Below are 60,886 nucleotides of genomic sequence, written 5' to 3'. Positions count from 1 at the left end.
CCCCCCCCCCCCCCCCCACCTCCTACCTCCAAATATGATCTTTGATCCTTAGCTCCTGCTTTATGAGCCTGGGACTTAGATTTCCAAAATTAATACTTGGCCTTGACTCCAAGATTCTACCTTCTGAGCACTGATCTTAAAATCTTACATTCAAAGAGAAAACGTAAGCTCCATTATAGCAGGGTTCACGTGTGAAATATTTATTGAACACTAGCAGGTTCCAGGGCCTATTTTAGGTGCTGTGATAAAGCAGTGAAGAAAACGGACAAAAGCTTAAACCCTTGTGGAGTTTGCGTTCCAAGGGTGGGTATATCGATAGGACAGATGGACTGACAGGAAGACAGGAAGGAAGCGGGGAGGGAAAAAAGGAGAAAGAAGGAAAGAAAGGGTCAGAGAAGGAAAGAAAGACACAAAGTGAGAATGAGCGAAAGAGAGAGGAAAGGAAGAAAGACAGAAAAATGAAAACAATATAAAAGAAAGGCAGGGAAACGGTATGTCTGAAGGTAGTAAGGTCTTTGGGAAAAAATAAAGCAGGAAAATGAGACCAGTGAATTATTTGGGGGGGGGGGAGCACTCCATGTAGAAGGGACAATGGTTGTAAAGGCCCCTGTGACGGATTGTACTGGGTTTTTTGTTCATTGTGTTCACTCTTCTGTCCTCAGTGACCGAACAGTGCTTGACCCATAATACGCACTCAGGAAATAGTGATCTTTTTGAAGAACCAGCTTAGGTTTCATTAATTTTCTTTATTGGATTTTTGCTTTCTATTTCATTGATCTCTGTTCTTTCATTCTTACCCTTCTTTTGCTTACTTTGGGTTTAATTTGTTCTTTTTCTTTTTTTTTGTTTCTTAAGGTGCCAGCTGAGCTTATCCATTTGAGACCTTTCTTTTCTAATATAGGTGTTTCATGCTATAAATTTCCCATAGTACTGCTTTAGCAGTCTCACAAATTCTGATATACTGTGTTTTCATTTTCATTTAATTCAATATACTTTCTAATTTCTCTTTTGATTTCTTCTTTGGCCAGTGGATTATTTAGAAGTATGTTATTTAGTTTCAAGGTATTTGGAAGGTCTTCCAAATGTCCCTTTTTAAATTGATTTTTATTTTTTTTTTATTTTATTTATTTTTTTTTTTTAATTTTTTTTTTCAACGTTTATTTATTTTTGGGACAGAGAGAGACAGAGCATGAACGGGGGAGGGGCAGAGAGAGAGGGAGACACAGAATCGGAAACAGGCTCCAGGCTCCGAGCCATCAGCCCAGAGCCCGACGCGGGGCTCGAACTCACGGACCGCGAGATCGTGACCTGGCTGAAGTCGGACGCTTAACCGACTGCGCCACCCAGGCGCCCCTAAATTGATTTTTAAAAAAGTTTTATTTATTTAAGCCCCTACACCCCATGCGGGGCTTGAACTCATGACCCCAGGATCAGGAGTCACATGATCTTCTGACTGAGCCAGCCAGGTGCCCTTTTGTTTTTAAAATTGCTTTTCAATTTAATTCCATTGTAGACTGAGAACATACTTTATGTGACTTGAATCCTCTTAAACTTATTGAGAATTGTTTTATGGTGGAGAACATTATGTGTGCACTTGAATGGATATTCTGTTGTTGGGTACAGTGTTCTCTATTTTTTTAAAAAAACTTTTTAATGTTTATTTATTTTTGAGAGAGAGACAGAGACAGAGAGAGTGCCAGCAGGGGAGAAGCAGAGAGAGAGGAAGATACAGAATCCAAAGCAGGCTCCAGGCTCCCAGCTGTCAGCACAGTGCCCGACGCGGGGCTCGAACTCAAGAGCCATGAGATCATGACCCGAGCTGAAGTCGGATGCTTAACCGACTAAAATTTTTAAGTAATCTCTACTCCCAACGTGCGGCTCAAACTGACAACCTAGAACTCACAACCATGCTTTACTGACTGAGCCAGCCAGGCCCTCTGGCTTTACTAACTTTCTCTTTGTTCTGTTATTTAAATGGTTGGCCAACTGTGGCCTCCAGGCAAAATCTGGCCAGCCATCTGCTTTCGTAAGGCTGTGAGCTAAGAATGGTTTTTACATTTTCAATGGTTGAAAAAAATCAGAAGAGAAGAAGAATATTTTGCCGCAAGCGAAAGTTACGTGAAATTCACATTTCAGACTGCACAAAGAAAGTTATGTTGGAATACAGCCATGCGGGGTCATTTATATATTGCCAGTGGCTGCTTTTGTATCACAAGTGCAGAGCTGAGTAGGTAAAAAGAGACACGGTAGGATCCACAAAGCCTAAAATCTTTAACTGGCCTTTATAGAAAAAGTTTGCTGACTTCTGCTTTTTTGGGCTTATATGTCATTTCACATAGGGTAAAAGATGAAAGAACTTTAGAAGAGAATATATTTCCATCTGTCCCCTCCTGGCCTCAACGTTAGTGTTGCCATACATTCCACTTACACGTGTGTCCTAAGCTCCCCCATACTTTGTTAGTATTTTTGTTTAAACAGTCAGCTATTTTTCCAAATTACCTTCTGAAGAGCCTTACAGTAACAAGAGAAAAAAAGATCTTCCATATTTACCCACATAGTTACTATTTTCAGTTTTCGTTATTCTTCTCTTTAATGTTGCTTTGGCGATTCGGGTCTGCTGCTGATGCGTTTTCTCGGCGTCATTAGTTTGTCTTCATGTTTGAAAGACGTTTTCGCTGGGTTAAAGAATTCTGGGTTGACTGTCTTTGAATACTTGAAAGTGGTGCTCCATTGTGTTCCCTTGCCTTATTTTTATTTTTCTGTACTTAAAGTAGTTTTGCCTCTGGCTCGTGTGAAATTTTTGTTTTCATCATTGGTTTTGAACAGGACTTTTATGTTGGGCCTTTGCATAGTTTTTTTTTGTTTGTTTGTTTTTTTGTCTTTTTGTTTTTTTTCAGTATTTCTTGTTCTTGGGAGTCAGTGAGCTTCTTGGATCTGTGGATTTGGAAAATTAAATTAAGTGTCTGACTTCGGCTCAGGTCACGATCTCGCAGTTTCTGAGTTCAAGCCCCGCAACCAGCTCAGTGCCAACAGCTCAGAGCCTGGAGCCGGCTTTGGATTCTGTGTCTCCGTCTCTCTCCGCCCCTACCTGCTCGCAGTCTGTCTCTTTCTCTCTCTTTCAAAAATAAATAAACGTTAAAAAAAAAAATGTTCTCTTGTGTTTCATTAAGAATAGCTCTTATGGTGAAGTCTTCAAGTTTGCTAATCTTTTTTTCCTGTGGTGTTTAATCTGCTACTAATCCCACCCAGTGTATTTTTCATTTCAGATGCTATAGTTTTTATCCCTAGGAGTTTGGTTTGAGTCTTTTTTTTTTTTTTTATCATCCATGTCTCTACTTAACTTTTTGAATGTTTGAGATTCACTTATAATGAACTCTTTTAATGTTTTTGTTCGTTAATTCCAACATCTGGGTCATTTCTGGGTCAATTTCAACTGATTGATCCTTCTCATTATGGATCATGTTTTCCTGCTTATTTGCCTACCTGGTAATCTTTGATTAGATGCCAAATATTGTGAATTTTACCTTGTTAGGCCAGCAAGTTGTGGATTCCTATAAATACTGTTGAGTGTTGTTTTGGGATGCAGTTAAACTACTTGTAAGCAGTTCGGGCTATCTGGGTGGCTTGGTTGGTTGAGTGTCTGACTTCTGCTCAGGTCACGATCTCACGGTTAGTGAGTTTGAGCCCCACATCGGGCTCGGTACTGATGGCTTAGAACCTGGAGCCTGCTTGGGATCCTGTGTCTCCCTCTCTCTCTCTGCCCCCCTTCCTCACTTGCCTTCTGTCTGTCTGTCTCTTTCTCTCTCTTTCTCTCTCAAAAGTAGATAAACATTAAAAAAAAAAACAAACCCAACTACTTGTAAGCGGATTGATCCTTTGGGGTTTTGCTTTCATGATTTGTTGGGTGGGTCCTGAGCAGCCCTCATCTAGGGCTTATTATTCCCCACAACTGAGGTAAGAACCTTCCAGAGTATTCTACCCAAGGTCCTTGGGTTTTTCCTAGTCTGATTGGTGGGAACAGGCATTATTCCTGGTCTCTGTGAGGGATGGGCATGTTTCCCTAATCTTTTTGGATGGTTTCTTCACACCCCTGCATTAATCAGCACTCTCCCAAATACTCCAGAGGCCCCTCTGTAGACCCCCCAGGGTCTCTCCCTGTTCAGCCCTCTCCTTTTGGGTTCTCTGTCCTCTGACTCTAGCTGCCTGCCTTCCCCAGCCTCCCCTCCTTCTTGCCTCGTATGCAATCTGCGAGGCCCCTCTCTGTGCGGTGTCTACTCTCAAGACGGTAAACTTGGCAATCAGTTGAAGGGCTCACCTCATTTTGTTTCCTCTTTAGGGATCATGGTCATTCATTGCATGAGGACTAGTATCTGGAAAACTGTTGCTTCCTATACCATAGTTTGTCAGATTTTTTTGGTTGATTCAGATGGGAGGGAAATCTGGTCCCTGTTTTTTCGTCTTGGGAGGCAGTAGAAGTCCTACTTAATACACACCGATTAGGGGCGCCTGGGTGGCTCAGTTGGTTAAGCATCCGACTTCAGCTGAGGTCATGATCTCGCGGTTCGTGAGTTCGAGCCCCGCATCGGGCTCCACGCCTACAGTGCGGAAGCTTGCTTGGGATTCTCTCTCTCTCTCCCTCTCTCTGCCCTTCCCCCACTCTCACTTTCTCTCTCTCTCTCTCTCAAAGTAAATAAATAAACTTAAAAAAAATTTTTAAAAACCAAAGCACCGATTAAACCAATATGCTGACTTAACTGACCTGACCCTCCTAGATTCCTGACAGTTGGTTCCAGACTTCTATGCTCTGCTCCCTGTTTTTGTCTTCAGGGCATTGCACCTGGCAGTGATTCATCAGCATGAGCCCTTCCTGGATTTCCTCCTAGGCTTCGCGGCTGGCACCGAGTACCTGGACTTGCAGAATGACCTGGGCCAGGTGAGCCCCTCGGGGACAGTTTAGGGCTTGGGACTGGGTTCTCCGTGCACCCCCTGATCCCTGCCCTCTGCTCCCGCAGACAGCCCTTCACCTGGCAGCCATCCTGGGGGAGGCCTCCACAGTGGAGAAGTTGTACGCGGCGGGTGCCGGGTTGCGTGTGGCGGAGCGCGGGGGCCACACGGCACTGCACCTGGCCTGTCGCATGAGGGCACACGCCTGCGCCCGTGTGCTACTCCAGCCCCGTCCCCGGTGCGCCAGGGGAGCCCCCAACACCTACCTCGCTCAGGGCCCCGACCGCACCTCTGACGCCGACCGCCTGCCTGTCGCCTCGTACCCCGACCCCGACTTGGAGAAGGAAGATGACGAGAGCGAGGAGGATTGGAAGCTGCAGCTGGAGGCTGAAAACTATGAGGGTGAGGGGTTCTCACTACTCGGGACCCAGGAATTTGGGGTCCAGGCCCTTTGTGAAGTAAAGACCAGAGACTCGGTCTCCTGGTCCCAAGATCCAGGCCTCCTGTCCAAAGCCCCCAGGCTCTTCATCCATAAGCCCCAGACATGCCACAAGCCGGGCATTGGCACCCCCAGTAAGTTCCAGACCACCGAGACGTAGGCATTTGGGCTGCAGAAGCCTGTTTGACATACCCAGGAAATCAGGAGCTGTACCCCAAACTCAGTCTCCTCAGGCCACAAAGCCATCCCCTGGGACCTTGGCATTTGAGGCCCAGGCCCCTCACCCCCATCGTCCGACACCTGTCGCCCTATCCACAGGCCATACCCCGCTTCACGTGGCCGTCATCCACAAAGACGCAGAGATGGTCCGGCTGCTCCGGGAGGCTGGAGCTGACCTCAACAAACCGGTGAGCTGCCCTGGGGAGAGGATGTGGCAGGGAGGCTTGGCCCCCAGAGTGGGGCAGGGCCTCCCTGACCCCTCTGTTGTGCCTCGCAGGAGCCCACGTGCGGCCGGAGCCCCCTGCACTTGGCAGTGGAGGCCCAAGCAGCCGACGTGCTGGAGCTTCTCCTGAGGGCAGGGGCCGACCCTGCCGCCCGCATGTACGGTGGCCGCACCCCACTGGGTAGTGCCACGCTCCGGCCCAACCCCATCCTCGCCCGCCTTCTCCGTGCACATGGAGCCGCTGAGCCCGAGGACGAGGACGACAGACCCGGCCCCTGCAGCAGCAGTAGCGACAGTGACAGCGGGGACGAGGGCGTGAGTGGGGGGGACAGGACCGGGCGGCCCAGCCGGGGGGTCAGGGTAAACGGGCAGACGGGAAGGGGGAGAAGAGACATTAGGCAGCACGTTGAGACTGACCTCGGGCTGCTGTGATTCGAGAACTCGGGCAGCTGTGCGGGGAGACCTGGGCAGGGGTGGTGGGGAGCACGCGGGTAGTGGTGGTGGGGAACCGAAGGCAAGGGCAGAGGTGGAACTCGGGCAGAGTTAGAGAAAAGACCTCGATTGTGGTGACTGATAATGGTAATGGTACTGGTTGGCAATGGTGGCTGACAGCGTAGGGAGTGATCTCACAGGGCAGGAGTCGGAGAACTCAGGCTCCGGGAAGCACTGATTCCAACCCTGGCGGCAGTGGGGAGAGACCTCCGGTGAGGAGGTTGCATTGGAGAACCCAGGTGGCAGAGACCCCACTCTGGGCAGGGACGATGTTGGGGGGGCAGCGAGGAATCTGGGTAGAGGCAGAGGGAGGGGGCGGAGGAGGGAGACCCCAGTGGCTGTGGCTGCCTAAGTACTGGCAAAGCAGTGGGGCCGGAGCCCAGGCAGTGGTGGTGGGAGAACACAGGTGACCTTGAACGTGGTGTGTGGAAAACTAAGAGCAGGGAAGTTGAAGGATGACTGGGCGAGCTGGGGCTTCGAGACAAGACCCAGCTGTCGGGGTGGGTGGAAGCAGCTGGACAGCAGGCAGGGTGACAGCCGCCTGAGCCCCTGTGCCTGCCCCCTTTGTCCCCAGGATGAATACGACGACATCGTGGTCCACAGTGGCCGCGGCCAAAACCGGCTACCTCCCACCCCAGCCTCGAAACCTCTCCCTGATGACCCCGTCTGACCTCATTGTTAATAGGATTTCCAATTTAATAAAATCCCAGTTCTGACAACCAGAGACCGTTCCCGGGTCCCCATCTGTCTAACATCAAGTGCCACACGAGCCTTAGCGGTTTTCTTTGTGCTTTATTCACTCGGCAGGGTTGGAGTGGGTTACATGGGTGGCCGGGTGTTTCCCGAGTCGGTTGGAGCCCAGCCCCTCTACCCAGCTCAGACTTGGCCCCTCGGGCCTGGTCGCGTGGCACACCTGTCCCCCCATTCCTTCAGGCTGGGGAACGGAGTGGGGTGTTAGGCAAGCTTTGGGGGTCAACAGTCATAAGCCATAGGGTGTGTCAGGAAGGAGGACGCGAGGTCGGGGGTCATCCCTCCCTCCTGATCTCCTCCCCGAGAAGCTCCGTTGCCTTCTTTAGCTCATCTCGCACGTGCTCCAGCCGCCCCGTGTCATGCTCCTGGGGGGATCAGAAACGGGTTGATCAGCCCACCCATCTTCAAGGGCAGGCCCCCTCAGGAGTCACCCATGAATGTGGGCCATGTCAGTTTGCATGCCAGCAGCCGGCAGCGGTCCTCTAGTCCCCACGGACCGCGGTGGTGACTGCAGTGGAAGAGTTAGACTGGCCGACGTGGCCAACGGTGCAGTCTGCGTGGACCGCCACGGCCAACGACAGCAGGTGGGGCTAGTAAAGGGGCCCTGACCCATTTGTGAGGTGCTGGCCGGTTAGGCTGCTGCCGCCAGTCATGGGGACGTCTTTCTTTCCACGGCCCAGCAGTGGTGTCCACCTGTGGTCCAGCGAACCGAGCACGGCAGCCACTTTTCACGTGGCCAGACGGCGCGTTACTGACTACGGTGGCGGCTAACTCGGACGCTTCCGCGCGATTCTGGTGGCCATCTTGGTTACTGTACTCTTGGTGTGGAAGCCATCTTGGCCAAGCAGGGGCCTTGCTCGGATGTCGCTGCCTAGTCCTGGTGTCCGTTCCGGTCACCATGGTCCATTTGTGGTGGACAGTGGCCGTTTACGACCCAACTGGTACCCATTTGGTAGTCGACTCCACTGGCCGTTTGGCCTACCCCGCTTGCCCGTGGCCTCCACTCACCTCCCTCTCGGAAGCCTCTTCCTTCTCCTCCTGCTTGGGCCCAGCTTCTGGCTGGCGGAGGCGGTGGTGATGCGGCGAGTCCTCGTGCCTTTCTCCTCCACCCGCCTCGGCCTCCTGCCACAGGCCGTGGCCCGTGCCCAGCACCTGCACACCCTTCTCCTCGGCCTCAAACTGGGCTGTCTCCTCGTCACTGGCCTGCTCTGCCACTCGCTTGTGGGGCCCCCCTCCACCCTCTGGGCGCCGCTTCCACGGGCCTTCGAAGGGTTCCACGGGCCCCCTCTTCTTCCTCTCCTCCTCCTCCTCCTCCCGCTCCTGCTCCTCCTCCTCCTCCTCCTGGTGGAGCTGGCTATGGAGCTGCTCGCGGATGGTCTGTTCCCGCACCTCAGACTTGTGGGCCCTCTCGGCTGCCTCTTCCTCATCCCTCGCTTCCTGGCTGGACCTCATCTTCCCAGCCTCTTGCTTCTTGAAATCCCCAACCAGTAGGCCTTTCTCTTTGGTGGACACACAGCCGTAGGGCTCTGTCTCACACATCTCTGGTGGAAAGAGAGAGGATGCTCTCTGTGCAGCAGAATCGGGAACCGGACCTGGAGGAGTTCTGGGGCCTGCCCGAGGCCCCACAGGGGGGCTGCCCAAAACCGGGAGAGGAGGGTCAGGTCTGGGGGATGTTCTCTGCGCCCATCCCGTACCTCTGCAGGGACCCCCCCAGGGTGGGGCTGGAGGCCGGACGGGACACCGGGCGTGCCGTGCCAGCCCAGGCAAGGGGGCCCTGGGATGAGACCACCTTTCCTCCAGGCAGCCCCGGCCGGAACCCCGGGTGGGGTGGGGGCCCCCGAGAGGCTCTGGGGCCTGGGCCCTCCTTACCTTTGTGGAGGAGAGCTGTGCAGGGGCTTCTCTGGGCCTGGCCCAGCGTCAGCACTTCTGTGACCACTTCTGCCAGACAGCGGGTCAGCTGGGCGTGAAGGGTCAGAGGGGAGGTTGAGGGTAGGGCAGACGGGAGGAATGAGAGCAGTGGGAAGTTTGGGAGGGAGATGATCATGGAGGCCGGTCAGGGAGGGCCAGGGTCTGGGGAAGATGAGGCAGGGCAAGGGGTCTGCACTCCTCACCTCTTCCTTGGAAGGTCTTGGCGCCAAGGGAGCAGCGGTGGCTGTGGAAGAAGGAGGTGGGTGCTGGTACCTTCGGTACCCCGCGGGCACTGTCCTTGGTGCTGATCCACGGTCCTCTCCCCAGCCTACCTGCCAGGTGCACTGTCCCTACCTGGAAGCTCAGCCCCTGAAGTCTCTAGTCCAACCCCAAGGGGTGCACCGTTCCCGCCCCCCGCACCCCCAGTCCCTGGTCCCTGAGCTGGCCGCAGAGGTGTCCTCTCCAGTTCCTGGCACTCACCGGCCCCCGGCAGCAGCGCCAGAAGCAGGGGCAGCGGCAGCAACAGCAGCACGGAGGCGGGCCCGCGGCTCTGCATGGTGGGGCGTCGGGACCAGGGTGCTCGGCGCCGGCGCCGCGCCGGACGGCGCGGCAGCTCCTTATAACCCGCGCCAGTGGCCCCGCGGGGGAGGAAGTGACGTCATCACCGCCCCTTCCCCGCCCGCGCCGGGGTGACAGCTGCCGGGCGGCCACCCGCCGGAGACCCTCAATTATTCATGGAGACCCACGTCCCGCACCCGCTCCTCTTCCAGCTAATGGTCCCGGAGCGTCAGCATGGAGGGAGGGTGCTTCCCCCAGAGAGACACGAGAGACAAGGTCTGTTGAGCTTAAGGCTGCACGGGGAGGGCGACCTGAGTTCGAATCCAGCGGCAGCCATTCACAGATAGACCTCAGGCAACTCCTTCCCTTCTTTGGCCTTTTCCTCATCCGGAGATTTGGGGGTCCTAAACCTACTTCCGCAGAGGTGGTGACTGGGTTCCGCCTGAATCCCAGCTCCACCACGGCCAGCTGTGCAGCCTGGGAAAACTGCCAGACCTCTCTAGGATTGGTTTTATGCTTTGTGAGACAGCGCGGGTGGCCACCTGCCCCACAGGTGAGGGGTAAATACATAACGGGTGCGTAAGGTCATTTAGACAGTGTCTGGCCCTGGGAACTACACCCGCCCCAGCACCCTCAGTCCAGTAGCTTTTGTTGAGCACCTACTATATGCCCCGCCCTCTCAGAAAGCCCGGGTGATGGCGGTGAACAAGCAGGCAAACTTCCCCGTCCTCTCGGGGCCGACGTTTGAGAAGGGGAAGACACAACGCTCAACTCCGCGCCTATAAGGAAGGAGGAAATGACCACAGACGCCTGCATCACACGGTGCGAGCGGCTCTTCCTTTGGCCGGCCAGGGAAGTCCTCTCTGAGGAGGTGATATGTGGGCTAAGGCCTGAGTCATAAAAATGGAGGCAATCACACAAGATTGAGGGGAAGAGTAGCCACAGAAGGGACTAGCCAGCGCAAAGGTCGGAGTCAAGAATGAGTCTGCAGACTGGGGTGCCTGGGCGGCTCAGTCAGTTAAGTGTCTGACTTCAGCTCAGGTCACGATCTCGTGGTTTGTGAGTTTGAGCCTCACGTCGGGCTCTGTGCTGACAGCTCAGAGCCTGGAGCCTGCTTCAGATTCTGTGTCTCCCTCTCTCTCCCTGTTCCCCCACGCTCACATTGTCTCTCTCTCTCTCTCTCAAAAATAAATAAAGATTAATTAAAAAAAAAATGAGTCTGCAGAGTTAGGACAGCAAGATCAGAGCACGAGAGAGAGGAGGTGGGTTGAAACGGAAGGCAGGGGGCAGACCATGCGGGGCTCTGGATCACGGGGACAGCTCTGTCCTTTCCCCTGAGATGGAGCTACACGAGGGCTCCAAGCGGGGGAGGGATGTGACCAGACAAAGGTGTCCGCAGGGTCGCTCTGGCTGCGTGGGGGCGGGGGAGCGAGGAGATGGTGAAGGGGCTGTCGTGACTCTCCAGATGGGGAGAAAACAGTGGACAGGACCGGGGAGGGACCAGGGAGAGACTGGGGAGGAAGACAGTAAGGGTGGATTCTGGTAATGGTTTGGAGAAGGAGCCGCCAGGGTCTGACCTACGTGGGCACGAAGGGAGCAGAGAGGGACCGAAGGGCTGTGGCCTGAAGAACCGGGAAGGCAGTTCCATGTACCAAGACAGGCACAGCGAGGGGAAGAACGAGTTCTGCTTCGTGGAGTTTGTGCTGCCTACTGGACCCCACCCCCCCCAACCCCCTGCAGTGGAGATGGGGGAGCGAGGTTGAAACTGGGGTCAGTGCAAGGTGCCCCTCGTCCTAGAGCAAGGGAGAGGCCTCGCACCCTCTCAGTTCCTGAGGTGGCCCCCAAGTTGCCCTCTGTGTGCTCTGGGGGCTGCTGGACACTCTTGGCCATGGTCCCTGTGGCCACAGACCCTATGATGGTTTAGTACCTCTGACCAACTGCCCAGCACCCCCGCAGGTCAGCCAGGGTCATCTCCCTTGCTCACAGATCCACAAAGGCCTTGGTTCTGACCATTTATTGGGGACTTTTCTGCTAAGTACTGGGGGAGGGAAGAAGGAAGGACGCTTGGAGGCCTCTTCCTCTCCTTCTCCCATCCCTACAACCTTTAAATCCCCAGGCGTCCTGCTTTCCAGTGCAGGCTGGGACCACCAGTGACAACAGGGTCACCGGCTGATTCTGAGGAAGTACGGAAGTAGGAAAGGGGCCCGGGCACGGAGCCGGTGTGAGGAATGCAGATGTCAGGACGGGCTTAGGAAAACGGGTCCCAGGTCTCCAGGGTCCCCTGAGCTCCAGGAAGCGGCAACAGCCCTGCTGACCGATGGCGGCGAGCTCTCAGCTCGAAGCGGGCCGGCCCGGGAGCCTGGGCTTCTGGGGCTGGTTGGGGCCGATGTACTGGAGAGGCACGTGGGTGGGGGCCGTGATCCGATCGGTGCCAAGGTAGGGCTGGAGGGCAGGGGGCACGAGGACCGAGCCGTCCTGGGGACAGAGCAGGCCTCAGGATGCTGCCACTGACCCGGGCCTCCACCCTCGGCCTCCCTGGGTGGGATCCTTCCACCGCTCACCTCCTGCTGGTTGCTCTCCAGGAGGGCGATGAGCAGGCGAGGGACGGCACAGGCTGTGGCGTTCACCTGGGGGAGAGGCGTGCTCGCGTCCGCGACGACCTCTCCTGCCCCGGAGAGGCCGACGGGGTGTGGGCCTCAGGGAGCGGAGGCTCTCGGGAGGCTAGGCGAGGGGGGGGCGGGCGCTTACTGTGTGGGCAAACTGCAGCTCCCCGGCCTCCTTCTGGAACATGATGTGCAGCCGGCGGCTCTGGAAGTCCGTGCAGTTGGAAGCACTGGTGACCTGGGTGCGGGGAGGGGTGGGCTGAGAGGATCACCTGTGGGGGGTCCGGTCCTGGTCCCCCACTGCGTCCCCACCGCGGCGGGGGCTCACCTCGCCAAAGCGGCCGCGGCCCGGCATCCAGGCCTCGATATCGAACTTGCGGTAGGCGGGGAGGCCCAGTTCCTGGGTGGGCATGTCCAGGACGCTGCGGCGGAAGAGAAAGTCGTGGCGGAGGTCAGTGAGAGGCAAGAGGAGGTGGCGGCAGTGGTGGAGGAGGAGGGGAAGGAGGGAGAAGGCGGTGGGGGGGGTGATGGAAGAGAAGATAGCCAAAAAAGAGGAAAATGGAAGCGAAAAAGGAGGAGGAGCTGGTGGCGAAGAGGGCACAGAGGCGAGGCACGGGGGAGTGGAGAAGGCGGAAGGGGAGCGGATTGTGGGGGGAGGACGGGGAGGAGAGTGGGCATGGGGCCACTCTCGGCACCCTGGGTCTGTAACGGGTCACCGAGAGGAAAAGCCCACATCGCCCGGCCTCTCTGGAAGCCAGGTGTGACGGATAGGATGGGAGGGCGTGGGGCCACCCACCAGGTCCTGCCTGAAAGGGAAGGGGGCGCCCCCGCCCTCCCCGCCGAGCCCAGGCAGTGAGGAGCCCCTTGGGGTGAAGTGCCGATGAGGCAACACCGAGGGATGGGAGCCACGAGAGGGAAGGGGCCCGGGTCCCCATCCCCGGGGCGCCCTGCGCCACTCAGGCTGCTGTCACCGTCCTATGGTCCCACACGGGAGGTTACAGACTGACAGATACGTATCCCGCGTGTATTCCTGACACGGGGCAAGGGGGCGGAGGGAGAGGAGGTGATGAGGGCGTGTAAGGTGGGGAGCACCTAGCCAGCCCATCCCTCCTCCCTCACCCCCACCCTTCTCCGCACCGGAAGTGCAGGCCCAGCTCCGTCAAGATCTCCATCTGCAGGGACAGGAACTCCTCCAGCAGCTGTGAGCTCTGCTCCAGCCCAGGGCCTGTCACCCCGAACATCTCCACCTGGGGCAGTGCAGCGGGCACAGGAGTCAGAAGGCCCCCGGCCACTGGAGTGAGCCCTCCCCCCCAGGTCGCGGCTACACCAACCTTGGTGAAATGGTGCACTCGATACAGTCCCCATGGCTCCTTCCCTGTGTCTGTCTCAGCCCGGTAGCAGGTACTGGAACAAACCATCCTGGGCCGGGGTGGGGGGGGCAGGGGAGGTAGAGTCAGGGAGGGGAGAGGGAATGTCACAGTGGGGGACAAGATCTAAAGGAACCGGACATCGGGGCGCCCGGGTGGCTCAGTCGATTGAGCGGCCGACTTCGGCTCAGGTCATGATCTCGCGGTCCGTGAGTTCGAGCCCCGTGTCGGGCTCTGGGCTGACCGCTCAGAGCCTGGAGCCTGTCTCGGATTCTGTGTCTCCCTCTCTCTCTCTGACCCTCCCCCGTTCATGCTCTGTTTCTCTCTGTCTCAAAAATAAATAAACGTTAAAAAAAAATTAAAATAAATAAAGGAACTGGACATCACCTGATTGGCAGGTCCCTGAAGGCCACGGAGTGGTCCATGAAGTAGCCTGGGAGGAGAGAGAAACAGAATGTGTCAGCCAGGATGGGTCACCACCATCCACAGGAAATCTCTGTGACAATTAGAAAAGGTGTCCTCTCTGGTAGACACGACCTCTCGTCAGGGCATGGGGCTGGATCCTCACTGTACTGTTGTGCAGTAAACAACCTACACAACTGTACAGGCTGGCCCTGGGGGTCACTGAGACATCCTAGGCAGGCAGCTGTCACCCCCAGGATGCTCCTGGTTATCCCCCTACAATCCCTCCTGCTCTGAGGACACTGGAGGTATCCTCATCCCTGCTGCTGCCCCCAGGCAGGTGCTTACCAGCGAGCCCCACCTCTGCTGTCCCAGCCAGGCTGAGGTCTTCGAAGCGGGATGGGTCGATATTGTAAATTTGGGATGGGTTGGCATTTGGTGTCATCCCACAGCCTTCCTGGGGAGGAGGCCAAGCCACACAGGTCAGGGGACAGATAACCTCAGCCTCCTTTTGCAGGAACAAGCCCCGCTCCTCCCCAGGAAGCACCTGGGGTTGCCCACCCTCAACCCAGTCCCAGGGCCGTCTCTGCAGGGGAGACAGGCTGTTCTTCACGCCTGGGGTCCCCGGAACAGGGCCTGGCACGCAGCTGGGTGCGGGGGGCACTCACAAACACAGCTCCCCGGAGAAGGTCTGGCACTGTCATGGGAGTGAAGCCCTGTGAAGGGGAAGGGGGCGGGGTGAGGGCACGGCCAGGACCCCCACCAGACCAGGGACACTGCAGAGTGGGCCAGTGACTCCCGCTTGTCCTTCAAAACCCATTCCGCCTCAGAGGAGATTGAGGGAGGCTTCAACTGGCTTGGAGCCAGTAGGCTTGGAGCTGGCTTCGGGACCCTGGTGTCCCTGCCGCCGGGGCCCTCTCTGTCGGTGCTTTGCGGTTTCCTCTCACTGCATCCCACACAGGGTAGCGGGAGGTGTAGTTAGAGCTTTCTGTGGCTCCCCAGTGCCCTCAGGAAATGGCCTGAGGCCACGGTCAACAGCCCATGCCTTGAGCCCCCCCCAACCCCTCCCATTCGAGCAACACCTCCTTTACACTACGGCAGGTGGTGAGGTCCCAGGCACAGGCCCTAGGGCCGGGTCCAAGCAGCGGCCGTGAGATCTTGGGCTAGTGACGCCCTCTCCGGCCTTAATTTCTCCATCCCTGAAGTGGGAATAAGAGCATCTACCTCATAACGTTGCTATAAGAATTAAATGTGTCGGTAATACACGTAAAGCTCTGAAATAATGGCTGGAGCACAGGGAACGCCCTCCTCCCCGTCTTGAGCCCTCTGAGTCACTGTCGATGTCACCCCCTCCAGGCAGCCCTCCCATCCCGACCCATACCCGCTGGATGAGCTTGTTGAGGGTGAAGTTGACCAGGCCATGCTGCAGGAGGGCCCCAGCCCCACGGAGATAATAGGAGCGGTGGCCGGACACGTGGGACAGGCGCCTGGGAGACAGACGGGCGGACAGGCGGGTGTGTGTGGGCCGGGGCTGGTGGGGGAAGAGGGGGACCCGAGCACCCTGAGGCAGAGGCCAGGTGCCAGGCGGGGGACCGGGCATCAAACATTCATGCGGGGTGAGGCCCGGGCGGCTCCACACCTGGTGCTGAGCCAGCTGCTAGGGCGGGGAGGGCGGAGGGGGCGCGAGCGGGCGGAGCTCACTTCTGCCGGATGATGTCAAGTTTCTCCGCGATTTCCAGGTGGCCCCGGGGTTGGAAGGAGAATGCTGGATCCGGATGAGAAGCGGTGGAATAAGGAGTCGGGAGAGAGACACAGAACGGGGACACAGACAGGATGAGAGAGCCAGCAGGAGGGAGAGGCAGTAAGAGGGAGCGAGGGAGACAGAGGGAAAGGGAGAGGGGAGAGAGGGGAGAGAGAGAGAGAGAGAGAGAGAGAGAGAGAGAGAGGGAGGAGAGGGCGGCAGAGGCGGGACTGGCAAAGGGAGAGATGGCGAGAGACGAGGAGCCGAGGTGGAAAAGGAGAGAGAAGGGAAAGGGAAGAGAACGTTAGGAGGAGGTGAGAAAGAGGTGGGTGGGTACAGAGAGTCAGAGCCAAAGAGAGAGAGAGAGAGAGAGAGACCGGAGTCAGGGAGGAAAACCCAAGGGAAACAGCCAAAGCGAGCCAGGGACAGAATGCCATATACACACAGGGCAGAAGGCAGGAGGAGGGGGGCACCGGCCACGTCCCACACCCCAGGGACACCACCCAGCCTCGGCTCCGGGCCTGGGGGCTGGCCCACCTGGCTTGTCTCCGACCACGTGGAGCACCCGGGCCTGGCTCTCGTCCCCGACGGGCTGCAGGGACACAACGGGAGTCACGGGGCGGGTGGTCCCTGGCGGGCCCCTGGGCTCCCCCGCCACCCGGCACCGCGCTCACCACATCCGGGTGGGTCTGGTTGGGCAGCCTCAGCGCCCGCAGGTAGAACTCCTCTTCAAGCTGAGTCTCCTTGGGGTACAGGACCATGAGCTGCTTGCGGATCTCTCGGCCGTGGGCCCGCAGACTCTGATACTGGGGGTCCTGGGCAGGGGGACAAGCCGGGTCAGTCCAGGAGAGGGCGGGGGGGGGTCCCTCAACCAGTCTGACCTTGGACCTTGCCGGCACAACCCCTGTGGTCGGCACCCACTCTCTCTTCGGCCCAACATCCTGAATTTCTGTTTGGGAAATTCCCTCACCTCACCTCACCACCACATGGCAAGTCCAGGGGGCCGTGACTCAGGCCTGGCCTACCAGAACATTCTATTGCCTGGGCCACAGCGATTGGCTCGAAGACAGGCACGTGATCCGAGCCCCAGGACCAGGGGTGCAGCGATCAGGGAAGCGGTCCCCTTCGGGCCCCACCCCGCCTCCCCTTTCTCTAAGGGCAGAAAGCCGGTCTGGGAACAAGGGGGAACTAGAACCAGATATAAGCCAGCCTCTTAGGTTTCAGGAACCAACAGATTCACTTGGATCACTAATCCTGTTTGTTGTCTTTGGTCACAAGGTAGGAATCACGACCCCCGTGGCACCTGCCCACTCCCCCCAGGGGCAGGACACTGGCCCTTGGGAGTACCTGCTGCACTTGAGTGTTGTCCCGGTTGACCTGGTAGAAGAGAGACGGAGGGGGTGATCAAGTTCGTAAAGCTGGGGCCGGGGAGGAGGGAAGAAAGGAGAGGTGAAAGGTCAAACAGGGCCGGGTGGGGTGGGGTGAATTCCTTGCTCTGTGGGTGCCTGGCTGGACAGACCTTCCTCCCCTCAGTGCCTCAGTTTCTCAGTAAAGCTGGGAGGAGGCAAGATAATGGAAGAGTAGCCACACCCGCAGCTCTGTCCATTGAGCCCGTCCCTGCTCTCACACGGCTCTCACGCGGTCCTATTTCTTCACAACCTGCTCCGTGAAGTTGGCATCGGCATGCTTCCCATTGCGTAGATAAGAAAATCGAGGCTAGGAGCGGTAAAGCTGGTGAACCTGAACCTTCCTCGAGGCAGAGCGACAGGCAGTATCAGGCAGACCCGGGTCTGAATGTCGGGTGCCTACCCGCTCCGTGTCCCTTGGGCAAATCTCTCGTCTGCTCCGAGCCTCGGTATTCCCACCTGTGAAAGGGGATAACAGGACCTCCCCAGCAGGGCTGTTGAATGGCTTCCCCGAGCAGATGAGTTGGCACTCATGGAACGTGAACTGTGACCAATTTTGTTGTGGTCACTGGCTGCCTGCCCGTGATGCACGTAGTCTGGGGCCTGGCACTTACGTAGGAGGGTCACTGGGAGGTGTAACTAGTTTTGCAGTCGGCCTTCGAGCGGACTGGCGAAAAGCAGCCCGGGTGCCTGGGTGCGAATCCTGCCTCGCCCACTTTCCGGCTGCGACGCTCAGGCACATGCTAACCTCTTGGGAGCCTGGTTGTAAATTGGGTTTGTATTGTTCCTGTCTCACAGAGTTGGGAGGGTTCAGAGGAGGAAAGCATCTAGAACAGTGCCTGGCACACAGTGATTGCTATATAAACAGCTGCTATTATTTTTATGATTACTCTTTTCAGCGCCCTGAGGCAGATGCTCTTGGCTGTCTAGCCCAAGACTACTCAAGCCACAGAAGTCCTGTTTTCTGCCTCTGGCAGTCATGTGAAGAGACACGGTACTACGTGGCCATCTTGGGCTGTGAGCGGGGAAACTGAGGTCAAATCAACATAGTGAAGCCTCACCCACCTAGGACCCCCTCCCTTCCCCTGCCGCTCACCATCAGGGCCCGTACTGCCTCAGCCACGGCCCCCTTCTCTTCCTCCAGACTCCGGATCTGCTCCCGCAGCTGCCTCAGCTCCTGCCATGCTGAGATCTGGGGGAGGACACAGGAGGGAAGGGGTGAAGGCGCCACTGTCTCCTGCCCCTTCTCGCTGGAGCCTCCCCCTGCTGGCCACCTGGAGCCCAGCAGCCAGGCTCTCCTCGTTCCCTTCTGTACTAGGCTTCCTGATGTAAAGCACACGGCTGCCCAGACGTAAGACACATTTCCCAGCCTCCTTTGCAGCTGCTTGTGCTCACGTGTCCAAGATCAACCAATGGACGTGAGTGGAAGGGGAAAGTGTGACTCTTGGGTCACCTCCTTGAAGACAAGTCCCCATGCTGAGCTTTCTCTCACTCCCCTTGGACTGGATGACAGGCTCTGAAGCACAGCCAAACCGGACAGCATCCTAAGGGACGCGGAGCAGGAGGGTGAAAGGACCCAGGCACTGAGGGGCACAGAGCTGAGGCCCCGCCAGCACTCACCTCTGAGTCTCAGAGAAGAGAGAGGCAGCCTCTGTCCTATGGGGCTGCCGCGCTCAACCCGTCCCCTCCAACGAAGCAGGCTCAGCTCTGGTTCGCGGGCACACCTACTGCCTTGAGGTGCCTCTGTGAGCCCGCAGCCCTGGGCAAACCCCTCTGTCCTCTCTGGCTGCGGTTTTCCCTCTGACAAAATGGTGCAAACAGCACTGTCCTGCCTCCCCGGGGCTGGCAACTGGGAGGGGGAGCAGGCCATAAGGTGGTTTGCTGCCCACTGGGTGGCTCCCCCGGATGTCCCCTGGACACTCACCATGCGCAAGAGTAACTCTAGGAAAAACATCCCCCTCCCGAATCTGCTCCTCCTCCAGGGACAGCCCCACAGACTCCCATCCCGGCCGCAGGACCCTGAGCCTCCTGCCGGATGCCACCCCAGCCCTGTGGCCAGGTTCCGTGGCCCGACGTTTCTGCCTCCTGAACGTCCATCGCGTCTGTCCTCCTCCCATCCCCTGACTCCTGCCCCTCTCTGCTCCAGATCCTGTCATCGGCCACGAGGACCGCTGTGCTATCCTCCCGGCCTTCAGGCTCACCTCCTCCAATCCAGCCTGAGCTCTTACACAATCCCTCTCCTGCCTGGAGGCACCCATAGCCCCCCAGTGCCCCTAGGAACGATTCACGTGTCTTGTTATTGCCCATAAAGCCACATGCCACTTTCCTCTTCACATTTCATGCCCTAAAGAAGTGTTTTTCGAGCTGTGGGATGTGATCCATTAGCGGGTTATAAATAATTCAAGACTGCTAAACCAGCACTTTAAGAAGCTGTGGTAAAATACAAAGTTCAGCATTTTATGGGACGCCTGGGTGAATCAGTCGGTTAAGTGCCCGACTCTTGGTTTCAGCTCAGGTCATGATCTTATAGTTTGTGGGTTCGAGCTCTACATTGGGCTCTGTGCTAACAGGGCGGAGGCTGCTTGGGATTCTGCCTCTCTCCTGCTCACTCTCTCTCTCAAAATAAAGAAAGAAACGTTTAAAAAAATACATAAAGTTGGGCGCCGGGGTGGCTCAGTCGGTTGAGCGTCCCACTTCAGCTCAGGACATGATCTTGCAGTTAGTGAGTTCAAGCCCCACGAACTCTGTGCTGACAACTCAGAGCCTGGAGCCTGCTTCCGATTCTGTGTCTCCCGCTCTCTCTGCCCCTCCCCTGCTCATGCTCTGTCTCTCTCCCAAAACTAAATAAACATAAAAAATTTTTAAAAATACATAAAGTGTAGCATTTCAACCATTTTTAAGAGTACAGTTCAACGGCACTAAGTATATTCACACTGTTGTGCAGCCATCCCCACCATCCATCTCCAGAACTTTATCTTCACAAACTGAAATGCTATACCCATTAAACACTATCTCCCTGTTCCCCTCTCCCCAGCCCCTGGCAACCGTCACTCTATTTCCTGTCTCTGTGCATTGGACCACTCTAGGTACCTTGCGTGAATGGAATTATCCGGCTTTTGTCTTTTTGTGACCGCCTTAGTTCACTTAGCGTCATGTCCTCAAGGTTCATTCATGTTCTAGCATGTGTCAGAATTTCCTCCCCTTTGGAAGGCTGAATCATATCCCACTGTGTGTACCGTAGGCCATTTTATCTATTCGTCCGTCAGTGGGCACTTGGGTTGCTCCCAAGGTCTAGTAATAATGGTGACTCTGCTTCTTGTTCCCTGGCACGTAGTATTATATTATTCACCACCTCATTATCAAAGCCTGGGACATAGTAGATGCTTCCTAAGCAGCTGTTCGGCAGAACCATTAATTAAATAATTATTTAAATGCTTGCTACCTGTGGGGCAGGTGCAGGGTTCTTACTCTCCAGAGGCAACCCCCTCTCCACCCTCGTCTAATTCACATCCCTGTTCCTCAATTTCTTCCCCCTCCCCTATTTTCTTTTGTGGTCTTCAGGAAGCCTGGCAGGAGGCTGGAGCACAGAGAACATCGGCACGTAGTTAAGTTCCTAAGCGCAAAGTAGGTACTCGGTACGCTTTACGGAACAGGCGCATGGTGGGTGGGTACACAGTAGGGCCCTAGCACTCCGTGGATAACTGGCACATCTATGGGTGCCAAGCACAACATACTGGCTAAACTTGGGAAGAAACGGAAATTCCTGCAGTAGTTTCGCCTCCTGCTGGACAGTATCTCGCAAGCCCCGTTCCGCCCCGCAGCTGACGGCCGGCGCAAGCGCACTCACGATCGCGGGCAGGTCTTCGGGCCGCAGCTCCCCCTTGCGGAGCTGCAGGGCGCGCGCGGCCTCTTCCGGGCATGCGCACAGAGGTTCCATGTCCAGATGAGGGAGCGCGCTGTAGCCCTCGCGCGCGTGCTCGTACAGGAGGTTCCGGTCTCGTCTCTCCGTGGCAAAAGTTCTTCTTGGGCTATGGCTGCCGATGCAGCCTCTCCGGGAACGAAGACCCCGACCAGCCACCAAAGGCCACAAGCGCCGCGCCATGGACGCCGCCATCTTGGACAGGGGACAAGGAGTCACGCACCCTTCGTCCCGCCCCCTCCGCGTTTAGACCAATTGCAAAGCAGCCGTCCTGCCAATCAGACCCTGGATGGGGTGAGCGCCTCTCGAGCCTCAAATACAGTGCGATGAGAAACATCGACTGTGATTGACTCTCTTGTTGACCAATCGTCAGCTGTGCCCCGCCCCTTCAGCGTGCACGGGAGGCAGAACCAGCCAATCCCTGCCGGGGTGACCTCCGGAAGGGGCAAGAGGCAGATTCGGCGTGCCTGCGGACCCTGCAAGGGTCGGTGAAGTTGATGGAACTCATTGGGTTCTACCAGTCTCCCGGGCCCTCTCCTCAGTTTCCCTTCTGCTTTTGTGTGCGGGGGGCGGGAGAGGTTGTTGGGTGCCCACTCAGAGCGAAACTACATTTACCGAGGGAATTTCTGTCAGCAACGTGTGGGGTTGCAGTTAGACCGTCGAGGAAATTCCTTGGATTTAATCAGAAGGCTCTGAGGACGTGGTGGGGAGAATTTGGGCCCTTGTCCGGCTACGGCCACTTTTTCCTTTTTCCTTCCTGATGCTCATATCCCCTCACACAGGGACCCTGCAGGCGGTGGGATGTCCTGGTCCGGTCTTCTCCGTGGCCTCAACACGTCCCTAAATTATGGTAAGTTAGGGGCTTGAGCTGCAGAGACGCAGCAGGATAAGGGCCATCCCCGCCGGGACTTGTGTGCCTTTGCCGCAGCCCCGGGGGGAATCAGGGGTTAAATTAGGGATGGATGGATACACGGTGGGTTTTAGCAGAGCTCGGGCTGCGGGGGGGAAGAGGTGGGAAGTGGTTGCCTTGGGGGCTACTATGCGTCGTCAGGGGGCATCAGGAGTTTGGGTCAGTTGCTGATTTCTTCAGCAGGTACTTATTAAATTCCGTGGGTGAGACATCCAAGCAAAGCGCTTGGCTCATTCATTCAGCTGATATGTATTTTTTTTTAATTCTTAATTTTTTTAAAAGTTTAAATCCAAGTTAGTTAACATATAATGTAATAATGATGTCAGAAGTGGAATTTAGTGATTTATTACTTACATATAACACCCAGTACTCATCCCAACAAGTGCCCTCCTTCATGACCCTCCCCCCCATTTAGCCCATCCTCCCCACCCTGCACCCCCTCCAGCAGCCCTGAGTTCTCTGTATTTAAGGGTCTCTTATAGTTTGTCTCGCTTTCTGTTTTTATCTTAGTTTTGCTTCCCTTCCTCTATCTTCATATGTTTTGTTTTTTAAATTCCACGTATGAGTGAGATCATATGATGTTTGTCTTTTTGTGGCTGACTTATTTTGCTTAGCATAATACACTCTAGTTCCATCCATGTTGTTGCAAATGGCAAGATTCCGTTCTTTTTGATCGCTGAGTAATATTCCATTGTGTGTATGTGGATATACCACATCTTTTTAAAAAATGTTTCTTTAATGTTTTTTTTTGAGAGAGCATGAGTGGGGGGGGGGGGGGTGGCGGGGAGACACCGAATCTGAAGCAGGCTCCAGATTCTGAGCTGTCAGTCAGCACAGAGCCCGACATGGGGCTCGAACTCAAAAACCAAGAGATCATGACCTGAGCTGAAGTTGGACACTTAACCGACAGAGCCACCCAGGTGCCCCTTCTTTATCCATTCGTCAGTCGATGGACATTTGGGCTCTTTCCATACTTTGGCTATTGTCGATAGCGCTGCTATAAACATTGGGGGGCATGTGCCCCTTCGAATCAGCATTTATGTATCCTTTGCATAAATACCTAGTAGTGCAATTGCTGGGTCATAGGGTAGTTCTATTTTTAATTTTTTGAAGAACCTCCATACTGTTTTCCAGAGTGGCTGCACCAATTTGCATTCCCTGATGATGAGCATCTTCTCATTGTATCTGTTGGCCATCCGGATGTCTTCTTTGGAAAAGTGTCTATCCATGACTTTTGCCCATTTCTTCACTGGATTGTCTTTTGGGTGTTGAGTTTGATAAGTTCTTTATAGATTTTGGATACTAACCCTTCATCTGATGTGTCATATGCAAATATCTTCTCCCATTCTGTCGGTTGCCTTTTAGTTTTGCTGATTGTTTCCTTCGCTGTGCAGAAGCTTCTTATCTTGATGAAGTCCCAATAGTTCATTTTTGCTTTTGTTTCCCTTACCACTGGAGACATGTCAAGTAAGAAGTTGCTGTGACCAAGGTCAAAGAGGTTGTTGCCTGTTTTCTCCTCTAGGATTTTGATGGTTCCTTTCGTACGTTTAGGTCTTTCACCCATTTTGAATTTATTTTCGTGTATGGTCTTAGAAAGTGGTCCAGGTTCATTCTTCTGTATGTTGCTGTCCAGTTTTCCCAGCACCATTTCCTGAAGAGACTGTCTTTTTTCCATTGGATATTCTTTCCTGCTTTGTCAAAGACTAGTTGGCCATCCGTTTGTGGGTCCATTTCTGGGTTCTCTAGTCTGTTCCATTGATCTGAGTGTCTGTTTTTGTGCCAGTACCATACTATCTTGATGATTACAGCTTTGTAATACAGCTTGAAGTCTGGGACTGTGATGCCTCCTGCTTTGGTTTTCTTTTTCAACATTACTTTGGCTATTTGGGGTCTTTTGTGGGTCCATACAAATTTTAAGATCATTTGGGGTGCCTGGATGGCTCAGTCTGTTAAGCGTCCAACCGGCTCAGGTCATGATCTCCCCCTTCTGAGTTCGAGTCCCGTGTGTGGCTCTGTGCTGACAGCTCAGAGCCTGGAGCCTGCTTCAGATTCTGTGTCTCCCTCTCGCTCTGCCCCTCCCCTGCTCTCACTGTGTCTCTCTCAAAAATAAATAAACATTAAAAAAAAATAATACAAAGAAAACTTTAAGATTGTTCTAGCTCTGTGAAGAATGCTGGTGTTATTTCGATAGGGATTGCATCGACTATGTAGATTGCTTTGGGTAGTATCGACATTTTAACAATATTCGTTCTCCCAAGCTGACTCGATATGCGTCCCTCGTGGCAGCCTTTACACACCATACTCAGGAGGGAGATTTGATCATGGTGTTTGTGATACAGTGAGGCCACTGAGCGGCAGTCTTACTCAAGGGCACGCCACTAGGAAGAGACTCCTAGGAACGTCTCAGCCCCTTTGAGGATTCTGCTGTAATATGAGACACAGAACATGAGCCAGGGCCTTCCCTGGATGTGGAGGGAGCATAAAGTTTGTGTGTGAAATGAGTGTGCCAGGGAGGAGGAGGGACACCTCCTGGAAACACCCCACTGGGTTGCTGTGGGGCGGGCACAAGTTAATACAGGTACGATGCATAGAACAGTACGTGACATGGTGTGAATCTGTTTGCTTTTTTTTTTTTTTTTTAAATCTTCATTTATTTTTGAGAGAGAGACAGAGCATGAGCAGGGGAAGGGCAGAGAGAGAGAGGGAGACACCGAATCCGAAGCAGGCTCCAGGCTCCAGAGCCCGACTCAGGGCTCCAACCCATCAACCCATGAGATCATGACCTGAGCTGAAGTCAGACGCCCCACCGACTGAGCCACCCAGGCGCCCCTGAGTCTGTGTTTGTTACTGATTTTAAACAGCATTAAAGTCAGTATCTTCCTTGCGAATAAAATGAGTTAATTCACGTTAAACGTTTAAGATAGAACCTGACCTGTGGCGGTTGCTCAGTAAACGTTTTTGCTAATACTAGCAACCACCTCTGGACGTAAACAAATCCGTCCTTGTAAAGTGCTCGCAACAGGGCCTAGAAGCCTTATGCGTTGCCTTCATTGGGATGATAACCCTCCTGCGCCCTCCCGGTTGTGTGTCTCCAGGCCTAGCCCTGGTCCCGCAGCTCGGGGCCGCCCGCCCCATGGCCACCCTGAACCAGATGCACCGCCGGGGGCTTCCGAAGCGACCGCCTGCCCCTCCGGGCCCCACGGAGGGCCGGCCGCAGCTGAAGGGCGTGGTTCTGCGCACGTTCACCCGGAAGCCCAAGAAACCCAACTCGGCCAATCGCAAATGCTGCCGCGTGCGGCTCAGCACCGGCCAAGAGGCCGTGTGCTTCATCCCCGGAGAGGGCCACAGCCTGCAGGAGCACCACGTCGTGCTCGTGAAGGGCGGCCGCACCCAGGACCTGCCCGGCGTGAAGCTCACCATCGTGCGCGGCAAGTACGACTGTGGCCACGTGCAGAAGAAGAAGTGACCGCCAGGGCCGCCGGCGGCCGGGGCTTCCCCCAGAACGAGAACCTTCCTCTCCGGGTGCCTGTGGAGTCCTTGGGAAGCTATCCCAGCCCTGGAAGGACCTGGTCCTTGATTCAAATCCTGGCCTCGCCTCTTCCATCTGGAACGCTGCTTGCCTGTGGGGGTTCTGGGTGTGAATTGGGAAGAGGCACCCCCTGGCCACACCCTTGCCTTCCCTGTAGAGCGGTGGCTCCGTGGGGGGGGGGGCTCTTCTGTTGGGATAAGGCCCTGGCTCTGTACTGCCATCTGCTGGGGAGGAATGGCAATAAAAAACGCCCCTACCCCCATGGTTGTGATGTGAACCCTCCTGCACGGTATTTACCCTCTGCGTGGTATTAAGCCTGTGACATCCCCCGTGGGCCTCGATTTCCTCCAAAAAATAGCTCCACTCACATATCCCCCTTCTTGGTATAAATTCAATGCTCTAAGTGCATAACACATGCTCCCCTACTTTAAGGTGCTGGTAGGCAGCGCTGGGTCCACCCTGTTCCCTTCCCCGCAGGCCCAGGATCTGTGCAAAGAGAGCCCGGCCCTCGAGCTTCCCCATCTGTGGAAGGGGCACTGAAAGGATCGATCGGGATGCGCTACTGCCCACATGGGAGCTGCTCTCCTAGGTTATTTTCAGACTCAACACCCACCTGGATCCGAATCCTGCCTCCCTCCTTGTTCTGTGACTTCGCGCTGTTCCCGCGCTGGGCCTCAGTTTCCTCCCTCAGGAAATGGCACCGGGAGTGATACCGACCTCACCTGATCACGCGCTTGACCATGTTCGACTTTAAGATTTGGGAGTCGTCCTTCTCACGGCTCTGTGCAAGTCCTGCCTTCCCTGCTTACTGCCCAGGTGACCTGGGGCAGGTCATGTAAGCTCTGAGCCTGTTTCCTCCTGGACTAAAGAACAGAGCCTGCATGGAGCTTAGCATACCTCCTGAAGTTCTCACGGCTGGAAATATCCCACAAGGCCTCTTAGGATCAGGGCTGGGGGCAGACGGGGCATTGACTACAGACAATGGTCCCCCATCACTTCACGTTTCGCACCAATTTTATGGAGCCAGTGTGTTGGCTGTGCCCAGCCGGGGAGATGGCAGGAGACACGAGGGGAGGCTGGCAGGAGCACTTTCCCTTGTGGCACACTGGCTCCAGTGGTATGTTACCCCGCAGGAGGGAAGCTGCGCCTGAGGTAGGAGGCGGGGTGGGGGACGTGGTTTGGGGACCCGCAGGGACTCAGGAATTCTGAAAGGAGTGGCACCAGCCTGGTCCAAAGGGCAGGTGCCGATGGGTGGTGCCCACAGAGGTTGCCCAGGGCCCCACAGCTGAACCCCAGAGACTCCCAAAACTACAGAAAGGGTTCCTTTTGATATCCCTGTTGGTCACCTCAAGGACAGACCACCCTGACTCCCAACTCCCTGCCAGCGATTGGCTTACCCCAGACGGTCAGCAGCTTTCCCTACGATTAGAAATCCTGGTTTGGCTTGTTTTTTGACCCCGGCTACCAACTGATGTCCACGTATCTAAGCAAATAATTTGCAAAGGAAACCTCTCTGATTACCCCCTGACTCCCCACCCTCTACCCCAGAAAGCTGTGAGCAGTCTTGTTGGACCTCTGGTTTCTTTCTTTTTTATTTTATTTATTTTGAGAGAGAGAGAGCATGAGCGAGGGGAGGGCAGAGAGAGGGAGAGAGAATCCCAAGCAGGCTCTGCACTGTCCACGCGGAACCCAACACAGGGCTCGATCTCACAAACCACGAGGTCACGTCTTGAGCTGAGATCAAGAGGCAGACACTCAACCTACTGAGCCACCCAGGCGCCCTAGATCCCTGGTTTCTTGCACAGCATGTGTGATACCGTGCTGAAGCAGCAAGTGGGGTTCACTGGAGGTGTGCCAGGAATGGGCCACATGGGACCCTCACTGTCCACAGGCATCCGGCTCCCGACTGCAAAGCTGTCTTTGACTGATGATGTCTGGCAGACGGCCGTACACTCTGGAAGGCTGGCTCAGCTAGGGTCAGCTAGGACAGGCGGACCCTGACCCTCACACTGGAGTGGGTCACGAGGGCGCCATAGTGCCCTACCCAGGAACGCGTGTCCCTCCCATACTGCTCGAAAGACACGTATCGGATGCCCTTGCCAAAGTTGGTGAAGACATGAGACACCTGTATGGGGAAGGAGAGCGGGAGGTTGAGGAGCTGTGGGGCCCTGCCTTACTCCACCTCAACAGGCACGCCCCAAGGATCAAGTAGGTACCAGGCCCTGCTCTAGGTGCTGGGGCTACAGCAGCGAAGAACAACCTGGTGAACCTGACAGTCTAGTCGGGGACTCAGACCCTGAAGACAGCTGGGGGTAAGAGGCAGAGGGTAAGGTAGGCAGGAGGGTGGGGTTGTAAAGTGAGTGAGCAAAGGCATCACTAAGGCAACACTAGAGCAGAAACCCAAAGGAGGGGAGAGAGCCATGTGGGGATTAGGACACAGACAACGAGTGTTTGGAACAGAGGAACGGTCAGTGCAAAGGCCCTGGGGTAGAAGTGTATCTGGAGCAAATGAGAGAACAGGAGATGGGTCAGTGAGGTAAGGGGCAGATCACATGGGGCCTTGTGGGCCATGGAAGATCTTTGGCTTCTGGCGCTCCTTATCCTTTGCGAAACTTTTTTACGGAGATAATATTCACCTAACAAAACGCACCATTTCAACTGCACAATTTAGTGGCTTTTACCTATATTCACAATGGTATGTAACTATCACCACTATCTAATTCTGGAACATTTCCATCAGCCCAGAAAGAAGCCTCATATCCGTTAGCCGTCACTTCCAATCCCTCCGTTCCCCTAGCCTTGGCGATCGCTAGTCTGTCTGCTTTCTCTCTGTAGGGATTTGCTCATTCTGGACATTTCATACAACTGCACTCCTACAAGATGTGGCCTCTTGCGTCTGGCACAAGGCAGTCTGGACCCACCTGTCGGCAGCCTCTCTCAGTCCACTGAAGGACCGGGTTGGGGGAGGCCGAGAACTTGACCACTTCGTGTTCGTACACGTCCAGGAGGCGGACCCGGAGCCGGTAGATGCAGCCACAGTTCTCGCGGGCACCCCACCTGCCAGGTCGTGGTGAGCCTTGATGTCCCTGCCACCCACCCGGTCTCTGGGGCGGGGAGAGGGAGGCTGAGGACTAAGCCTGCCTGCACTTGGGTGAGGGTCGCACACACCCACCCTGCACATGGAGAGATCAATCCTGGAAATTCGCGGGGAAGAGCCTGGGTGCCCCTGGGGTGGATTCTAGAGGCTTTGTGGTGTGTGTGTGTGTGTGTGTGTGTGTGTGTGTGTGTGTCTGGGAGGAACCACCGCCCCCAGGGGAGCAGAAGCCTGGGTATTTCTGGGGAGGAGCCAGAGCCCCAGGGAAGAAACCAGACTTTGATGGAGGACTGAGAGCTTGAAGGAAGAGCCCGAATGCTCTGGAACCAGTGCCTCCATCCCAACTCTGCCCCCCTGAGTCTCAGTTCTCAGGGCACAGTGCTCCAAACATTCCTGGGGCCTTGGGTGTCCATAAACCCTTAGGGTCCGTACTGAGTGTGGGCGATGAGGGAGGAGTGGGCGAGATGGGGCACCAGCCAATGGCCCCCATGTCAACAACCCTGGGGCCTGCTGACGGGGGACAGGGAAGAGTGCAGAGTGGGGGCTCTAGGCTCATCAAAACCCTGCCCCTCCCTGCCTCTGCAACTGTGAGAGCATCACTTCCCCCCACCTCAGCCTCACTCCAGGAGCACAGTAGCAGTGGCCAGCCCAGGGGGTTGATGGGGGCCCAGGTGAACCCCTTCTGCGTGACTGCTGCCACCACGGGTGACGCTTGGGGCAGGTTGCCATTCTTTCCTCACCAGTCGGCCACACAGATCTCGATCTGGGCGCTGTCCAGCAGCTCCTGCCACACCCCCTCCATCACCAAGTCCACAAGCTGCCTCTTGAAGCACCATCTGGAAAGAGGAGATGGTGTAGGGATGAGGCAGAAAGTCACAGCCCAGAAATCACCTCCTCCAAGAAGCCTCCCTTGGGGTTTGCTCTACTAGACAAGATATATGATGGGCTGGGCAATCCCATTGGCCTCTCACATCCCCTCCACCATTCCCCACCAGGCTCTAGGCTCCGGATACAGGCTGACCTGTATGTCCCTAACATTTGTGGGGACTGCGACAGGAGTACAAATGGATGCTCAACATTGAGCAGGCAATCCTGGAGTCTCCTAAAGTGCGGAGGCCCAAGTCTGAGGGTGTACTGCCTGTGTGGACTGGTCTCCCTTACTCTCCCCTTCCTGTTGGGTCCCAGATGGGTCCCACCTCCCAGATGGGAAGCTCTAGCAGGAGGGAAGGGAGAGAGGAGAGTAAAATCAGGTTATGTGGCCTCCTGGCTCCCTCCCAATGGATCACCGTGGGACTGCTACGTCTCTTCATGAAAGGATACAGCTCCACGGGACCCTCTCCTCACAGCCTTCTCTGTCTCAGGTTTAGGAGCTGCGTCCTCCCCTTACCTTTGTCAGGCCCAGGGCTGGTAATGCCCCTTCCCCTCACTGTTACTAGCCTAAGGTTCACGCAGTCTCCCCTGCTGGTCTGCCTACCCCTCTGTAAACAGTCCCCCCCTAATTTGAACATGCCGTCATAATAAAAATAGTGTAGTGGAAGAGAACAGAGTGCTCGGGGACAGACCTAGGTATATTTGGCAACTTCGTTAGTGATAGAAGCGGCACGCCGTATTCAAAGGTGGATTAAAGATCTAAATGTGAAAGATAAAACTATGAGGCTACTAGAAGAGACTATGAGGGAATACTGTTGGGTAGGGACTGGGTTTTTTTACCCAAAATTTCAAAAACACATTCTAAAGCAAAAAAGCAATGCATTTGATATGTGAAAATAACAACCAAGAACACCAGAGACACAGTTGATACAGATAGTAGATGGCCAGGACGGACAAGGGGCTAAAATATACGAGGAATTCTCGTATAACAAGAATAAGACATCAACCCTAATAGAAAAGATGAATGGGCAATTTCCAAAAGAGGGATTCCAAAAGGCTAACAAGCACTTGGAGAGATGCTTAATTATTAGTAAATCAAAACATGCAAATTAAAACGTCAGTGAGACATCACTTCATGCCCAATATACTGGCAACTACTAGCGAGCTGGATGGTGCCACATGAGAATGGTTGAATATGGGGGGAGGGAACAAGGAAAATGGGTAAGAGGTAGGAGAATAGAGAGAATCAACCAGTCAACTGTTCTGATGTCTTCATAGAACTTCTCACCATCAGAAGCTCTGGCGCCAGACCACCTGGGCCCAGATCTCAGCTCCGCCATTTACTAGATGTTGGCTACGTTTTGTGCCTGTTATAAAGTGGAGATAATCATACTATCTGTGTCACAGGGCTGTTGCCAGGATTCAAAGAGTTATATGTAAATGTTTGTCGTTTTGTTGTCATTATTATTTCACTGTTTTATATGTTTAATGTCTCTCCCACCGCATTTCTGAATTTTCCTGGTATCTCTCTGGCATATAAAACAGGGCCTGGTACTGGCAGGCCCTCAACAAATATTTGACTGAGTAAATCAATGAGGGAAAGAGAGGATGTAGGTAGGGTCCCCTTCCCAACTCAGGGCCCTTGCCCCAGGGATCAGGGGCCACTCACTGGAAAGAAGTCACGAAGCAGGTCTGGGAAGGAGCCCCCGGCACCAGTGTTAGGTTCTTTTCCACGGCCCAGCCATTCCCGCCGTGCTCCACCTCCCAGCCTCTGAAGCCCTCTGTGGGATACAACCACCTTGAAGACGAGGAATTCACCTGCCGCTCGCCCAGCCGACCGCCCGCCACAGCTCAGCTTGCCCCGCCCATCGACTCCTCCCTCCTGCGCTCCGCCCCCGGTTTCTTCCACTCTGGCCCCGCCTCCCAGACGCGGGCATTCCTGTTCCCACCCTACCACCGCGTCATTCAGCCCTGCCCGTCCACTCAACTCGTCCTCAGCCCCACTCGGCCCCGCCTCCAGTCCTGCCTCCCTTCATCTACTTCATTTACCCACTTGGACTTCTCCCTAACTGCGGGCTCTTGCCATCAAGGTCCCATCCCCTCTTACAGCAGCCTCCTGGCTCCCCCTGCCTTGGGCCCGCCCACTCGCTCAGCTCCCCCTCCCCACAGGCTCTCAATGCGGCTTCATGTTTCCATGCAAGCTCCGCCCCCGCCAGCCACCCAATTGGCTTTCCCCGAGTCCTCCCCGGCTCCTCCCCCTTTAACCCCGCCCACTGTATCTACAGTCCAAGCACGTGTCATTCCTGCCGGGGCCCGACTCTTGGCTCCTCCAGCTTTCTCGCCCATCCAGTTCGTCTTCCTTCACTGCCCACAGCACCTGCCCCCTCCCCCCCGCCCCAGTCCATCTCTTTCCCCCGCCCCCGGCCAGTTTCCCAGTCTCCTCTTCCCTCGGCCACGCCCCCTGGCTGCCTGCCCGGCCCCGCCCTGCCTCATTATCCTGACCACGTCCACTAATCCTCGCCCGGCCCCTCCACCCCACACAACACTCCTGTCTCCCCGGCCCCGCCCCTGGCCCCGCCCCCGGCACACACGCTCTCCGCAGGAGTTGAAGATGAGGTTGCGGCCGAGGGGTGCGCGCAGGCAGTAACGCGCCAGGGCGCAGAGCGGGAACTCCTCGTCCTCGTTGTTGGGCGGGCAACGCTGGGCCACAGCGTAGAGTGCGCGGCCTTCGGCGCTGCGGTCGCGGGCTAGCTGCAGCAGCCACACGGTGGGCCCGTCCACCACGTCGCGCCAGGCGCGGCACACTGCGCGGCAGCGCGTCACTAATGCGCGCGGCGGCACGTGGCTCAGCACCTGCACGAGCAGCTCCGGGGGCAGCGCGTCCAAGGCTATGGGCTGGTCCGCGGGCAGCCGCCGCCGCGAAGGCCGGGCGCCCATCTCAGGCCGCCGGAATCCTGCGGGTTGAGAGGGGTCAGCAGGTCAGGGCAATTTGGCCTCCCTTCATCTCTCCCAGGACGCAAGGTCCCTGCAGCTTGACCATGACCCCACCAGCTCCGGTGGAGGACCAGGGGACTGCTAGGGCCGTGAAAACCGGGTACCTATTTCCTGACCGTTCATTGGCTCTGGGGCGATCGGTTTCCCACCTTTCCCCCTCGAGCAAAATACCCCTGGTCTGACCATGACCCCCACTACCGCTCACCACGGCTTCCATGTCTGGCCGGTGCACTTGAGTCAGGCTAGTCAGTTTACGTGTATGACCACGAACACACAGAAAAACCCACCGAGGAGGAAACCATCTCCACCCCCATCGCCCAGCCGGCTCCCAACTCCTTGGGCCTTTGGAACTTCTTAACTGTCTTCGGCAAAACCCATTTCCTCGCTCTCTTCGCTGAACATTCTTGTCATCTTGCTCTCACCAAAACCCAGCTCTCCTGTGACCCTTCCAAATGGGTGAATCTTGCTCCTTGGTGCTACTTCCAGACCATTCTCCCATCCTCCCCTCAAACTCCCCAGCTATGATTCCTGTGTCATCAGAATAGGCGGTTCATTAGGCTGCCTTGTGCACCCATCTGCTGACCCAGATCACTACTCACTTCATGACTTTAGCTTCAGGCTCACTGCCACTCACGCTGCTCTTCTCAACATCCCTGGTCATTTCCACATCCAGGTATATGATCCTTCCTTGGGCCACCGGCCTCTCTGTTCTCTGACCTGCTCTCTTCTCCCTTCTATGGTCACACCTAGACCTTGTCTCAATAACCACAGATTCTTCAAGACCTCAATCTCCTTGCCAACCATCACCCTTTCTCTCTCCAGCTCTTTCCTTCCAGTGCCCCAGACCCCCACAATCCTTCCAGCCCACTGTGATTCCCCCATCCTTTGCGTCTACCTCCTTTTCACTGCCCCTCATCCCCCCCAAGTCCTCGTGTCTTCCTTATCCAGTTTAAACTGCTCAGATACTCGTTAAAAACATTCTTTGCATACATCCTGGCCTCCGGCTTCCTCCGACACGTGACCTTGGTTCAATCAGCCCCCTGCCTACCCAACTTTAAGGTCGCCAAAGAACACACAACTCCACTGGCTGGTCTCACTTCAAGGTTGTGAACTTGACCCACACGGGCCAGCCCAGGCTCCTCCTCTCTATACATAACTATTTCGCACCTTCTCCCCCAGCGCTAGCCTAGCTTATCACACCCTGCCTTCCACCTCTTCACTTTCCCCTTGCTTTCTTATTTTGCAGAAAAAAATACAAGCAATGAGAAGTGAACTTTCACATGTACCCATCACCCAATCTACCAGCTACCTGCCCCGTGGCCTCTGTGCTTTCCCCTCTGATTGCCCTGCAAACGTCAGCCCCCGCCCCCAGCCCCCGGCTCAGCCTGCTCCCACCCCTCCCGCTCATTCCAGGCCTCAGTCTCAAGTTCTCCTCACTCTCTGCCACGCCTTGGATTCCCCCTTCGCACTGGATCATTCTCAGCAGTCCACACAGTCATCCCTCTCGTCTGAAAACAAACCCTCTCTTCACTTCACCTCCCCTTTCAGCTCTGGCCCCATTTCTTTGCTTCTCTCTCTCTCTCTCTCTCTCTTTTTAAATTTAATTTTTAAATGTTTTTCTTTAAAAAAAATTTTTTTAACGTTTATTTATTTTTGAGAGACAGAAAGACAGAGCATGAGCAGGGGAGGGGCAGAGAGAGAGAAGGAGACACAGAATCTGAAGCAGGCTCCAGGCTCTGAGCCATCAGCACAGAGCCCGACGTGGGCCTCGAACCCACGGACCGTGAGATCATGACCTGAGCTGAAGTAGGATGCTTAACCGACTGAATCACCCAGGCACCCCTCTTTGCTCCTCTTTATGGTAAAACTTCTCAAAAAAGCGGTCTCCAGTCTCTGCCTCCATATTTTCTACTTCTGTTCTCTTTTAAATCTTGTCTAATCAGGCTTCGCCCCCCCTGACATGCCAAGGTCACCAGTGACCCCCTCGGTGCTAAATCAAAGTCAGAGTTCAGTCCTCACCTTGCTGGACCTGTTGAGCAGCACTTGCCATTGAGGGTTATTCCCTCTTCACTTGGCTCCAAGCCCCACAACCTCTGGACCCCTCCGAGTTTGCCTGGTGGCTCCTGCTGAGTCTCCTTGACTGTCCATCCTCCCTCTGATCTGGCAATGTCAGGGACTGGTATTTGAACCTCCTGTATTCTCCATCACCACTCACTCCCTTGGGGATCTTGCCCATTCGTACACTTCCCACCTGGCCCATCACTGTCTCCCTGCTTCTTTCCCCAGGTGTCTGTTCCTCACTAGTAGCCAGGTCGGGGTGAGCACCTGAGTCAGGTCCTGTCCCTGTCCTGCTCAGAGCCCGCCCCCGCCCCCCTCGGGCTCCACCTCACTCAGAATAAAGGCAGAGTCCTCACTGTGGCCCACAAGCGCCCACACAGTCTGCCCCCATCACCTCCTTGCCCTCAACTCCCCCTTACCCCCTCTGCCCAGCGACACCAGCCCCCACACCCCAGGCCCTTCGCATGGGCTGTTCCTGCCACCCGGATCCAGAGGATTTCTAGGCTCACCTCCAGACTTCAAGTCTTTGCTCAAATGTCAAGTTCTCCATGAGACCATCCTTGGCCGCCTTGTTTACAATTTCAGGGCCTCCTGATCGCCACCTACTCCCCCTTCCTTTATCCTTATTTTATACCTCTCTAAAGCTCTTATCACCTCTTAACACACCACACACACAAGTGTATATAATCTACTTTACTTTCTTTATTGCCTGTCTCCCTAACTGCATTATAATCACCATGAGGAAGAGTTATGGTTTCTTTTGTATATTACACACCACACCGTCCACACCAGTGCCTGACACATAGTAAGTGTTCAATGAACAGATGTTCACGGAATGGACAAATGAATCATCACATCAGAAACCCACTCCACAGATGAGGAAACTGAGGCACGGCAAGGTGAAACACCTTTATTTAGCAAGAACTCAGTGATGGAGCTCAAGACCTAGTGAGAAACTCACTGCATTTTCTCCATCGGGGCAGAACTGCCTAGCGATAAACACCTTGTGGCTGGATCCTGGCCAGCCTGGGTTCAAGTTCTGGCTCTGCCGCTAGGTGGTTATGTGACCGAGGTCACATCACTCAACCTCTTAGTGCCGCTTCCTTCTCTGAGAACGAGGATGGTAACAGTACCTACTGCACGGGATTGTTGTAAAGATGAAACGGGTTCATGTTTGTAAAGCACTTAAGAAAAACCGCTGTGTCTCAGAAATGAGTGACATTAAATTAATATTGAACGCCAAATTATGTTAGTTGCTATTATTATTACACATCATAAAAGAATGACGAATAGCCATTTAGCTATGATTTTTTTCATCTGGTGACATTTATTGGGCCTTTATTAAGCGACTGTGCCGCGCATTTAAGCTGGGTCATCTCACTGAATCCCATCATCTTGTGTAATGGGCAAACCGATCACAGGAGGTTGCCCCGGGTTAACAGGCTCCAACGATCTAATGCTTGTTATGTTGTTATGTTGTCTAACGTCGGGAGGTGCTCAACTCCTGACAGCTGTTATTATTTTTAAATAAGTTGATTAAGGTTTTGTTAAGAAGCCTGCGTCGGGCTAGTGATCCACCCACATGGGTCCTGATACCCCCCTTCACCCTGATTCGGTGATTGGTTATAAGACAGGCTTCAAGAGACAGGGTGTGCTTTTCCCCAAGTGGTTCTTAGTTGCATTAATAATTAGCAACAATTTAATACCAAGCTTACCAATTTGCCTGTCATGGACGTGAAACTCATCAGAGTGTGGTTTCCTGGCTTGGCTCTCCTTAAGAATGTGCTGATCAAAAAAAAAAAAAAAAAAAAAAAAAAGAATGTGCTGGACACTGGCGAACAAGGGATCTCTGGAGCTGGGGTGGCCTCCTCACAAGATGAGTGCGGGCAGACTTTGCCAAGGAGCAAGGACCTTCAAGTGATGTACCTTACGAGCCCTGAGTATACAAAATGCTTGTCTGGGGGGGGGGAGTGGGGGGCGCCTGGATGGCTCAGTCGGTTAAGCGTCCGACTTTGGCTCAGGTCATGATCTCACAGTTTGTGGGTTCGAGCCCTGTGCCAGACTCTGTGCTGACAGCTCAGAGCCTGGAACCTGCTTTGGATTCTGTGACTCCCTCGCTCTCTGCCCCTCCCCCGTGTGTGTGTGTGTGTGTGTGTGTGTGTGTGCGCGCGCGCGCATTCTCTCTCTCTAAACTAAATAAATACACATTTAAAAACAAAACAAATTGCTTAAAGGGCCATAAGGAGCCTTATGGCCATAATGTCCACACGGCTGAATGCCAACTATCGGCTGAGCCAGTATGGGACACGTAAGGCACAACAATGCCCTGCTGTCAGAGTGTTTGGGGCTGCGTATGTTGGGGGGGGGAGGGGTGTGGTTATTTTCCTGGCCCGCACAGCGACCAGGGGATGCTGCTGGCAGGCAGTTTCCAGGACCCGTGATGCTCTGCAGACCACGATGGCTATAGTAACATATCCTACGTCACATGCTTTTCTGGGACTTGACTGCCCTCCATTAAGAGTCCACACCCCTCCCCTTGACACGGGCAGACCTCTGTGACTGCTTCAACTTTCAGAGCACCACAGATGTGACATCGCTAAGGGATTTCCAAGGCGGGGTCGTAAAAGATACAGGTCACTGCCTGGCTCTCTTGGGACAGGTGCCTTGGGAGCCCTGACTCCAGTGGGTGCGCGGGCTAAATGGTTAACAAGGAGGAGAAAAAGAGTCTGGGTCCATAGCGTTTACTGACGTCTGGGTAAATGCACCTGCCGCCGCTCATCGCAAGCTACCAACATGAAGTCCCCGAACTGTGGGGCTGGAGAGCTGCCCACAGTCTTGCTCTCACAAGCCGGCTCCAGGACACCCCTGCCCGAGTCATTGCTTAAGTCTGGCTGCCCTGAAGTCATCGCACTGGAGAGACCCCGTGAATTCAGGCGGAGAAAAGTCTGGGGAGCCCCAGCTGTTTGAGTCACGTCCCGGGGGCTAGACACAGGGGCGAATAAGCCTTCAGGTGACCCAACCCCAGTCACTGTCAGACGGCACTGCGTGTGAGCCTCTGAGAACAGCTTAGCTGAGCCCGGCCAACCCCCAGAGCCGTGAAATAAAGGTTATCGTTTTAGGTCACTATGTTTTGAGTAGTCTGTTATGCAGCACTAACTAAATGGGACAAGGCTCAGTGACCTGCACTGTGTGGGATGGTACCTTCCACAAAGAACTGTCCTGCCCCAAAAGCCAAAAGAGCCCCCGCCCGGTAAGAAACAGCAGGCACCCTGAGTGCAGACACAGACCAATCTGGGTTCCAATCCCGACTACCCACTTCCTTGCCTATGAAACGTATTTATCTCCTTTGAGCCTAGGAAACGTAATTCGGGAATAGCAGGTGTTTTTGGTTTCTTTGATTTTTTGTTTAAGTTTACTGATTTATGTTGGGAGAGACAGAGGCAGGACAAGCAGGGAAGGGGCAGAGAGAGAGGGAGAATGCCAAGCAGGCTGTCAGCCTGCAGACAGTGCAGAGCCCAATGCGGGGCTTGAACTCACAAGATCAAGAGTCGACCCTTAACCGGCTGAGCCACCCAGGCGCCCTTGATTTTTTGTTTTCGAACAATGCTGTGGTTAAGTACTGACTACTAGCATATTATCATTTTTTAATTCAGAAATCTACTTTATTTATATTTGTTGCCTGTTTACGGGGCTAATTCTTTTTCTCCATCGTTCTCTTTTTGGTGGTAAAACCCATGTAACATAAAGTTTAGCATCATAACCCTTTTTAAGTGTACAATTCAGTGATATTAAATATATTAACGTGTCACCATCCCTGCCATCCATCTCCAAAAGTCTTTTCACCTTGTAAAACAGTAACTCCCCACCACCCCCTTCCCTCTTGCCCCCGCTAACCACTGTCTTTTTCGTCTGTACGATTTCGACCACTCTAAGTAACTCACGTAAGAGGAATAATCATACAGCACCGGTTTGTGATTGGCCTGTTCACTTAGCGTAATGTCCTCAAGGTTCATTCGTGTTGTAGCATAAATCAGAATTCCTTTCCTTTTTAAAAAAAATTTGATGAGAGAGTGGGGCAGGGGCAGAGAGAGTCTCCAGCAGGCTCCATGCCTCGCGTGGAGCCCGACTCGAGGCTTGATCCCACGACCCTGAGATCATGACCTGAGCCAAAATCAAGAGTTGGATGCTTAACCGACTGAGCCACCCAGGCATCCCAGAATTCCCTTCCTTTTTTTTTTATTAAATTTTTTTTTCAACGTTTATTTATTTTGGGGACAGAGAGAGACAGAGCATGAACGGGGGAGGGGCAGAGAGAGAGGGAGACACAGAATCGGAAGCAGGCTCCAGGCTCTGAGCCATCAGCCCAGAGCCTGACGGGGGGCTCGAACTCACGGACCGTGAGATCGTGACCTGGCTGAAGTCGGACGCTTAACCGACTGCGCCACCCAGGCGCCCCAAATTCCCTTCCTTTTTAAAGCTGCTTAATATTCCATTTTGCTGATCCATTCATCGGCTGTTGGACATGGGCCGCTTCCACGTTTTAGCTATTCTGACGATAGGTATTTTTGTTGGTGTGATACCTTTATTTCATTGTATTTAACCATCCGGAGTCTTTTGCACCTTGAGATTGTGGTCGATGACACGATGGCCCACTTCATGGTGACCACATGTGCCGAAGGGCAACAACAAATTCTCTGCCATTGGGGCGCCTGGCTGGCTCCTTCGGTGGAGCCTGTGACTCTTGATCTCGAGGTTGTGAGTTTGAGCCCCGCGTTGGGTGTAGAGATTACCTGAAAATAAAATCTTAAGAAAAAAAAAAATCTCTGCTAAGAGAATTTCAGGCAGCATTAAAAATTCTAACTGGGCAGGGGCACCTGGGTGGCTCAGTCGGTTGAGCACAGGTCATGATCTCAGCACAGGTCATGATCTCAGGGCTCGTGAGTTCAAGCCCCGCATCGGGCTCTGTGCCGATGGCGCAGAATTCTGTGTCTCCTTCTCTTTGCCCCTCACCTGCTTGTGCGTTCTTTCTCAAAATAAATAAATAAACTTAAAAATACATATATGCTCTTTTCTTTTTTTTTTTTTTTACATTTTTAATTTTTTGAGACGCAGAGAGAGAGCACAAGCGGGGTAAGGGCAGAGAGAGAATGAGACACAGAATCCGAAGCAGACTCCAGGCTCCGAGCTGTCAGCACAGAGCCCGACGCGGGGCTCGAACTCACAAACCATGAGATCATGTCCTGAGCAGAAGTCAGACGCTCAACCGACTGAGCCACTCAGGCGCCCCCAAAATACATATATATTAAAAAGAAATTCTAAGCAGGCAGAGATGTACTCATTTAGAAAGGATTTTGTTTCCGTTTCCTGACCCGAGGCCTGGCTATATGTGTGTGTTAAATATTCATCAGGCTGTACAGCTTGAGTCTTTTCTGTAAAAGGTTTAGGAGAAACCCTAACAATAAGCAGAGAGGGTAGTCCACGGAAAGGGACAAAAAGATGTCAGAGAAGCTCTCCCCAGACTTGCCAAACAAAATATGGGACTATTTAAAGCGAAGGCGTCCCTAGAAACTAGTAAGCTCGCTTATCTCTCTCCTCAGCAGTTCCTCAAATTGTGTGGGGCCAGTGGCCTTTTTATAGTGACTGGAAAATATTGCCCCAAAATACCTCCATGACTCAGTGATGACACCATTGACATGGTTTGTTTGCTGGAGTCCACTCACAATAACCATTATTTTATGATTTTTTTTTTTTCTGGCTCTGGGAGTTGCCTGGGCGCAGGTCGGCAGTTCTCGGGGGCTGGAGTGCAGTTGTCATCCGGCAGGGGTGCGGCTGGGTCATCTGAGGGCTTATTCAGTCCCCTGCCTGGCGCCTGGGATGGGGAGCCTCGAACAGCTGGGGCTTGGCAGGCTCTTGTCTATCTCCATACAGTCTCTCCAGCTAAAGCCTACTTTTGTCAAAGGCCAAATAATACAATTTCATTTTCTTTCTTTCTTTTCCCTAAATGTTTATTTTTGAGAGAGAGAGAAAAAGCGAGCGCACGGGGGGGGGGGGGGGGTGGTGGCAGAGAGAGGGAGGTGGACAGAGGATCTGAACGGGGCTCTGTGCTGATAACACAGAGCCCGATGTGGGGCTCGAACTCAAGAACTATGAGATCATGACCTGAGCCGAAGTTGGACGCTTAACTGACTAAGCCACCCGGGAGGTCCTAGAATTTCATTTTCAAGGCTCATGATTCATTAAGTGGTCTTCATTTTATAGGATGTTCGTCCTTCATTAATTTTATTACTGAATTTGTATTGATTTTACCTTTATCAATTTTAGCATCATTTTTAAAGATTATTTAATTTTTTCAATTTTTATTTATTTTGAGAGAGATGGAGAGCAAGTAGGGGAGGAGCAGAAAGAGAGGGAGACAGAATCCCAGGCAGGTTCCACACCACCAGCTTGGAGCCTGACCTGGGGCTCGAACCCACAAACTGTGAGATCATGACGCGAGCTGAAGCCAAGAGTCAGGCGCTCAACCGATGAGCCACCCAGGCTAAAATTTTAGCATTTTAGCATTATTGTGAGAGGGAGAGAGAGGGCACAAGTGACTGAAGGGCAGAGAGAGAGAGAGAGAGAGAGAGAGAGAGAGAGAAGAGAGAGAGAGAGAGAGAGAAGCAGGGCTCACCCCAAGTGGGGCTCGAGCCCACAAACCATGAGATCATATGCTTAACATTCTTTCCTAGAATCCCATACAAATGGAATCATATAACATACCCTTTCAGCGCGGGTGCTGTGAGGAGTTGGCAGAGCTCAGACGGGGCAGGGAGCTTCACATGTGCCCACTCCCCTCCCCTGTGTACCCTCTCCCCAAGGCGAATCCACAGAGGCATATACTGCCTCATAGATCCCCCCCTTGGCCAAACTGGAGTTTGGCCATTTAAACTTTTCTGTGCCGGCTGACAGGTTGAATTTCCCCAGTAGAGGGCGCCAGAGGAACACGACAGGAAGAAGGCTTTTTTTTTTTTTTTTTTTTTCTTCCAGCTTCGTCGCCCCAGGGCAGCTTCTCAGGCACCTGCAGCGTGCAAGCTTCTCCCGTGCCTGCCAGCACCCCGCGGCCAGCGCCGTCCCCTGGTGCCCCCCCTCAGGCGGTTTCCTATTGCCCCGAGCGCCCCACTTCTTGCGAACTGCATTCCCCAGCATCCCGCTGGACAGACTTCTGGCAAGTTCCGGAGGGGGGCCTTTCCATCAAGTTCAAGGTGCAGCACGACCGGGGCGGGGGGCGGCCCCTATGCCCTTTGTGAGCCTCCTCCAAGAGTTCTCGAATGAGATCAGGGTCTGGGACTGTCATCTTTCTCAAGCTCTCAGTCTTTTTTTTTTTTTTTTTTAATGTTTATTTTTGAGAGAGAGCGTGCAAGTGGGGGAGGACTGAGAGAGAAGATCTGAGGCCGGCTCCGTGCTGACAGCAGAGAGCCTGATGCGGGGCTCCAACTTGTGGACCGCCAGACCATGACCTGAGCAGAAGCCAGAGGCTTAACCCACCGCGCCACCCAGGCGCCCTCAAGCTTTCAGTCTTGGATCACAGAGGTGGTACTGCTCCTGATCTCTGCTATTTCTATATTCTTTAGCATTCTCTTCATTTCTTAGTAGCTATTTCCCCTGCTATAATTAATAATTCTGTCTATTAAACGTTCTCCCTTCAATGTACTGCCTGGTTTCTGTCTCCCGATTGGACTCTGGCTGATACATACAGTATGTTCCCCTGTGTCTTCTTTCCTTCAGGATAACGTCTCTGTGATCCGCCCACGTTGTTGCATGCGTCAATCGGTACTTGGATCCTTTTTATCGCTGAGGAGTATTCCATCGAGCAGATAAACCACAATCTGTTTATCCACTCACCATGATGGGACATCGGGCTCTTTCCCGTTTGGGGCTGTTATGAATAAAGCTGCAATGAACATTCAGGTATGAGTGTTTGTATGGACATACATGTTCATTTTTCATGAGCAAATACCCAGGAGGGACATTCTCGGATCATACAGTAAGTGTATATTTCACTTGACAAAAAAACACCCAATAGGTTTTCTCGGCAACAATGGGCCGTTCTCAGTCCCTTCAACGATGTGTTCTCAGTCTAGGTGCAGTCGCCAGGACCACGTGTTGTCAATTGTCTTTTTAATTTTTGACAGAATGGCTTGTTTTTCGTGCCCTCGGGGGAGTTTCCTCTACCTGACATCTTCCTTTATTAATTTTAAGTCTTTGCTCTTGAACCATAGCGCTGATGTTGTTTCTCAGTAAGCCGAGATCAGAATTCTTTGCTCTTAAGAATTACATGCAGGTTCAAAGATTTGATGTGGCTTCCCTTTCAAGAAGTCAGACGAGCTGCTGATAATCAGGGCCTATGCTGGCTTTTATCAGTCTTTGGGTTGATTTCAAAAAAGATTTTTTTAGTGTTTATTTTTGAGAGAGAGAGAGCAAGTGGGGGAGGGACAGAGAGAGAAGGAGACACAGAATCTGAAGCAGGCTCCAGGCTCCAAGCTGTCAGCACAGAGCCGGAAGTGGGGCTCAAACCCGCGAACTGTGAGATCATGACCTGAACCAAAGTCAGATGCTTAACGAACTGAGCCATCCAGAAAGGATGCCTTTTTATTTAAAAAAAAACATTTTTTTTAAATGCTTATTTATTTTTGAGAGAAATAGAGTGTGAGCAGGGGAGGGGCAGAGAGAGAAGGAGACACAGAATCCGAAGCAGGCTCCAGGCTCCGAGCTGTGAGCACAGAGCCTGATGTGGGGCTTGAACTCACAAACCTCAAGACCATGACCTGAGCCAAAGTCAGATGCTCAACTGACCAAGCCACCCAGGCACCCCTGGAAGGGATGCCTTAAAAAAAGAAAAAAAAAGAAAAGAGAGAGAAAATCTTGGCTCAGTCGGTTAAGCGGCCGACTTTGGCTCAGGTCATGATCTCGAGGTTCATGGGTTCACGTCCCCCATCGGGTTCTGCACTGATATTACAGAGTCTGCTTGGGATTCTCTCTCTCTTCCTCTCTCTCTGCCCCTCCCCAACATGTGCTCTCTCTCTCTCTCAAAATAAATAAATAAACTTTAAAAATACTAAAAAAAAAATAAATAAATAAATAAAGCTTTAAAAAAAACCCATCCCTTCTGGGTGAATCCAACCCTGGGGTAGCTTGGCCTGGCAATAAGAGCAAGGGCTGGGTTTGGGCCCCCACTCACACTGCTGCCCCTGGCTGGCCTCTTAACAGTAACAGTCCTATGTGCCTGATACTGTGCTCGATGCCCTGGAAACGGTATCCCAGGAAAACCAAGTTCAAATGCCTCCAACAGACAGGCAGTATCCTTTTCTTTTTTTTTAAGTTTATTTATTTTGAGGGACAGGGAGCAAGGGAGGGGCAGAGAGAAAGGGAGAGGGAGAGAGAGAGAATCCCAAACAGGTTCTGCCCCCATGAGCACCAAGCCAAAGTGGGGCTCGAACTCACAAACTGGGAGATCTCTTCCTGAGCTGAAACCAAGAATAGGACGCTTAACTCCCAGACGGGCAGTATCCTTTTTAAAAAATTTTTCTTTAATGTTTACTTATTTTTGAAAGAGAGAGAGAGAGAGAGAGAGAGAGAGAGAGAGAGAGAGCGTGCATGAGCAGGGGAGGAGCAGAGAGAGAGGGAGACACAGAATCTGAAACAGGCTCCAGGCTCCGAGCTGTCAGCACACAGCCCGACGCGGGGCTCGACGCGGGGCTCGAACTCACAAACCGTGAGATCATGACCTGAGCCGAAGCCGGACGCTCAACCGACGGAGCCACCCAGGCGCCCCTGAGATGGGCAGTATCTTAAACGAGGCCGCTGGGTAGGAGGAAACAGGGAGTGGTGGTGACTGGCAAACCAGAAGGTACAGCCAGCCTGAAGTCTGTGCCAATCTGTACTCTGGCTCCTTTACCGCCAGGTAGGAAGGTTGGCCTGCTTTGGCCACATCTTCCAGTTTGTTCAAAAGAAACTGGAAACCCCAGTTTCCATGTGAAGTCACCCAATTTTTAAAGGTTCGCAATGCATTAGAAAAAAATTACGGCACCGTATGGGCCAGATAACAGACAGATCTGCAGACCCAGGAACTGAATGGGTGTGGCCATTTGTGACTTCTGTATTATCCCAGTTGATCACACCAGGAGGAAACTGAGGCCCGGAGAGGCAAAATGACTCCCAAAAAGGTCACACAGCAGTCAGACCGTGGACCGGGGATTGGAATCTGGGCAGCCTGATCTCCCTCTCAAAGGGCGTCCTCTCTATGGACGGCAAAGAAATGCAAACGCAAAGTAAACAGGAGGAAGCCCATCCACAAAAAAGGAATGCCACTATTTTCCAGAAAGACAGAAGTGTAGGGGCCCAAGTGTTGGGTCCAGAAAGACCCAAGTGTAGGGGCCAGGGTCAAACTCAAAGTGGGCACAATGGAGCCTCAAGGAGGCTAACCCTAACCTCAAGAGGCTTTGGACCCAGAGCCAGCGGTCGAGGGGGGCCAGGCTGGGGTAGGTGTGCAGGCAGAGAGTGAGAGAGCAGAGTGAGGACAGAGGTCGGCCCGTCTTCGCAATGACTGCGCCTATGGGCTCCCCACTCCCTCTCCTGCTCCCCACGTGCTTCGCCACACAGGTCTCCGGCTGCCCAACATTCATCCACGGGAAAAACGAAACCATACTGGAGGACTGTTCTCTAAAGAAACTGCATGAAGGCATCTCTTCCCGCCCACGGATCTTGTCCCCGGGCTTTCATAAAATCACCTTTTTGCACCAAAGACGTCTTCAAGAATTCTTTCTTGGCCGGAGCCCACGACCACCACCCATACCCCCAAAACCCCATCAATCACAACCTGAGCTAAAACCAAGAGTCGGACGCTTAACTGACTGAGCCACCCAGGCGCTCCTATTTTTCACCATTCTAAATGTCAGCAAGGTGGTTCTTCTGTTCTAAGCCAGCTCGGTTGGAAGGAATGGTCTGGAAAGGCCTTATTCAAATACGTGACGACTGGCAGACTGGATGTGCCGGAGAGACCTCAGTGGCGACTGCTCATTTCTACTTTAAAAGATCTCTCCGGGCGCCTGAGTGGCTCAGTCGGTTGAGTGGTTAAGCCTCCGACTTCGGCTCAGGTCATGATCTCACAGCTCGTGAGTTTGAGCCCCGCATCGGGTGCTGTGCTGACAGCTTGGAGCCTGGAGCCTGTTTCAGATTGTCTCCCTCTCTTTCTCTCTGCGTGTCCCTCCCCTGCTCACGCTCTGTCTCTCCCTCTCCCTCGAAAGTAAATAAACGTTAAAAAAAGAAATAAAGAAACTGCATGAAGCCTCTGGGAGCTCACTCCCAGCAAAGACTGGCTTCTCCCTCCTAACACCAAGTGCTGTCCCCAAACACAGTTCTCAGTCATCCCTTCAACTAGACTAAGAAGCCAGTGGGAAAGCAGGACTATATTTATAACAGCCCCAAATTTCAAAACAGTTACTTATTTTTTAAGATTTTATTTTTAAGTAATCTCTACACCCAACGTGGGGCTCGAATTCATGACCCCGAGATCAAGAGTCATGTGCTCTACCGACTGAGCCGGCCCCATCAGACCAGTTACTTTGATTTAAAAAAATTTTTTTAAATGTTTATTTATTTTTGAGAGACAGACAGAGAGCAAGTGGGGGAGGGGCAGAGAGAGAGGGAGACACAGAATCCGAAGCAGGCTCGGGGCTCCGAGCTGTCGGCACAGAGCCAGACGCGGGGCTTGAACTCACAGACTGGGACGTCATGACCTGGGCTGAAGTCTGACGCTTAACCAACTGAGCCACCCAGGTGCCCCTGAGTTACTTTTAAAAAGCCACCCAGCCCCTTGTTTGTCTGAAAATGGGATTGACGAGGAAGGCTCACCAGATGCCTCAAGAAACTAGCAGCCGGCAACAGAAGTATTGAGGGAAAAGGGCAGAACTGTAGCAAACTGACCCCAGAGGAAAGAGAACAATTCAGAGGACCAAATAAACATGATAAGGGAAATAGCAGAGAAGGCCGGCTTTAGGCTTCACGGGGATGTGACCTGCACAGTCACATGTGGTCCTTTATCTGAGGGGCTCTGTGCTTATTGTAATGTTCTGCTCTTGCCAACTGGAAATTCTCAAATCATTTTTTAATGTTTATTTATTTTTGAAAGACAGTGAGAGAGACAGAGAGCGAGAGAGAGAGAGCAGGGGAGGGGCAGAGAGAGAGGGAGACAGAATCCCAAGCAGACTCCATGCCGTCAGCACAGAGCCCAGTGCGGGACTCGAACCCACGAACCGCGAGATCATGACCTGAGCCGAAACCAGGAGTCAGACGCTTAACCAACTGAGCCACCCAGGCGCCCCAGAAATGCTCAATCCTTTCTAAACAAGGGGCCCATACACGCATTTTGCATTGGGCCCTGCAAATTGGTACATTTGCCCTGGGTACGTTTAGATTAGAGAAGATACTCAAAACACAGTAAGAACAGGATATTATAAAAGGAAGAATGTTTTCTAGAAGAAAAAAAATTCCCCAAAAGTAGACTGGATGAGTTAGAACCCAGAAAATACCTCTCTCAAAAGGGAAAAATTAAAGGGGCACCCGGCTGGCTCAGTCAGTGGAGCATGTGACTTGATCTCATGGTTTGGAGTTTGAGCTCCACGTTCTTTTGCAGAGATCACTTAGAAAAACTTAAAAATATAAAATCCTGGGGCGCCTGGGTGGCGCAGTCGGTTAAGCGTCCGACTTCAGCCAGGTCACGATCTCGCGGTCCGTGAGTTCGAGCCCCGCGTCGGGCTCTGGGCTGATGGCTCAGAGCCTGGAGCCTGTTTCCGATTCTGTGTCTCCCTCTCTCTCTGCCCCTCCCCCGTTCATGCTCTGTCTCTCTCTGTCCCAAAAATAAATAAACGTTGGAAAAAAATATAAAATCCTAGAGACTCCTGAGTGGCTCAGTCTGTTGAGCATCCGACTCTTGGTTTCGGCTCAGGTTACGATCTCGTGGTTTCATGGGTTCGAGCCCTGCATTGGGCCCTGCACAGGCAGTGCAGAGTCGGCTTGGGATTTTCTGTCTCCCTCTCTGTCTGCCCCTCCCTTGTTTGCACTACCTCTGTCTCTCTCAGAATAAGTAAATACACTTAAAAAAAAAAAAAACTCAGAAAAAAATGGAAAAATTAAAGCTCTGACAAACTGCAGGAAAAACAAAAAACTGCTGAAGAAAATCGTGGTCCAAATATATACACTAACTGTATCCATGTTATGTCAATTTGACAATATGCAAGAAAAAAGAATCAATTTGACCTGGAGGCTAGAGACATTCTCACTAAAATAGGGACATTCTTCTTAAAAAAAAAAAAAAAAAATATATATATATATATATGTACACACATGTATGTATATGTATATATATATATCTGAGTATATACATATAAATATATATATACACCTCACATATAACATTGTGTAAATTTAAGGTGTATGTGTTGATTTGATACATTTATGTATTGCAAGATGATTACCACTTTAGCATTAGCTAGCACCTCCAATCATGTCACCTAATTATCGTTTCTTTTTTGTGGTGAGAACATTTAAGATCTGGTCTCTTAACATAAAGACTGTCTTCTCAACAAACGGTGATGGGAAATCTACATGCAAAAAGATGAGTTGAGGCCTTTATCTCATACCACACACAAATATCAACTCAAAATAAACCATACACCTGAATGTAAGAGTTACAACCATAAAAATTTTTAGAAGAAAATAGAAAACTCTAATGATCTTGGGTCAAGCAAAGACTTCGTAGATACAACACCAAACGTGTGATTCGTATAAGGAAAACAATGGATGAATTAAACATCTTCAAATTTTAAAACGTTTGCACTTAAAGGACACCAGTGAGAAAATGAAAAGACAAGCTATAGATTGGCAGAATTATGTCTGCAAATCATGTATCTGATAAAGGACTCGTATCCAGAATATATAAAGAACACTTAAAATTCAACACTATTACAAACAAACCACTTTAAAAATAGACACAGAATTTGAGGAGACATTTCACCAAAGACGGTATGTGTATGACTAACGAGCACATGAAAAGATGCTCAACATCATTAGTCATTAAGGAACTCCAAATTAAAGTCACGATGAGACACCATGTCAGGCCCACCGGAATGGCTACTGTTCAAAAGACTGGCCAGTACCCGGAGAAACTGGAACCCCCGCATGTTGCTGATGGGAACGTGAAATGGGACAGCCACTTGGGAAAACAGGCAGTTTCTTTGAAAGGTGAACATTAACAAAAACAGCTCAGCATAAACTTTCCACGAAACACAGCAATTCTATCACGAGACTACCTGCCCACGAGACATAAAAACACGTGTCCACGCACAGGCTTGATTGCAAACGTTCACAGCAACATTATTTGGAAACGACCCGAACGTCCGTCCGCTGGTGAATGGATAAACAAAACGTGGTCTATCCGCACAACGGCACACTGATCGGCAGCACGAAGAACCAAGAATGGGTACACACCACGATATGAATGAACCCCGAAACAGCATGCTAAGTGAAAAAAGCCAGACACACACACACACACACACACCACACACACAAACCCCACATACTGTATGATATATTTACATGAAATGTCCCCAAAGGACATATCTAAAGTTACAGAAAGATTAGTCGTTGCCTGGGGCTGGGCTGGGGAACGGGGAAGTGACCACAAATAGGCACAGGGGATATTCTGGAGGTGACAGAAATGCTCTAAAACTGGTGATAGCTGCACGACTCTGTAAATTCACTAAAAAATCACTGAATTGCACACTTTAGAGGGCTGACTTTTATGGTATGTAAATTACACCTCACTGAAGCTGTCAGGAAAACCCTGGAAACTCTACAGTGAAAGCATCTAAGACTTAAATATGGTAACAGAACAGACTGTAGATGTTATCAACCTTGACACCGTGAAAATAAATGTACAAGGAACAAAAGATGGGAAACCAAGGCGGGAGGAGGGGAAACCAAGATGCTTGGCTCACCTGCTTCAAGTCACGGGACTCAAAAGTTGCCACAATAAGAAAAAGAAGTGAAGCATAACATTTGAAGTTACAAAGGTCAATAGCGAATAATCTTTAAAAAGTACGATTATTGTTTTATGAGTTTTTTTTTCAATATTTATTTATTTATTTTGAGAGAGAGAGCGCGCAAGGGAGGGCAGGGGAGGGGCACAGAGAGAGGAAGAGAGAATCCCAAGCAGGCTCCGCCTGCCACAGGGCTCAACCCCACCCGAGCCAAAACCAACTGAACCGCGCAGGTGCCCCTAAAGCAGACTCCACACTGTCAGCGCAGAGCCCGACGGTGGAGTTCGAACTCACAAACCGCGAGATCATGACCCGAGCCGAAATCAAGAGTAGGACGCTCAACGGGCTGAGCCACCTAGGCGCCCTAGATGGGCATTTTTTACTGAAGTTGAAAATGTGTGCCTGCCCCGGGACCCAGCCATTTGACCCCAGAGCCGGGAAACACACACTAGAATGTTCATGACAGAATTGTCTCTAACAGCTCCGGTCTGGAAATGACCCATCCATCCACTGGAGGATGTAGGAGTAAATTAAGGTGGTCACAGAACGGCGGCAAGGCACCTAGAACGTTGAGTCCTGGGACACCCGGGCAGCTTGAATTGCGCGGGGCAGCCCTGGTCTACGACACATATGGTCCCCAGGGTAATTCGGGTAATTCCAGACCTCCCCTACTTCTAAAGTTTCCTGCTTGGATGATAAACTATATACTCCCACCCATGGTGCTACTCTTAGAAAGTTCGCAAACAGGCTAAACTAATAAAGTGTCGTTAATATCCACACGTGGGTACTAAAACCATATAAAGAAGAACAAAATAGGGGCGCCTGGGTAGCTCCGCCGGTTGAGCGTCCGGCTTCGGCTCAGGTCATGATCGCACGGTTCGCGAGTTCAAGCCGCGCGTCGGGCTGTGTGCTGACAGCTCAGAGCCTGGAGCCTGCTTCGGATTCTGTGTGTGTCTCTCTCTCTCAAAAATAAAAAAAATAAACATAAAAAAACCAAAAAAAATAAAAAGAGCAAAATAGGAACGTGAGTATCGTAAAAGTCAGGGCACTGGTTTCCCCTGTGGGGAGGGAGAGGGCTATTAACCAGGTGCCCACAGGGAAGCTTCTGGGGGCTGACGATGTTCTTGCTGCTGACCTGGGCCCTGGTTCCATATTTTACAATTATTTGTTAAACTGTTCATCTGTTTTATATACTTCTCTGTATGGATGTTATAATTCACCATTTAAAAAATATTAATGCTATCAATAAACACCACTGATGTTATTGAACCCAGGAAGGAAACAGTCTCACTGCATCTTTGCGCAAATTATAATTCACATTTGCCAAGTGCTTTCTTTGGGTAAGGCACTCTGGAAAATTCTTTCTGTGCATCATCTCATTCCCAGGAGGCAGCAGTGATATTTCTGGGCGAGGAGGCATCACCAGGCTAGTAAGGGACATTGCTTTCGGAAATTGCTGGTGACAGCCCGCAGAGAAAGTGGCATTGTGGGGAAGGTGAGTGTCGCAGGTTCTATATGGTCAGTCACTCCTGGGCCAGCCCCACCCCAAACTCTTGTTCATGACCTTGGGGGAACGGGCTTCCCTCTCTGAGTGGATTTTCCTCTCCGTAAAATGAGAAATGTGCAGGTCCCCATCTCCTCTCCCCAGTCCCCAAATCCAAAAGCCTGGAAAACCGGAACTCTTTCCCAGACCCATTTGGTGGCAGGGCTGAGTCACACTGGTGTGAGATTTGACTATCCCGGTGAGTAGGTCACGCATTGGTCACGATCTCACGGGTGGTGAGTTCCAGCCCCGCATCGGGCTCTGCTCTAATAGAGCTGAGCCTGCTTCCTATCCTCTGTCCCCAGCTCTCTCTCTCTGCCCCTCCCCCGCTCACACTCTCTCAAAAATAAACATTTAAAAAAAGAAACAAGAAAATAAAAAAAAAAGAAAGAAAAAGCCTTCATAAACTACCAGCTACGGTTAACCGCACAGTAACTGCTCTCGGCACGTTGGCAAGGGCTTTCTCGAATCTCACAGAAGCCTCACGAACAGCTCCAGGAGGGAGGTGCCATTTTTCAGCCGGGGAAACTGAGCCTTGGAGAAGGGGAGCCACGGACCCAAGGTCACCTGACACAAAAGCCGCCGAGCCGGGCTTTGAACCTGACTCTTGGTCTCAGCTCAGGTCACGATCTCGTGGTTTGTGGGTTTGAGCCCCACATCGGGCTCCATGCTAATGGTGCGGAGCCTGCTTGGGATTCTCTCTATCCCTCTCTCTCTGCCCCTCCCCTGCTCTCTCTCTTTCTCAAAATAAATTAATAAACTTAAAAAATATTTTTAAAAGTAAAAGATAAAATACTGCCCCCCCCCAAATAAAATAAAAAAGATCAAACACTGCTTCCCCCTTTCCGTGCTCTTCAAGATATTGCTTTTATATATATAGGAAATAAAAAGGCAGACTCATTTCTATTTGATTTGTGAATCACATCTATAACTTGATTGGATGAAAAAATTCGTATTTAAATAAATACAAAAACTTTATTAAACAATATTGGGGCGCCTGGGTGGCTCAGTGGGTTGAGCACTGGACTCTTGGTATTGGCTCAGGTCATGATTTCACTGATGGTGAAATTGAGCCCTGCGTGGGGCTCCGCGCTGACAGTACAGAGCCTGTTTGGGATTCTCTCTCCCTCTCTCTGCCCCTCCCCCACTTGCGCGCGTGCGTGTGTGTGTGTGTGTGTGTGTGTGTGTGTGCGTGCGCGCGCACGCGCGCTCTCTCTCTCTCAAATAAATAAACTTACAAAATATTATTAAAGAAGGAGCGCCTGGGTGGTTGAACCCTGGACTCTTGATTTCGGCTCAGGTCAGGATCCCAGGGCCCTATGTAAGCCCGGAGCCTGCTTAAGATTCTGTCTCTCTCCCTCTGACCCTCTCTCCCCTGCTCGCGCTCTCTCTAAAATTAAAAGAAAAAAAATTATTAAAATAGATTCATCAGCCAGGCCTCACAAAATGGGGAGTCAAACAGATCCTATAAATATTTCAAAGAACAAGAAAGACGTTTAAAACACTTTTTTGACGTTATGAAAGCAGCCAATAGGGAAACTGCGAGCAATGTGCCATTAATTACAAATAATTTTAACTGGCCGTGGGGCCGCGGTCTGTTGCTTAAGGGGCTGTTTTTGCTGCAAAGCTTCGTCTGCCTCATTTGTCTTTTGTTCTTGGGTGGTACTGGGGCACTTGAAAAAAGTATTTATTTTAAAAGTAGGTGCCTAATATTGCAGCCTTTCAAAACTGCTAGTTAACAGATGCTCTCTAAACTTGAAGGATCCAGACTGAAAGAACAAGATATGGAGCGTTAAGAAATATTCCTGAACGCTGCAAAAGTTAACTTAGAAGAACAAAATTTAAATCGGGAGGAGCGGCCGCAGCTAAAAACAAACTGTGCCCAAGTTGCTAAATCGAGAAACGGGGCTCTGAGCCTTCTGATTCACCGATTTGGCGGAGGGGCTGCCACTCAGAAGAAACAGAAGAAACCAGAGCTGGTAAAAGGGGTCTGGCCTCTCGCCGGCTGCGGAGTACACGTGTTGGTCGGGTACGTTTTGGGGGGAGGGGGAGTTTCTTCCACCGTGGCCTCTGCCCAGGAGCAGCTGGGTGGAAGGCGTGGGCGTCAGAGGACCCGTTTTAAGCCCTTTCCGCACGACCTGGGGCTTTCAAACGTGCGTCCGTGCGACTCTGGACTTAAAGGGGCGGAAGTTGGCTGGGACAGCCTAGGACCCGGGCAGGGCAGGAGAAGGGGCGCTGGGGAACAAGGACTCCGGGGGGACCCGCCCCTCCCGCGGGGGCCCGGGGGCGTTAGTCCTTCCCCGGGCGCCCCGGGGGCGAGTGGGGACGGGACACCCGTCCCGACCTGCGTCCCTACCTGTCCCGACGCTCACCTGGCGGCCCGCTCGGAGGCGGCGGCGGGCTAAGATCCCTTTCCCCACCCTGCTCTGGGAGGCAGTCAGGGGGGCTCCCTGGGATCGGCCCCGCCCAGGGAGCCCCGGGACCCGCAGTCTGGGCAGTCGGTCCTCTGCGGGGGCCGGCGGCTCCGGGATCCGCGGGCGGGCGGCTGCGGCGGGCGGGAGCGAGGCAGGGGCGGGATCCGGGAGGCTGCAGGCGCCGGGGGAGGGTCCAGCTGCCGCCTGGCGGGGCGGGGCGGGGAGGACGCTCAGCCCCCGCGCTCTGGGACCCGGGCGCCCGCCCCTTGGAGAGCTTACACTCCCCGCCCCCCCCCCCCCCCCCCCCGCGCCTCCCCGCTGCCAACCGGCCGATCGGGTACCGGGGCCCGGCCCCCCCCCCCCCCCCAGCCACCTCCTCCCAGCGAGGTCCACCTCCCCAAGAGCCTCCGCCGGGGGAATGGTTCCAGCTGCTTCCTCCCCACCAAATCTTGTTGCCTCCTCGTTCCGGCCTCCTTGCCTACAGCCGCCTCCGCCATTCAAAACGTCTCTCCCGCCATCTGGCCAGTGCTGTAAATGGCTTAGCTGTGACTCCGACCCTGGGCCTGGTTTTGAAACGTTGGATCAAGTTCCTATCCCCAGGGATTCTCTCGCATTTACACTGCGTCCCCAGCGTAGAGTCTCAGAAGCCCGGCTTGTGCTTGAGGAGGACCTCTCTGCCACGCGTACTTCTCTTTGGCAACGACAGCCCGCGTGCCCCCACTTTGGAAACCTGCCCCCTTCCCTGAAAACCAGTGAAATATCCGAGGTTCAGTAGCAGCAAGGATGGGACCACGACCCATTTCTCTCTTGACCTCCTGGGCAGTCACTTTCCTTCCGATCGCCCTAGATCGCCCAAGGGACCTCAAATGACTGACCTGAGACATCCTAGAGCCAGACTTCGGAACGCCAGGCCTTCCTCCCGCTAGCAAACCATTGCTGGTCCCAGTTCCCCCAGAGCTCGCTCACAGCAAGCACTGTGCTAAAAGCTTTATATGCATGACCCCAAAGACGCCCCTCGTGAGAAACTGAGGCCCAGAGTTAGGTGGTCTATGCACGCGTTGCAAGTCCCTTGTTTGGGGGTCACATAACAGGCAAGGGTTGGAGCTTGGGTTCCCCAGGCCCCCCTCTGCTAGAAGCCTCAGCGAGGCACCACAGCGCCATCGTGAGGATGGCGCGGATCCTGCGCGTGTAGCGCTCAATAAATGTGACCTCTTATTGTACCAACCGCCTCACCAAGCATTTCTACTGTACTCAAACATTTTTAGTATCGATCCACACACGGTCCCTTACTTAAAGGGCTTAGGCTATGGTTGGAGTCCGGACTTTTTTTTTTTTTTTTTTTTTTTAATGATTATACCATATCCGGTGTTCTGCGGTATTCCCCGCAGGGGCTGGTGGATGCTCCACATCACGTGATACTTCTGTTTCAAAGCGTATAGAGAGGGGAAGACACACTAAGTGGAATAGAAGTTGTAAATCACCTGATGTCAGTTTAGTCACGTCTTCCTACTTGAAGAGTTTGGGGGCCCAATTCCTGAAGGTTCGTTTGTGCATAAGAGATTGTGGTGGTGAGTTTTTACATGGATACCATTATTAAGCACCTACTGTGAACCAGGTACAGACTACATAGATTGTACAAGTTCATAGGCACTGGACAATTTATTTCAACAAAGAATGCGGTTTATTACAGATAAATTAGAAAAAACACAGAGGGTCCCCAGTAAAAGGATCATCAAAGGATGCTAAAAATCATTGGTAAAATGTTGCAGAACACTCCAGAATTATTACCCAACAGATGACTTATGCACTACAAAGGGGGAAAATGTACCTACCCACCCTCAACCAAATGATCAAACAAATCTGCAACAGTGGGACAGTAAGACATCAAGTATCTCTTTTTGGTTTTTCATTTTTTAAATGATTATTTATTTTTGAGAAAGAGAGAGAGACAGAGCATGAGCGGGGAGGGGCAGAGAGAGGGAGACACAGATTCCGAAGCAGGCTCCAGGCTCTGAGCCGTCAGCACAGAGCCCAACGAGGAGCTCGAACTCATGAACCTCTAGATTATGACCTGAGCCAAAGTCGAGATCATGACCTGAGCCGACCTGAGCCGAAGTCAGACGCTTAACCGACTGAGCCCCCCAGGCGCCCCAACATCAAGTAATCTCTTGATGTGGCACTATAGGACGTACACAAAATTGGGGCTCCTGGGGGGCTCAGTCACTTAAGCTTTCCACTCTTGATTTTGGCTCAGGTCATGATCTCACGGTTTGTGGGTTCCAGGCCTTTGTCAGGCACTGCACTGACAGCTCAGAGACTGCTTGGGATTCTTTCTCTCCCTCTCTCTCTCTCTCTCTCTCTCTGCCCCTCCCCTGCTTGAGCGCCCCCCCCCCAAAATAAATAAACTTAAAAGAAAAAAAAAAAGCACACAAAATTACCCATGCAGAATTCTTGTGGAAAAAAAATAATATTAAGTTAACCCTGCATTTAATAACAAGGAAACAACCAGACATGGCAAACGGGGAATATATACCAGGTAACTGGTCCGTACTTTTCAAAAAAGTCAACATGACAAACAAAAAAGACACCAGAGAGACATCACCCGAACACGGTGTGTGCACCCTGACTGGACCCTGTCTGGTGAGGCTTGCTTGTTCCTTGTCAATCTCAGAAGAAGGACAAGGCTAGTGTCTGTAGGTGATGGGGGGGTGGGGTGTTTCCTGCTATAAATGCTGGCCCGTTTCCCTCCAGGCCTCTGCCCTGAGTTGGAGCATGAATGGAAGCTTTGTGTCTGCGTGTGGGCCTTGCGTTCGGGCTGGCCCCACATGTGGGGGCGAGAGGCCAGGAGCCCCACTTCTGGTTGCCCCTCCCACCCTCCACGAGCACCAGAATAGGACCCGCTTTTTTCAGAAGCCAGCACCCACCCTAGTTAGCATCTCGGGCTGTCAGAGAGCTGGACCTCTTTGGGGAACCGCCCTCTGGTTCTGATTTCCCTGCATGTGAATGTTGGTAGTCGGGTGGAAGGGGGCAAGACGGGGTACAGAAAGCATGGACAGACTATCATCTGAGCCTGTCTTAGCTACGTTTTCTCACTCTCGTCTGCTCCCTATTACCCTGGTGGCGCTGGGCTCCCTCTCCCCTGCAGCCCTTTCCCGAATGCAGTGACCTCCTCACGCCATTCATGTCCCCAAGCCTCTACCTGATCTGTCTACCAGAAATGTGTTAGGATCTGTCGTGTGTGGATGGTGTCTGTGGGACCGAATAATGACCCCCTAAAGACCTAATCATGCCCTAGTCCTTGGGACTTGTGAACATCACCTTCCAGGCACAAGGGATTTTGCAGATGTGATTGAGCTGAGGATCCTGAGATGGGGAGGTGGCCCTGGGTTACCTGGCTGGGAGTAAAGCCCAGGAGTGAAGGTGGCCTCTAGAAGCTGGAAAAGGCAAGGACGCGGCTCTCCACCCAGTGCCTCCGGAAGGGACCAGCCCTGCCAACGCCTTGACTTTAGCCAGGTGAAAGTGGTGTCGGACCTCCAACCCCCGGAAATGTACAAGAAGAAATTTCGTAGTTTTAAGCCACTAAAGAAAGCTATTGGTGATTTCTTGCAGAGGCTGCGGGAAATGAATACAGCTTTCAAGCCCAAGCCCATCGCCATTGTCGGTTGATTTCCCTTTTTATGCACTTACTTTATACAAATGAGGGTGTGTTAAGCATCTGATTACTGAGTGATCCGAGGGGGTCACTTCGTGGTCTCACCGTGTGGTCAGTGCCCTTGTGGGTGAGGGTCGAAATGGACAAGGCGGGAGTCACAGACGGGCAGCTCTGGGGGCATCAGGCCTGCGAGTAGGTTTCGTTCAGCTCCAGTGTTTTTAAGCTTCTCGTTGTATTCGTTTTGATCAGGATGATATATTTGCGTTGTATAAAATTTTTAATGTATTAAAGAGGTTTCCAGTGCTAATTTCTCTTCTGCCACTGCCCTCAGCTACCCCCAGTTTTCCCCTGGATTCTGAGATTCTCATGCAGAGATTTTTTCTATACATATACAAGGAATGTCATATACACACCCTGTAAACAAACAACAACATACCGTATACTCCGACACTTTGCATTTATCATTGAACGGTTTCATGGTCTTTCAATATCACTGTGTAGAGAGCTTCCTTTTTTTGTTTTTGGTAACAGCCACATAGATCTCCATTGTATGGATGTACCTGATATTTTTCTCTTGTCCCTTATTGACAGAAATATAGGGCGTTTCCAATATTTCATTATTACAAACAGTGCTACCAAACCCAGTGTGTGTCATCCAATATCTTTATGATCAATTCTACTATATCAAACAGTATACATTTCTAGAAATAGAACCGCCAGATCAAGAGGTATGTACATGGTTATAATTTGTATTTTATTTATTTGTTTGTTTATTAATGTTTTTTAATGTTTTGTTTAATTTTGAGAGAGAGAGAGACAGGGACAGAGCGTGAGCGGGGGAGGGACAGAGAGAGGGAGACACAGAATCCCAAACAGGCTCCAGGCTCTGAGCCGTCAGCCCAGAGCCTGACGCGGGGCTCGAACTCATCAACCGTAAGATCATTATGTGAGCCGAGGTCGGATGCTTCACAGACTAAGCCACACGGGTGGCCTTATTTATTGTATTTTATTTATTTTTTGTTGATTTTTGAAAGAGAGAGTGTGTGTGTGTTCGAGAGCAGGGGAGGGGCAGAGAGAGAGGGAGAGGGAGACAGAGAATCTGAAGCAGGCTCTGGGCTGACAGCAGAGAGCCCACTGTGGGGCTGGAACTCACACGAGCTGTGAGATCATGACCTGAGCCGAAGTCAGACCCTCAACCAACTGAGCCACTCAGTGCCCCAAGGCTATAATTTTTAAAAGGCACAAATAGGGGGGCCTGGGTGGCTCAGTCAGTTAAGCATCTGACTTCAGCTCAGGTCATGACTCATGATTCGTGAGTTCGAGCCCCGTGTAACCAACCACCCAAGTCAAGAAATAGAACATTTCCAGGGGCGCCTGGGTGGTTCAGCCAGTTAAGGGTCTGACTTCGGCTCAGGTCATGATCTCCCAGTTCAAGAGTTCGATCCCCGCATTGGGCTCTGTGCTAATAGCTCGGAGCCTCGGACCTGCTCTGGATTCTGTGTCTCCCTCTCTCTGCCCCTCCCCTACTCACTCTCTCTCTCTCTCTCAAAAATAAATAAACATTAAAAAACGTTTTTAAAGGCCCAGTAGCAGTGTTGCTGAGGTTGTGGAGAAACGGAAACCCTCATACGCTAATCATGCTGGTGGGAATGTAAAATGGTGGGGATGCTTTGAAAAACAGTCTGGTAGTGCCTCAGAAAGTTGAACGCAGAATTGCCATGTGACCTGCAGTTCTCCTCCTAGGTATATACCGAAGAGAGTGGAAAACCTCCGTCCACACAAAAACACGTACACAAATGTTCGTAGCGAGATTGTTCATAATGGCCCAAGGTGGAAACGACGGCCACGTCCATAATGTTGCCACAACATCCTGGCAGAATGAAGAAGTATAATGTGGGGGAGCCACACGGTGGAATCACCGGAGTGGATTATTCGCCCGTAACAGGGAAGGCAGTACCGATCCATGCTACAACATGGATGAACCTTGAAAGCACACGGCAAGTGAAAGGGGCCAGACGCAAAAGACCACGTGTTGTATCGATTCTTTTCATGTGGAATGACCAGAAGAGGCAAATTCATAGCCACAGAAAGTAGATTAGTGGTTGCCAGGGGCTGGAGGATTGGCGAGCATGAGGTGATAGAGTGTTCCGGAACTGGTGTTGGTAATTACCCAACGTTGTCAGGGTACTAGAAACCAGTAGGTCATCCCCTTTTATTCTTTTTCTTTCTTTCTTCCTTTTTTTATTGAGAGAGAGAGAGAGAGAGAGAGAGAGCAGGGTAGAGGGACAGAGGGAGAGAGAGAGAATTTTAAGTGGGCTCCATACTCAGCACGGAGCCTGACGCGGGGCTTGATCCCACAACCCTGGGATCGTGACCCAAGCTGAGATCAAGAGTCCGATGCTCAACTGACTGAGCCACCCAGGTGCCCCTGAGTCATACACTTTTAGATGATGACATTTTTTTTTGTTATGTGAATTATATCTCAATAAAAAAAAGTGATACTGGGGCGCCTGGGTGGCGCAGTCAGTTGAGCGTCCGACTTCAGCCAGGTCACGATCTCGCGGTCCGTGAGTTCGAGCCCCGCGTCGGGCTCTGGGCTGATGGCTCAGAGCCTGGAACCTGTTTCCGATTCTGTGTCTCCCTCTCTCTCTGCCCCTCCCCCGTTCATGCTCTGTCTCTCTCTGTCCCAAAAATAAATAAACGTTGAAAAAAAAATTAAAAAAAAAAGTGATACTTACAGTATGTGCATAAAATATTGTTAGCTGCTGCAAAATTACCCATTCCCGACCAGTAATGCATGTGAGCAGCCATTTTTTGTTTTTGTTCTTTTTTTAAAGTAGACTTCATGCTGGGCCCAGGGCCTAAACTCGTGACCCTGAGATCAAGACCTGAGCTTGAGATCAAAGGTCGGACATTTATGCGGCGCCTGGGTGGCCCAGTTGGTTAAGCCTCTGCCTTCGCCTCAGGTCATGATCTCACAGTTCGTGAGTTTGAGCCCGGAGTCCAGCTCTGTGCCGACAGCTCGGAGCCTGGAGTCTGTTTCGGATTCTGTGTCTCCCTCTCTCTCTGCCTCTTCCCCTGCTCTCTCTCTCTCTCAAAAATAAATAACATTAAAAAAATTAAAAAAAAAAAAAAAGAGTTGGACATTTAACCACTGAACCACCCAGGCGCTCCCGTGTTTCTGTGCTTCTAGATTCTCTAACATCCGCGAGGCTTGTGTCCAGACACGAATACTAACTAATCTTTGCTCTTGGGGGAAAAAGAAATCATTCACCAGTTATTCCTCTCATCCAGATTTCCCTAACCACTCAAACACCCCTTCCCGATGCCAATCTAATAGGAGACGCTTGCAAATGTCGTAAAGACCTCAACAGACAAACTGGTTGTGTGATCTTATGGTGATTACGAAACCAATTTCTTGTGCTGACACGTGTCGCGAGTGCGCTGACGCCATGCGTTTACATTGGTTTCTTTGTTATTGTCGCTCCAATTTGTATTCTTCTTTCCTCTGGGAGTTCGATTTTATTCACTCAAGGAGAAGAGGCAGGGTTACTGCCTCAGAGCTGCCGAGGTTCTGGGGGCAGGTGGGTGGCCCGTGATTCAGGATCAGTGATGAGAATAGGGCGGGAGGAGGGGAGAGGCAGAGAGAGGAGACACAGAATCCCAAGCAGGCTCCAGGCTCTGAGCTGTCAGCACAGGCTCGAACCCACGAAGCGAGAGATCATGACCTGAGCCAAAGTCGGACGCTCAACCAACTGAGCCACCCAGGTGCCCCCG

The 60,886-nt window shown here is 52.6% G+C and overlaps 5 protein-coding genes across 11 annotated transcripts in view; 2 read left to right on the top strand and 3 right to left on the bottom strand.

The window, feature by feature from the left end:
* NFKBIB (NFKB inhibitor beta) overlaps positions 1 to 7,041 on the top strand; it is a 7,802-nt gene extending 761 nt beyond the window's left edge. Inside the window, exons 2-6 of one of the 2 annotated variants that reach the window (XM_040445933.1) lie at positions 4,828 to 4,933; positions 5,220 to 5,346; positions 5,702 to 5,790; positions 5,880 to 6,140; positions 6,892 to 7,041. In XM_040445933.1, coding sequence (XP_040301867.1) covers positions 4,828 to 4,933; positions 5,220 to 5,346; positions 5,702 to 5,790; positions 5,880 to 6,140; positions 6,892 to 6,987 — 679 coding nt within the window. In that variant the 3' untranslated portion in view covers positions 6,988 to 7,041. Of the gene's footprint in view, positions 1 to 4,827; positions 4,934 to 5,012; positions 5,347 to 5,701; positions 5,791 to 5,879; positions 6,141 to 6,891 lie in introns of both variants that reach the window. The other variant, XM_040445932.1, reaches the window with a different exon arrangement.
* A 48-nt stretch (positions 7,042 to 7,089) lies between these two features.
* On the bottom strand, positions 7,090 to 10,624 carry CCER2 (coiled-coil glutamate rich protein 2). The gene is made up of 5 exons (XM_040445934.1): positions 9,456 to 10,624; positions 9,179 to 9,219; positions 8,937 to 9,024; positions 8,076 to 8,608; positions 7,090 to 7,432 (listed from the first exon to the last, which is right to left on the bottom strand). The coding sequence occupies exons 1-5, from the start codon at positions 9,529 to 9,531 to the stop codon at positions 7,343 to 7,345; spliced, it is 828 nt and encodes a 275-aa protein (XP_040301868.1). The 5' UTR covers positions 9,532 to 10,624; the 3' UTR covers positions 7,090 to 7,342.
* A 908-nt stretch (positions 10,625 to 11,532) lies between these two features.
* Positions 11,533 to 21,199, bottom strand: SARS2 (seryl-tRNA synthetase 2, mitochondrial). The gene is made up of 16 exons (XM_040445928.1): positions 20,900 to 21,199; positions 18,149 to 18,244; positions 16,994 to 17,023; positions 16,321 to 16,461; positions 16,184 to 16,238; positions 15,607 to 15,670; positions 15,287 to 15,392; positions 14,574 to 14,621; positions 14,254 to 14,362; positions 13,891 to 13,936; positions 13,468 to 13,555; positions 13,274 to 13,383; positions 12,465 to 12,558; positions 12,282 to 12,374; positions 12,095 to 12,160; positions 11,533 to 12,008 (listed from the first exon to the last, which is right to left on the bottom strand). The coding sequence occupies exons 1-16, from the start codon at positions 21,164 to 21,166 to the stop codon at positions 11,865 to 11,867; spliced, it is 1,557 nt and encodes a 518-aa protein (XP_040301862.1). The 5' UTR covers positions 21,167 to 21,199; the 3' UTR covers positions 11,533 to 11,864.
* Positions 21,200 to 21,330: 131 nt separating this feature from the next.
* MRPS12 (mitochondrial ribosomal protein S12) lies at positions 21,331 to 25,687 on the top strand. Of its 2 annotated transcripts, XM_040445929.1 has the most exons (3): positions 21,331 to 21,455; positions 21,754 to 21,821; positions 24,977 to 25,687. In XM_040445929.1, exons 2-3 carry the CDS (start codon positions 21,773 to 21,775, stop codon positions 25,345 to 25,347), a joined length of 420 nt encoding a protein of 139 aa, XP_040301863.1. In that variant the 5' UTR covers positions 21,331 to 21,455; positions 21,754 to 21,772; the 3' UTR covers positions 25,348 to 25,687. The 2 variants fall into 2 exon arrangements, with proteins under 2 accessions (XP_040301863.1, XP_040301864.1); XM_040445930.1 differs by having other exon boundaries at positions 21,414 to 21,821.
* A 1,410-nt stretch (positions 25,688 to 27,097) lies between these two features.
* FBXO17 (F-box protein 17) lies at positions 27,098 to 53,632 on the bottom strand. 5 transcript variants are annotated; one of them, XM_040445923.1, is made up of 8 exons: positions 53,416 to 53,632; positions 42,160 to 42,356; positions 39,047 to 39,229; positions 31,966 to 32,328; positions 31,044 to 31,155; positions 29,245 to 29,340; positions 28,332 to 28,467; positions 27,098 to 27,535 (listed from the first exon to the last, which is right to left on the bottom strand). In XM_040445923.1, exons 4-8 carry the CDS (start codon positions 32,309 to 32,311, stop codon positions 27,392 to 27,394), a joined length of 834 nt encoding a protein of 277 aa, XP_040301857.1. In that variant the 5' UTR covers positions 32,312 to 32,328; positions 39,047 to 39,229; positions 42,160 to 42,356; positions 53,416 to 53,632; the 3' UTR covers positions 27,098 to 27,391. The 5 variants fall into 5 exon arrangements, with proteins under 5 accessions (XP_040301857.1, XP_040301858.1, XP_040301859.1 ...); XM_040445924.1 differs by lacking the exon at positions 39,047 to 39,229; XM_040445925.1 differs by lacking the exon at positions 42,160 to 42,356.
* Positions 53,633 to 60,886: the final 7,254 nt, after the last annotated feature.

The sequence above is a fragment of the Herpailurus yagouaroundi genome, unplaced genomic scaffold (genome assembly GCF_014898765.1).
Source record: "Herpailurus yagouaroundi ecotype Mexico unplaced genomic scaffold, PumYag 194, whole genome shotgun sequence".
NCBI lineage: Eukaryota > Metazoa > Chordata > Mammalia > Carnivora > Felidae > Herpailurus > Herpailurus yagouaroundi.
This window is presented reverse-complemented; position numbering and strand designations above follow the sequence as displayed.

Excerpts from the sequence above, each read along its gene's own strand:
- CCER2 (XM_040445934.1), bottom strand. The coding sequence starts at position 9,531 with ATGCAGAGCCGCGGGCCCGCCTCCGTGCTGCTGTTGCTGCCGCTGCCC. Across the intron at positions 9,025-9,178 it reads CAAGACCTTCCAAGGAAGAG|CTGACCCGCTGTCTGGCAGA; the intron begins GTGAGGAGTGCA and ends CTTCACGCCCAG. Across the intron at positions 7,433-8,075 it reads AAGAGGCTTCCGAGAGGGAG|GAGCATGACACGGGGCGGCT; the intron begins GTGAGTGGAGGC and ends TGATCCCCCCAG.
- SARS2 (XM_040445928.1), bottom strand. The coding sequence starts at position 21,166 with ATGGCGGCGTCCATGGCGCGGCGCTTGTGGCCTTTGGTGGCTGGTCGG. Across the intron at positions 17,024-18,148 it reads AGGCAGTACGGGCCCTGATG|GTCAACCGGGACAACACTCA; the intron begins GTGAGCGGCAGG and ends CTCTTCTACCAG. Across the intron at positions 15,393-15,606 it reads CTTGACATCATCCGGCAGAA|GCGCCTGTCCCACGTGTCCG; the intron begins GTGAGCTCCGCC and ends TCTGTCTCCCAG.
- MRPS12 (XM_040445929.1), top strand. The coding sequence starts at position 21,773 with ATGTCCTGGTCCGGTCTTCTCCGTGGCCTCAACACGTCCCTAAATTAT. Across the intron at positions 21,822-24,976 it reads CAACACGTCCCTAAATTATG|GCCTAGCCCTGGTCCCGCAG; the intron begins GTAAGTTAGGGG and ends GTGTGTCTCCAG.
- FBXO17 (XM_040445926.1), bottom strand. The coding sequence starts at position 32,311 with ATGGGCGCCCGGCCTTCGCGGCGGCGGCTGCCCGCGGACCAGCCCATA. Across the intron at positions 29,341-31,043 it reads TGCTTCGTGACTTCTTTCCA|ATGGTGCTTCAAGAGGCAGC; the intron begins GTGAGTGGCCCC and ends TCCTCTTTCCAG. Across the intron at positions 28,468-29,244 it reads GAGATCTGTGTGGCCGACTG|GTGGGGTGCCCGCGAGAACT; the intron begins GTGAGGAAAGAA and ends ACGACCTGGCAG.